The sequence below is a fragment of the Amphiura filiformis genome, chromosome 16, assembly GCF_039555335.1.
Source record: "Amphiura filiformis chromosome 16, Afil_fr2py, whole genome shotgun sequence".
In the NCBI taxonomy this organism is placed as follows: Eukaryota; Metazoa; Echinodermata; class Ophiuroidea; order Amphilepidida; family Amphiuridae; genus Amphiura; species Amphiura filiformis.
The window spans coordinates 4,317,282-4,389,370 of record NC_092643.1 but is presented as its reverse complement, the minus strand read 5'-3'; the positions used below and the strand labels follow the sequence as shown (position 1 = coordinate 4,389,370).

At 37.1% G+C, this 72,089-nt stretch overlaps 4 protein-coding genes across 4 annotated transcripts; 2 read left to right on the top strand and 2 right to left on the bottom strand.

Annotated features, from left to right (window-relative positions):
- The first annotated feature begins 20 nt into the window (after positions 1-20).
- On the top strand, positions 21-1,566 carry LOC140136480 (vasoactive intestinal polypeptide receptor 1-like). Its single transcript, XM_072158201.1, has one exon. The coding sequence runs from the start codon at positions 319-321 to the stop codon at positions 1,375-1,377; it is 1,059 nt and encodes a 352-aa protein (XP_072014302.1). The 5' UTR covers positions 21-318; the 3' UTR covers positions 1,378-1,566.
- Positions 1,567-26,868: 25,302 nt separating this feature from the next.
- Positions 26,869-39,039, bottom strand: LOC140135435 (kelch-like protein 28). Its single transcript, XM_072156931.1, has 5 exons — positions 38,943-39,039; positions 33,878-34,303; positions 32,727-32,935; positions 30,041-30,298; positions 26,869-29,429 (listed from the first exon to the last, which is right to left on the bottom strand). Exons 2-5 carry the CDS (start codon positions 34,293-34,295, stop codon positions 28,452-28,454), a joined length of 1,863 nt encoding a protein of 620 aa, XP_072013032.1. The 5' UTR covers positions 34,296-34,303; positions 38,943-39,039; the 3' UTR covers positions 26,869-28,451.
- Positions 39,040-42,703: 3,664 nt separating this feature from the next.
- Positions 42,704-46,747, top strand: LOC140136479 (kelch-like protein 12). The gene is made up of 3 exons (XM_072158200.1): positions 42,704-43,283; positions 44,579-44,836; positions 46,116-46,747. Exons 1-3 carry the CDS (start codon positions 42,735-42,737, stop codon positions 46,332-46,334), a joined length of 1,026 nt encoding a protein of 341 aa, XP_072014301.1. The 5' UTR covers positions 42,704-42,734; the 3' UTR covers positions 46,335-46,747.
- A 7,466-nt stretch (positions 46,748-54,213) lies between these two features.
- Positions 54,214-55,161, bottom strand: LOC140136457 (uncharacterized). Its single transcript, XM_072158180.1, has one exon. It carries the CDS (start codon positions 55,159-55,161, stop codon positions 54,214-54,216), a length of 948 nt encoding a protein of 315 aa, XP_072014281.1.
- Between the last annotated feature and the right edge of the window lie 16,928 nt (positions 55,162-72,089).

Genomic DNA, 72,089 nt, shown 5'->3' with positions numbered 1-72,089 from the left:
TACTGCCGGCCAGTGCCAGCTTTATGGTACTATGCAGTGTTATGTGTGTAACCAATTGAGTTGGGGATCACACTTTAAACCCCCAAAGATGTGACCATGGTGACTGATCCCACGTCGTGCTCCAATCATGCATGTTGGGACAATCTCTGGAAGTAATAGTGACACAGTTGCTGTGAGAGAAGTCCGAGGCTTACATTTATATACAGTCATGCCTGCAGTTATTACATGGTTCTTTCTACAATACATGGTAAAATACTGTCAAATAATACCTGAGCAGCAACTGTGACCACAGTGCCGTGACAGATATCTCCATCAACCATGACAGAATTCATCACCACTAACTTAACTAATTACTCAGTGAGCATACCACCATGTGCGGTGCAAGCACTCAAGATCCACTATCCCATGTACTTAGCAGGAACTTGTATGTCAATGTTAAGCTGTTTGGCAGCTTTTATTGTGTATATCATCATCAGGGAGAAGATTTTCCATCGTAGTGGAGGACAGTATGACAGAGACGGCACAAAACATTGGATTCATTGCAACTTTATTTTGTCTTTTCTTCTTCGGGATACAGGTGTCATTATATCTGTATATTTATATTATAATGGGCCAACTTCTTTGACTGCAGAATCGCTGATAGAATCGCTACTTATAGCTTTTGTTATTTACACAGTGTATGCCATCATTGCAAATTTCTGGTGGATGTTTGCGGAAGGACTGTGGATTTATCTCGGTGTATTTTTACCCAATGAATATCGACGGTATCACTATATGAAAATAAAGATGTGCCTAGTGGGTTGGGTCATCCCCGGATTACTCATCCTCTTATGGGTTGGAATAGAACACAAGGATTTGATAAATCTGCAAAAATCTTTTCAAGAAATCCCAGCTATCGTTTGTATCATTACTCCGATATATTTGGTAATATTCCTCAATTTGATAATGACTACACATGTATTGTATCATTTTGGACACATGATGCGAGATGAGGATTTCTTGGAGCGTAGACTTGCTCGAGCTACTCTTGTCCTTTCTTTCCTCCTTGGTATCAATTTTATCGTACCATTCATTGCACGGTATCTTGTTAGTGATCTGTGTGCTATAGAAATTATCACTTTCTTTGAAGATATCGTAAGTTGTATACAAGGATTGTTTGTGTCAATATTTATCCTTCAAAACGAGGAGGTGTTACAGTGCGCCAAAAGATGTATTAAAATTCCACGTATGATCCAGATGCGAGGGTCATCGCGGTCATCACGGTCATCGCATGGGTCAACGGTGAATACTACGGGTAGTGGTAGTAATAAACCTAGTATTGATCATAAATATCAGCCTTGTATAATGGAACCGCAGTCGCCTAGCAACCAAACATAAATATTAAATCATCCCTGATCAATTACACCAAATATGGTAAATGTTGTATGTGATCAGCCGGGGTGATCAACTATAAGTGCAAGCATCATGCAATCTTCATAAGGGGCTGTGCACTAACTACAGGGTGATTCAAAATGATTTATACCCAACTTAACAAAAAATTTAAAAATTATTTAGCAGTAATCAAATCATTAAAAATCGGAGGAAATGATATGAACGTGTTGCGTCCATTATACTTAGTAATATGTGAAAGTGTTATGAATGTACCTCTTTCAGTTTGCAAGAACATGTTGCACACAGATGTGCAAGAGACTCGCACCTCTTTTCATGTGACCTCAGCATATCTAAATTCAAAATCGTATTTTTTTGTGGGACCTGAGGGCACATCAGACATATCAAATTGCATTTTTAAAAGGAGAAATGTCCTTCTGCTAATTTTGATATTTTGACATTTTGACATTCGCGATATAATACACATTTTATGGCAAATGATTAAAAAATGATATTTTTAAAATTTAACAGTCCTCGAAGTAAATTGTATAAATCTAATGATATGTACTTTAGGTGTATGTAGCTGGGATGAAAAGCCGACGATTAATTGAAAATTTGACTTTTCATATTGAAGATATAGATGTAACAATTATGTGTACCCCTGTGGTGGTGGTGGTGAATTATGGGGGGGGGGGCAAAGAAAGTTTGGCAAGCCAAAAGGGACGAAGCAAACTTTTGACACAGATATTTGGGCACCGTTTCGATATTACACCAGAAAAAGGGGTAGAAACATTTCCATTTAATACCCGCTCACATTTTTTCCAGTCAAAATCTACTTTTTGCCCAAAACAGCTTGTTTTACATGCATCATGTGTATACAGCCATTTCCATCATACTTTGTTGATCCAAACTGAAACTGTTTTTGGTCAAAATATGGCTGATATAACATGCATACAGTAAATTACCGTAACCACCCGGGTATAAGCCCACCTTCAGGTATAAGCCCACCCCCTATTTTTCAAAACATTCTGGGAACAAGGGTGCACTCGGCTATAAGCCCAGTACTAAATTTTGGCCAAGTTCTTAAATTAAATCAATACTTTTCTCTCACATTTAAGAACAAATAAAAAAAATCAGCTGATTAACATTCCACACATAGAATGTTAAGAAATTGACATAGATGATAGAAATTACTGGTACATTGGGCATATGGGGATGATTCCAGGGATGATTTTTCTTATTTCTAAATTCAAGTACTAGCCTCTCCCCGGGTATAAGCCCACCCCTATTTTGAAGTGAAATCTGCCATCTAGGGGGGTGGGCTTATACCCGAGTGGTTACGGTATTAAACAAAATCCCAAACAGATCTCAATTTAATTATTGCCAACTTTTGTTTGATTGGATCAGATTGTTACCTTTTAATAAAAGTGCAATTTGTAAATTATAATATTACAGTAAAACCTCATTATAACGAAATCTGATACAAGAAAAACCCTGTTATAAAAAGTATTTTTCCAGAACCAAGATACATAATTCTTTTGTTATTTATTGTTTTTACAACCCTGATATAACGAAATTTGGTTATAAATAAGTAATTTCTCTGTCCCTGACAACTTCGTTATAATGAGTTTCCACTGTATTATATTTTAAAGAGTAACTTGATTCATAAAGTTACTGTAGCTCACTTAGATATATTGTCTATGTTGCTTTATAAAAGATTGATATATTTAATATATGTTTGTACGGTATATCTTGGTTCAATGTTGTATTAGTTCGTGTGATTTTAGCTGACTCTGGGCTATTCCGATTGAAATCCATACACCCCTATGGAAGACATGACTTTAATCTTCCACACAGGTGGTGTGAATTTCAAACAGGGTTACCTGAATGGGTGAATCCATTTGAAATCTACACCCCTTGTATGGGAGAATAAGGTCATGTCTGTGCAGATTTCAAAGATAAAGGTAATGTGACCTATAATTACGTTAATTCTATTGTATCTGAAATGTAAGAGGAAAAAGTTATTTGATTGCATGTAACATTAAAAGTCATACCTGCATCGGAAAAGAGGAAGTTCACATTAAAAAAAATGTTGTATGAGTATCAGTGAATTTGGGTGTTATTTCTTTTTAACATTTTTAGCAATGACCGCTCATATACAAACAAAATAATGAGAAATTTTATAATTCCATACAGACATATATCAGTATATAGAATTACAATATTTTCCATATATTGGTTTCTATACAAGCAAAGTATATTGTTTATTGAGGTCATTTTTGTAAATAAAAGATGCAACAAAGAGGTGCATTGTTTCACCCATACAATATTTTGAAATTCCCCATCATAGCCCTGTGCAGTTAATAGATATCTACCAGGAAGTAGCAATGGAGCATTCAGTTTTATACTTGAGCGTAAATTTCACAGCAATTTGCTCTTGCAAATTAAAAAAGCCTCAATATTTAGTAGTATATAGGATTTTGTGTGATTATAATTTGTGTATAGAATCTATGGTTACATCTCTGTTATTAAGAGGCCAGCCAGAGCAGTTCTTCTGTGGTGAACCAAACCTGCCTGGTTACCAAATTAACCAGTGACAGAGATAACAATGTCACTGGTTAATTTGATAACCAGTCAGGTATGGTTCACCCCAGAAGAACTGCTCTGGTGGGGATTCCTCTTTAAGAAATGTACATGTGAGAGGGTTGTTTTTTAAAAGGAATCAAAAATTTAATATGATGACATTTATTATTTGGAGTAATTTGGTTACTAAATTTTTATGGTTTTAAACTGACCAATTAACATGAAATTGCTAGGTAAGTATCAACCATCTTGGTCATTTTACATGAGAATGTTTGTTTTTTGTTTTAATTTGTTTACTTATTTATTGTTTTTTAACCTTTTGATTATTTTATTAATTGCTTCTTGCTTGTATAATAGCTTCAATACTTATTAAAATGCATTTTTCACTTTGCATAAATTGTATTTTTCTGAAATAAAATACCTCAAAGAATAGAGAAAATGTTATAAAACTGAAATTGCCTTTAAGCTTTGTGCTATGTGCTTTTAAGCTTTGTGCTTTTAAGTTTTACGCTTTCTGAGAGCTTTTCTCAGAAATATTTAAATGGTGGACTTTCAAATTTCAATTTTGAGTACCTCAGTGAAACAACATAATAAAGAACGTTTGCAGTATTGTAAAATAAGTTGCAGTATGTTGTAAGAAAGTACTGATTGATGAAAATGATGATAGCAGCGCTTGTGGCACAAAGCTTAAGTTCTCAGAAAGTGGTGGCTTTTTAAATTGTCATGGAAAAATAAAAGAGTGTACAAAATAAAGTGTGTCACTGTGTAAGTGCATGCACTCTTCTCAAATTGAGGGCTTTGCTGTCCTCCTTTTTTCATATATTTCTAAAAATACAAGATCTAAAAATACAAATCTTTAAGGGCCCAGTTCCGTAATTCCCTAACCTCACAATATGCTTATGTTCATGTTACTAGTAATTGAATGTGTGGTACATAAACTCATACTCTGTGACATGAAGTCAACTAGATGTAAGTTATTTAATATTCTCCATGCAGGTGTCGACTGCAGATGACAAGTTCAAAATTTTCATTAAAATTCAAAAAAATTCAGATTTGAACATTGCCATGACCATAATTGTAATCGGCATGAATAATGCATTAAAACAAGTACAAACAAGCCTAGTATTGGTTCAGTGGTTTTTAAGATAACTCTGCATATTTTGAGAAAATATCTCAAAAGTTGGACTTTTTATGTTGAATCTTATGGCCAGCATGCAAAGCATTAACTGTGCCTCTAGTTGTGTAGTTCATAGTGTATGTCTTGTGAGTTTGTCATGCTTACAGCCAAGGGGTTTTCCCATTAGGGATACAATATTTAGTGAGTAGCAAAATCAGTTTACATTTTAACAAGCTTCTTCTGAGATTAGATCTAATTGTCAAACCTGGTAAAACGTTTGAAACTCTTAGAGATAAAGGTGCAACCTAGAACCTTATTGTTGTCCTTTATACATATCCTTTCTGAATATGACTCTATAAAGAACCAAAAAGGTCTGTAAGTTATAAACACATTTTTGGTTCTTTGAAGAACCATTTTCAGCTTAACATAACCTTTACTGAATAGGTTGGAACTTCTTTAGTGAGGGTTAGAACCTTCTTCAACCAAAAAGGTTCTTTGCTAATCTGAAAGGGTTTTGTCCTAATCTTAGAGAGTTCTTTGGTTCTGCAAAATCCTTTTGAATCATCAAGAACCAATTTGAGTGAGGGTTCCATATTAATTGCAGAAAATATATTACTGAAGTATACTGAAATATAAAGAAGTAATGGATTAAGTGATCCAAGGATGTTTATGCTTGCTTATTCTATCTATTAAAATGCAAGTCATAATTAAAAAAGAGGAATATTTATCTTGAAATGTCATTTGAAACAATCTTGTGACCCATTAAATGGTGCCATTAGGCCCGTAAGAATGATTTGTATTTCCCTTTTCGACTGACCCTAAAATCCGAAAAAATAGGATAGTGTTTTTCTTCTTCTTTTTTTCCCCATATTTAAATTTTCATATTATAAAATACGCAAAAATGTTTAAAATTTGTACTGCACAGCTCTGATATATAAAAATAAAATGTGTGGTGAACTTGCATTTCTTGATATTGTATGTGACAAAAGAAATTAACCGACCGAACCTGACTTTGAAGCTCTAAGTACAATACAAATCTTCTTTTTTTGGCATTAGCCCAAAGCCAATTTGTAGCCATATTCATGTATTATTGTATAGAGCAACTGAATGTATGTTTACAATTGTGTGCCAATCTTAACTCTCTTCACGCTGGTGTCGACTGCAGGCGACAAGTTTCCAATATTTTTTTAATTCAAAAATTTCAGAAATGTAAATTTTCATGACCATACTTGGAATCAGCATGAAAAATGCATTAAAATGAGTACAAACATGCCTAGTATTGATCCAGTAGTTCTTAAGATAGCTCTTGATATTTTGAGAAAATATTTCAAAACTTAACTTTTTCCATTGAAGCACATTGGCTAGCACGCAGAGCATTAAGTCACGATCTTTATACGGTGACTTCGTGTGTTTTCTTGACAGCATTCTACTCCCTATTCCAGAATAATGCAGCAATAATTTTTTTGGATTAAAAAAATATTATCCAGTTTTGCCAAATGAAACATAGCTAAATCCTAATTCATTATTTATTTCTAACTGGCAATGAAAGTTAAATGTTTAATATTTGGTCAATTTTGGAAAATAAGGGCCAAAAATAAGCATTTTTATGGCATTTTTCTTATGCTATGACAATCAAGCACAGAGGCTTGTACAAAGACTATTTTTAAGGTATGACAAGGTTTGACCATGGTTTCGTGGACAAAATGGCCAATAATTGAAGCTGCTTTTCCAATGATAAAAAAATGCTTTTCCTGGGTGACATGTTGTGTAGAATTTGAATCTAAAGTCAGAAATGCAAAAGATGCAACCGTTTTCCTGATATGAAAGAATTTGTAGGTGCATATTGCATAATATTGATATTTATGATTATGAAAATTGGTTGTTTTTTTGACAAATTTGACCATAAAATGCATTTTTGCTATGTCAAATTCATAACATACAGACAATTTTACCCTAGAAATGTCACAATTCAAGATTTTCAGTGTCCACTCCTAAATATGCTTTTCAAACTGTTGGCTGCAAAACCTTGGTCAAACCATGTAATAATAAATTGAAGTATGTTTGAATTGATTCAGACCTAACTTATTGGCTGGGACTTGTTGAAAGAAACACTTTGGCGTTTAAATAATTTTAATTGGGCGTTCCATTCCAGAGATATGGCCTTTCGAGTGTCACAGTTTTATATAGGGCTGCTAGAACCAGGGCACTACGAACTTGCACACTATACCACTGTATCTAAATACTCGACAGCTTTGTAAGGTCAAACTTTTCACTGTGAGGTTACCACGCTTGCGCTGAAGCTGTTTTGTGTGACCTTTATGCTAATTCAGTGACCGTGTTCACTCACGCTGCACTGCACTGCCGCCGTGATTCAAATCATCCTCGGACACGCTCCATAAGATATGCTAATGCATGGAGTACAAAGAATTACTTTGATCAATACCAGTTAAACAGGTGATTGGTATTGTACTCCTTGCATTTGCATATGTCTTCTGGGCGTGTCTGGAAGATGATTTGATTCACGACAGGCAGTGCAGTGCAACTTAAACAGTAAAAATAAAAACATGTTACTCGTCTGGGTTTTAAAAAAGGAGGAAAGAGGCGTGAGGTCCTTTTATTTTATTGTTCTGGTAGGTACGCCCTCTCTAGTGATCACAGAACCATCCAGGCGTGTTTCTTGCATATTAGCTAGGATATAGAAAGCATCTCAACTTCCAAGACATCTTTCTTCAAAAGTTTTGACTGAATTTAAAAAATAAGAATAAATTTGAAGCGGCCTTAAAAAAGGAGGCGGGAGGACATGAGAAACATGTTTTATTTTCATTCGGCCTTATGATCTTCCGTGCAAGCAGAAACGGGAAAATCCGAAATATTACTAAAATTTGGTCCAACTTTAGCTTAAATGTAACACAAAAATCGAAAATGTAACACGTTAAAATTTGCACAGTGTTATACTGTGTAGTTTACCGATGATGAGAAAAATCAAAGTATTCATGGAAAAAATCCACGAAATTGTGAATTTTGCAATGAAATTTATACCCCAAAATGTTCTAGAATTGTCAACTTGCCTGAAAATTCCGATGATCAAAAAGATGTGCGCTGAAAAATGTCATTATTTTCCTTATTTCTTCACCGATTTTCAAGGTTTAAAAAAAAACTTTGTGTAGATTGCCATTTTGTATAAATGCGAAAAAAAAGTTGTCGGATTCAAAGCATCATTCAACCCTCAAAGACCTTTCTAAAACCCCCGTGCCGAACACACGAAGATGAAAAGTTGGGCTGGTCATTCGGCAAACATCGGCAGGATCTCGCTGAGTCTATTGTGATTGGTCCAGCAGCTGGAGCATGCGCGGGTAATTCAACAAGCATTTGGATACAGTAATATTTGTAGTGCAGGGACGTAGCCAGCTTTTTTGGTCAGGGGGGCAAAATGAAATTTCGGGGAAAACAGACGAAAAAAATTGCAGCTGCAACATAAAATACATAGAGATTATGCTTTCGAGCTTCAAAAAAAGGCTTTACTGGGACGATGTGAAAAGTAGACTTTCTTCTTAGGTGTTTTACATGACTTTTTGCCCATTATCCAGATGAAAAGGGCTTTATTGTTACAATGTTCAACTGGTATTTTCCTTAACTACCAGAGGGTTTGCTATGTCGAATATGAAATACGGTTCACTATGTCAAAAAATAAGGTTCCCTAACCCAGCAAACACAAAAGCGTTTTCGACATCATTCGCAAAAGGTTATAAAAGGTTGTCAGAAAACGTTTAAATGTCGGGTTATATAAAGAGTATATTAAGAGTATAAAACGTTTTCATAACCTTAAAAACCATGTTTTGATAATCTACTGCTCAGCAAACAAAAATGTTTTACAGAAACGTTTAAATGTCGGGTTATATAAAAGGGTATAAAACGTTTTAATAACATTCCAAAAACATTCTTGAAAACTTGATACAAAACATTCTAAATAGAATGTTATTTTGGGGTTGAAAAAATATTTTGCAAAAAATGTTTGCCCAAAATATTTTCAATAACGTTTAAAAAACGTTTTCATGACCTTTATATAACCCGACATTTAAATGTTATTAAAAGGTTTTGAAAAAACATTTTAAGAACATTTCTGTGTTTGCTGGGTTCAAACATTTTAACATAATGTTATTTAAATATTGACACAATATTTGGCCAAAAATGTTTGCAAAAGTATTTTACAATGACATTTCGAAATCATTTTAAAAATATTGTTGTAGTGTGTTTTTATAAAAAACGTTTTAAAATGTTATCATGAACTTTATAATGAAATTTTAATGTTATTAAAACGTTTTAATTAAACCAAAAGTCAAAATATAACTTATTTAAAACGTTTTTAAAACGTTTTTGTGTTTGCTGGGAAGGGATAGTTTTGAGTGACCCCGGGTTTCGACATAACAAACCTGATTTCATATTCGATATAGCGAACTTTATTTCTTATTCGACTCAGTGAATCCGATTTCATATTCGAATAAGTGGGTGTCCACATAGCAAATCTTATTTCACATTTGACAGTGCAAATCTTCGACATAGCAGACTGTTAACTGTTAATCATGTAAATGTCATTTTGAACCATTTTAATGTGACAGATTATGTTATTAATATTTATGACAGAACATGATGAATTAAGTTTGATTTATATCAAAAGAATACAATATGGTGAAAGAAACATGCATGTTACTGTGTTACTGTAGTGTATGTATATCTCATGTGTCCATGCATTATATTTTCAAAGATAACTGACTTTCAAGGCATGTGTTGCATCATATTTACAAAAAAATGCTAAATGGGACACCAAAATGCAATGTAAATACACATTGATGTTGGTGTTTTTACCCAAAACACTAAAAATACTAAAGGAACTTGTGTGGTCAATTTTACCATCAACTACCTGCTTTTTTCATATTCAGTCCCAGAAGAACGCCAAATATGGATTAAAAGACCTTTGATGTACAACAGCATGTTATGATCTAATGGGAAACTGTGCACATCAACAAACACCATTTCTATCAAAAAGGCAACGGCCGATATAATTTGAAACCACATAAATTACTAGAGTTGGTTCTTCTCTTGGATTTGGACCAAGCTTTAGAATATCGGATGTTGCGTTTTGAAATAAAACAAACCAGAAATTTATCACCCATTGTAAAAGATATGGCACATGTACCGAATACATGTACATACATTGGCTGACCTTGTGGATTTCCTGGCCCAGCCATGCTAACCACATAAAGGAGATTATACGATTAACCTAGTGCAGCTATTGTCATAGCAGGGTATTATTATGTAATACTCCTGATCCATATTTGGCACTCTCTTGGACTGATATTTGATGTTGTATTAAATCACAGCATTTTTGCCTGCAAAACAACAAGGCTTTTTGAAGTATGGCGGGCACAAAAGGAGAGGGCATACTTCGATTTGGGTAATCTTTTGTATGCTTTCTCAGCTGATCTAGATTACCCAAATCAAAATCGAATCAAACCAAATCAAAGATGATCAAGGCATCCAGAGCTCTTAAGTCATAATTTATTTTTTTATGTGCTTTATTTTGTTCATGTATGATTTCATCCATATCTGATAAGCAGTGTGTTGCAAACAGGCCCGTACGCAGGATTTCATTTGGGGGGGTGCTGATTTTGAAAAAGTGGACTTTCTTCACAAAATTTGGAGCTTTTTTGTGGGGGGGGGGGAGGTGCGTTGCACCCCCCTGCGTACGGGCCTGGTTGCAAAGCAAAGTCTGCCCTTTTGATGTGACTTCCCAGCAAACACAAAATGTTCTTAAATATTTATTCAAAACATTTGAATATACCTTTAATGATTTAAATGTTGGGTTATAAAGATCATGAATACGTTTTTAAAACATTATTGTAAAATATTTTAGGCAAACATTTTTGCAAATATATGAACCGTAGTAATTCTGGTAAAAATCTAAAAGTATGACAAAACTAAATGACCTTATGCCATTTTAAACATTGACAAATAACTTGCAATAATATCCAGTGATGCTTGAAAATACATAAAGACTTGCTTTGTACATTAATTTTTATCTATTTATCTGAAAACTTTGAGTGCTTAAAACTTGAGAAAGGTCATAATTGAAGCATTACACTTCCTCATTCTGTAAAATAACTGTATATACCTTATATGTAAGATAAAATATAATTAATGTGCATATAATATATGTACTTTGCCAGAAAAATAAATATTAAAGGTAGTTAAGAAATATATGAAGATTAAGTTTTGTGTTATTGTCATTTTTTTGTGTTGAATAAAACTAAGGATTTGCCAGACACACACAAAAAGCGCAGATTTAAAATTAAAACTTTAAAATTGAAAATCAAGTCTTTAAAATTTAAAATTCAAATCTATAAGATTAATTTTAAATCAAAAATTGATTGGTCCCTAATTACAATCCTTAAGGATTTATTTTTAAATCCTTGTAATTTAGAGTGTACGCCGCTGCATGGTAGAGTCAGTACTCTTTAGTACTCTTTAGTTCTACCTTATTGTTTTGGTTTGGGACGAGAAACTAAAGTTTTTTTTTTCTTTGGCCTTATGAAAACAAATGTTTTGACCAAATAGGCAAGGTATTTCCCCTGCATAAGTCCTGTCACGAAGCATAACAGTAAATTGCATTGAATTACACTTTGGATTACTGGTGCATTCATCACTGAAAGCCCAACCCGGATATACACAGCTGCACGTAACTGTGGAAAAATAAAAACACTATTGTATTTCAGTATAAATTGGTTTTTTTTGTGTGTGGAAAAATAAAAACACTATTGTATTTCAGTATAAATTGGTTTTTTTTGTGTGTGGAAAAATAAAAATGCTATTGTATTTCAGTATAAATTGTTTTTGTTTTGTTTTTTGGTGTGAATTCATGCAGGTTAGAAGATAAGTGTCAATAAACATCATGCATGGCAGTGGTATTATAGCCAGGGCTTTTTTTGAGAGAGAGAGGGTGGTGGGCAAAGGGAGGCCGGGTACTGCAGGGCAAGATGAGACAAGGCTTTTTTTTGGCTTAAGTGGTAAAATGGGAGAACACTCTAATTTTATACTATTCATTTTTCTGAATAGAATCCCTATTAATTTATTTTTGATCCCGTAACTTTACGTTTTTGATGAGATATACTGTTCATTTTGATTAGGAATATTATCACTTTGAACCCACAATCTTATCAAAATGAATAGTTTCCGTTTTATTTTAACAAGTAACTATTTTTAAATATTAAAAAATTTTAAAAATTGAAAAGATCTCCAACTCATTATTTGAAAAGATTGTCCATTTCAATTTGAAAAAGTTCTATTACATCCCCCTGTCAGATTTCATTTTTTGGTTATTTTTGATAAGAACCTATTCATTTTTGACAAGAACCTATTCTTATTTTAAATGACATGGTAATTTTATCAAATTTGATGAGTTTCTTGTCATTTTGATGAGAATATCTGTTTGAAAAGAAATCTGCTCATTTTGAAGAGAAATCTATTAGATCCCCATCCGAATAGTTTCCCTTGTCAAATTTGAAAAGTTTCTATTCAAAAATGATTAGATCGTTTTAAGAGTGTAAGGTGGATTGGATAGCACACACAGTAGCTGTTAAACAGCCTGCATAACATAGGTGAGGATTTCTTCATGCAGACCTGTGCACACATCTTCATTTCACAAATGACATACTTGAAAACAACTAAGTAGAAAAACAGATTTTCTTTCATTGTGATCATCCTCAGTGCTTTTTAAAACCTAGTTTGCTCAACAACTCAGGATATTCAAATCTTTATGCAAGGCTACTATACTAGCCTGATAAGTAGTACATTTTTGACAGTGGTAAATAACTTACTGCTTCTTACATTTCAAGCGTGCGATCCAAATGGACGAGCGGCTAGTGACATTTGCAAAAACATTTCAAGTCTGATCATCCCGTTAATTGGCCAAGACCACAACTTATCTCTCCAAAGGGAGTCAAGGGCCCTGATGGGGCACTCACATGTAAATGTGGTATGGGTATGTGGCGGTCAAGGGTCCATTTTCAGGCTCTCCGGCAGTTCCTTAAGACCCACATTTAGATCATGCTCCAGTTCTTTGAGCCTCAAACTCTGACAATTATATCTCTTTAGCTGAAATTGGAAAAATTTTGGATTTTTTAAGCTCCAAAGCCTATAATTTTAGTTCAGAAGACCCATCAAAAATGTTGAAAGTTCATCAAGCCCCTATTTTATTAAGGTAGCTGCCTCGGATACTACACCCTTGCAGAAAAATAGCTCCTGTGTCTGATCAATCAGGTCTATTCATTTAAATCTTTAACATAACAAAGAAAAGTATTTTCCCCACCTATTTTAAGAGTCTTATAAGAATTGTAAAAATTCTTATGTTTTTCTTTATTTTTTGAAAATTTCCCGTAATTTTGACAGTTTTTGATTTTTTTTGCCCACTTAGGAAGGAGCTATAGTTACCAAACTTTCAGGGATGGTAAATAAGCTTAATATCTGAATTCTCTCGTCAGGTTTTTTGGATAAAGTGTTTACTTTTTGAAAAAATAGGGAATGTTAGAAACACTGTAGCTTAAAATAGAAATACTTAATTGGAAAAAACTGACGAGAGAATTTAGATATTAATCTTATTTACCATCCCTGAAAGTTTGGTAACATGTAGCACCCTTCCCTGTTGGCTAAAAAAATCCTAGAATTTAGGTAATTTAGTGTTTCTAGAAAAAATAAAAAAATCATAAAAAAGTACCAACATTCCTGTTAAATATATACTTATGTAACACTAAGTTAGAAAATAAACTTGGTATGTATTATTCTGTGATATATTGGCAGCAAAATGAAACTTAAAACTTTCATATACAACTGCTATAAAGGAGAGAAAAATCAGTTTTAATAAAATCTTTGTTTTCAAAAATGTTGCTATTTTGAGAAATTGGCAAAATGCCAAAAGCCCTTCCCTGTAGTAATTCAATGGGATTTTGAGATGACAAAAATTGCGTAACTCAAAAAGCGCTTTGTTGGACAAAATTAAAACTTGGCAAGTAAGGTTTTCTCATCAATACACACATCCTATATCATTTTCAAGGAGTTCTGACACTTCCTTCTAGAATCTGTGAATAGCCATAGCATGGTGCCTACCTCTGTGTTACAGTGTAATACTGAGTCCCTTCCCATTGAGCTGCGCTTAACACTAAGTATACCACATTAAAATAGCATTGCTAGAGCTGAATGGATTAATGAAAATGTAGGCAAAATATGCAAATAAGCTCATTAATAAGCATAAATATCTACTGTAGCCTCGCCAGCATACACTACTCAAAATATTGGACCTGCCTGTCATCTATCACACAGTAGAGTAGTACAAACAAAAATTCCTATCTTTTATCCTCTAATTAGAGAGCGGTGCCTTTCAATGATATTTAAAATATCCATTAGATAGCTCATGTAAATTTTAAAAGAACTACTAGAGATGTTCCACCATCAAAAGCTTTCAAGAATTTCTTACTTCCACCAAGAGCACTGGTGTACCTGCCCAATATGCATGATGGTAAACATACAGAGAGGTTTGAATGCTTAGTCCTAATTGCTATTTTTGGGCATCGTTTGAAGAGGAGCAGAGAGCATTACTACCTATTCCAAAAAAATACAGAACTAATTTTTTTTGGATTAGAAAAATATTATCCTGTTTCCCTGGGTAGGAAGAAATTTCACCCACTACATGAGCAAAATAAAAACTTTCCCCACCAACACTAAAAAAAACACCTTTCCCCACCTAACCCATAGTGTATAAATGCATGAAATTTTTTTTTTAATTGCCCCAACCCCAACTTCCTACCCCCCTTGAAGTCTAATGGTGCGTCCCCAACTGGCAATAAAAGTCAAATTTTAATATTTTTGCAATTTGAGAGAGAATGGTCCAATTGTAGTCACAAAATTGTAAGACTTGGTACAAGTCTAAGCATTCAAAATCTTGAGTATAAGGTAAGAATGCATAATGAAATTAGTCTTTGTTCAAGTCTTTAGGCTTGATTGTCACAGAATACGAAAAAGGTCAAAAAACGCCCTAAAATGCATGTTTTTGGCCCCTATTTCCAAAAATTGACCAAATATTAAATTTTACTTACACTGCCAGTTAGGACAACTAAGAGTTTGAAAAAGCCGAAAATTGGTGAAATGAAGCTATTAAAGCCATTCGTGGACAAGTTCTCACTGTTATTAACTGTATAAATTATTACTGTAAACATTAAGTGTCGGGTGTCCAAAGCAGAAAAAAGGGCGAAAGCAGGGGGGTGTCTGAGGGGGTATGTGCCCCCCTCATAAGTGAGAAACTTTTGCAAACTGAAGGCCCAATTGAAGCCATTTGGTGGACCATTCTGGCACTATTATTGTGTACAATTTTAGTTTGAAAAATCCAAAAATGGGTTAAATGAAGGCCCAAATTGAAGCCATTCGTGGATAAGTTTTCACTATAATTGTATAAATTATTGCTTTTAGTGTTGGGTGTCTAATACAGGGGAGTTGGAAAATGTTGCAAAATGAAGGTCCAATTGAAGCTATTTCGTGGATCATTTTTACACTTTCTTTAAACATGTTAAGGGTCTAGAATAGAGATTTGATTATTTATGTTCACCCAGACATGTTACATACAGCACATTATGGGTTGAAAGTGGGGGGGCCAGGCCCCCCCCAGTCAAAAAAGTGGAGGGGCCACTGGCCCCTGGCCCCCCCCCCCGGTTCCGCCGCCCTTGACCCAAGGAAACATGTACATCGACATACATAAAGCATTGAAGCATTGACGCTAGTAGCTCACATTCAGTCAGGAAAATATCACAAAATTACAAACATCAAAATTAAAAAGCCTTCTAGCCAAGATAAGAGGAAATACAAACGGACAGCAATGCATTCTTTCTGAATCAGAGATATGATTAGGTCATGAATTGGCCCTAAAGGTTATATACCACTAATAGGCCTGGGGGATACATGGAAATACGACGAGTAACTATTTGTTTGCATGGCATCTGAAAAGACTGCTTTAAAATCGCTAAAATTGACCAAGTAATATAGCCAAAAAAGTACTTTTTAGGTTTGATGCTTCAAAATGGTATATTTTCTCTCATTATATGACATTTTTGTTGTAATAGTACCAAAATTCATACATGCAGCTACGGTTTTTAGTAAATATTAAGCCCTACCATATTGTAACTTTCAGCTTCGAGAAAGCACTGCCATTTTGAGGTGTTTATGGTTCAGTGCGTTAAAACAAGAAAAGTCTCAGGTCAACCTATGTTGAGTTTTTGATCATTTGGCATCTAAATCGTATAGTTTCACCTGATATTAGTGGCATTTAACTGTGAGAGTTCTGAATATGAGAAACGTCCACCCGAAATTAGCCATTTTGCCATTGAACCCCGTGTAATACATAATTAGTGGTATTTAACCTATAGTCAGCAAGAAACAAACAAACCCAATTTCCAAGAAGCAGAAAGAATTTATTATTGATGGGTATGAGCATGGAGAGGTCACTGGGAATCCGGGCTGGGAATAGAGAGACCCTTCTGCTGTTGCTAAGCAAATGCGTTTTTGGCGGATGTAAAATAGCAACAAGAGGGCATTTAGCATGTTTAGCAGGCCTACATCTGAGACGCAGTATCTGACCCCACAACACACAAGTAGTTTTTTCCGAGAGATCAATGATGAACTTGCAGATCCTGCAGATACAATGGTATATCAAGAGTGCCTAAAGCAAACGGTGCAGAAACCAGAACTTTATCATCCCATTACTCCTATTACTTAAATTTGGGGACAAATAGATTATTTAGAGTACAAGATGACAAACTTAGCAGTTTAGTAGAGATTGTAAAAGACAGATAACCACCACCAAGAAATTAATGCCCATGGTAACCATTTTGCGCCCAACTTTGCACATTTTTCATGCATTAAACCATATGGCTGGGGAGGGGTCACTGGCAGTTTACTAAGTGAAAATTACTTAAATAAATGATAACCAATGGTTATGATGGGTCAATGAACTATTCTGGGTATGTTATTTGCAAATCACAAGCCAATAAAGGATTTTTTATACTGTGAAAGTGCTATGTAATTAGCTCATTTTTATCGAAAATAACGAACTTTCTTCAAAGTTAAACTTCGTTATGGGGTAAAGACCCCAATTTTTTTATTGGTTGGTTGATCATCCCCATTCATAGTCATTCTCATCCAACCCCTGACTTTAATCAGCAAACTTCTTCTTGAGAGTTATTGAATTTCAAAGTTATACCACTTTTACTAATGAAAAAATTGCAAAAAGAGGGATTTTGCATTGCATATTACACAATATTCTAGGTGGGTGAGAAAACTGGCAATACTATTTTTGTAACGTCTAATACATAGGTATTTATCAGCAGCAATTTAAATTGTTCCATACTTCTAGCAATTTCATTAGTGCTAGCTAGAAAAATGTGTCTTTTTCGAACTGTAAAAAAAAAAAATGAACTTTCCCTGTGGCAATCTTCAAAGAACCGTTACCATGGCAACAAGGGATTTTGAATTTTGATCAAGTTACAAAATCATTAGACCCAAATACCTTTCCTATCACAAGATTTAGGCAAATTCCATGAACCTTTATTTTTGGCTTTGTCCGCACATTGCTGAATTGATCCAGACCCCCAGTCTTAAATTGAAAAGATCTCCAACTCATTATTTGAAAAGATTGTCCATTTCAATTTGAAAAAGTTCTATTACATCCCCCTGTCAGATTTCATTTTTGGTTATTTTGATAAGAACCTATTCATTTTTGACAAGAACCTATTCTTATTTTAAATGACATGGTAATTTTATCAAATTTGATGAGTTTCTTGTCATTTTGATGAGAATATCTGTTTGAAAAGAAATCTGTTCATTTTGAAGAGAAATCTATTAGATCCCCATCCGAATAGTTTCCCTTGTCAAATTTGAAAAGTTTCTATTCAAAAATGATTAGATCGTTTTAAGAGTGTAAGGTGGATTGGATAGCACACACAGTAGCTGTTAAACAGCCTGCATAACATAGGTGAGGATTTCTTCATGCAGACCTGTGCACACATCTTCATTTCACAAATGACATACTTGAAAACAACTAAGTAGAAAAACAGATTTTCTTTCATTGTGATCATCCTCAGTGCTTTTTAAAACCTAGTTTGCTCAACAACTCAGGATATTCAAATCTTTATGCAAGGCTACTATACTAGCCTGATAAGTAGTACATTTTTGACAGTGGTAAATAACTTACTGCTTCTTACATTTCAAGCGTGCGATCCAAATGGACGAGACGGCTAGTGACATTTGCAAAAACATTTCAAGTCTGATCATCCCGTTAATTGGCCAAGACCACAACTTATCTCTCCAAAGGGAGTCAAGGGCCCTGATGGGGCACTCACATGTAAATGTGGTATGGGTATGTGCGGCGGTCAAGGGTCCATTTTCAGGCTCTCCGGCAGTTCCTTAAGACCCACATTTAGATCATGCTCCAGTTCTTTGAGCCTCAAACTCTGACAATTATATCTCTTTAGCTGAAATTGGAAAAATTTTGGATTTTTTAAGCTCCAAAGCCTATAATTTTAGTTCAGAAGACCCATCAAAAATGTTGAAATTTCAGTTCATCAAGCCCCTATTTTATTAAGGTAGCTGCCTCGGATACTACACCCTTGCAGAAAAATAGCTCCTGTGTCTGATCAATCAGGTCTATTCATTTAAATCTTTAACATAACAAAGAAAAGTATTTCCCCACCTATTTTAAGAGTCTTATAAGAATTGTAAAAATTCTTATGTTTTTCTTTTATTTTTGAAAATTCCCTTAATTTTGACAGTTTTTGATTTTTTTTGCCCACTTAGGAAGGAGCTATAGTTACCAAACTTTCAGGGATGGTAAATAAGCTTAATATCTGAATTCTCTCGTCAGGTTTTTTGGATAAAGTGTTTACTTTTTTGAAAAAATAGGGAATGTTAGAAACACTGTAGCTTAAAATAGAAATACTTAATTGGAAAAAACTGACGAGAGAATTTAGATATTAATCTTATTTACCATCCCTGAAAGTTTGGTAACCATAGCACCCTTCCTGTTGGCTAAAAAAAATCCTAGAATTTAGGTAATTTAGTGTTTCTAGAAAAAATAAAAAAATCATAAAAAAGTACCAACATTCCTGTTAAATATATACTTATGTAACACTAAGTTAGAAAATAAACTTGGTATGTATTATTCTGTGATATATTGGCAGCAAAATGAAACTTAAAACTTTCATATACAACTGCTATAAAGGAGAGAAAAATCAGTTTTAATAAAATCTTTGTTTTCAAAAATGTTGCTATTTTGAGAAATTGGCAAAATGCCAAAAGCCCTTCCCTGTAGTAATTCAATGGGATTTTGAGATGACAAAAAATTGCGTAACTCAAAAACGCTTTGTTGGACAAAATTAAAACTTGGCAAGTAAGGTTTTCTCATCAATACACACATCCTATATCATTTTCAAGGAGTTCTGACACTTCCTTCTAGAATCTGTGAATAGCCATAGCATGGTGCCTACCTCTGTGTTACAGTGTAATACTGAGTCCCTTCCCATTGAGCTGCGCTTAACACTAAGTATACCACATTAAAATAGCATTGCTAGAGCTGAATGGATTAATGAAAATGTAGGCAAAATATGCAAATAAGCTCATTAATAAGCATAAATATCTACTGTAGCCTCGCCAGCATACACTACTCAAAATATTGGACCTGCCTGTCATCTATCACACAGTAGAGTAGTACAAACAAAAATTCCTATCTTTTATCCTCTAATTAGAGAGCCGGTGCCTTTCAATGATATTTAAAATATCCATTAGATAGCTCATGTAAATTTTAAAAGAACTACTAGAGATGTTCCACCATCAAAAGCTTTCAAGAATTTCTTACTTCCACCAAGAGCACTGGTGTACCTGCCCAATATGCATGATGGTAAACATACAGAGAGGTTTTAATGCTTAGTCCTAATTGCTATTTTTGGGCATCGTTTGAAGAGGAGCAGAGAGCATTACTCCCTATTCCAAAAAAATACAGAACTAATTTTTTTTGGATTAGAAAAATATTATCCTGTTTCCCTGGGTAGGAAGAAATTTCACCCACTACATGAGCAAAATAAAAACTTTCCCCACCAACACTAAAAAAAACACCTTTCCCCACCTAACCCATAGTGTATAAATGCATGAAATTTTTTTTTAATTGCCCCAACCCCAACTTCCTACCCCTTGAAGTCTAATGGTGCGTCCCCAACTGGCAATAAAAGTCAAATTTTAATATTTTTGCAATTTGAGAGAGAATGGTCCAATTGTAGTCACAAAATTGTAAGACTTGGTACAAGTCTAAGCATTCAAAATCTTGAGTATAAGGTAAGAATGCATAATGAAATGAGTCTTTGTTCAAGTCTTTAGGCTTGATTGTCACAGAATACGAAAAAGGTCAAAAAACGCCCTAAAATGCATGTTTTTGGCCCCTATTTCCAAAAATTGACCAAATATTAAATTTTACTTACACTGCCAGTTAGGACAACTAAAAGATTAGGATATAGCTATGTTTCATTTGGCAAAACAGGATAATATTTTTTTAATCCAAAAAAAGTGCTGTATTTTTTCTGGAATGGGGAGTAAGTGATGACATGTGATACAGCCTAGCAAGATGAGTGGTTTGATGCTAAAATCGATTCTGAGATAAGACCAAAAGATATTTTAAACTTATTTTGCATTTAATTATTGTATATAACATGAAAATATTCACATCAGATCTTATGAACTCACTTAAACACTCCAAGAAATAAAAGATTCTAAAACGGTTCTAAAGTTGTCCTCTCAGGAGAACCCTTAGAGGTTCTACCTTTGCTCAAAACAAGTTTGATTTTGTTATGCACTTAAAGTGTAATAAATTGACACAATCGGGTTTGTATAGTATCAGATAGCTGACATACATCTATAGTTGCCAAACAAACTATCTAATAATAGAAACAGGGCTTGCTGTGTATATATACATGGTCTACATATTCTACTCCTAAGGTCTGCTAGTCGTAAGGGTCGCTAGTACCCTAAACATAATGCATGCGCAGAGGCGTAGCAAGCGGGGGGACAGGGTGGACGAAGTCCATGGGCCCCGAGGTTCAGGGGGCCCCAAGCAAAAGAAAAAATGAAATAAGCGCTGATTAAGGAGATGCTAAAGTACCAGGGCCAAATTTATATACCTGGGCCAAGCTAAAATTTGGAGGCCCCAAATTCACTATGAGGAAGGCATGTGCACTCAAGAGGCCAAGTTTGGTTTACAAATTGGGGGCCTACTATAAGATCGAGAGTAGTGGCAGAGCATTGCAAATTAGAGGTAGATAAGCCTATCATGTTCCAATCTTACTAGGACATTTGCGCCCAAGATAAATTTTTATTTTCAGACCATTTTGGCCCAAAATGAAGGTGAATTTTGCTATGTGAAGGGCTAGTATGATATGCGCGAAGTTTCGTAATTGTACCATATTTTGGTGCAAAACATGGTGTTGTCGGGCTAAGAGGAACATGCACAGGACAATTTTGGGGGCCCCTCTGGCCCAGTGGTAAATTCGGCCCTGCTAAAAGCGCCCCCCCTGCACTGTTTCTTGTCCATGGGCGCCCGAGGCTCTTGCTACGCCCCTGTGCATGCGAGCCCTTTTTATTTTTCTAGTGAACCTATTTTGAGACTCTAGCAAACACTAAGACTAATGTTCAGTCCCCATTATGCCCATCTAAAAATGAAGGTGAATTTTGCTATGTGAAGGGCTAGTATGATATGCGCGAAGTTTCGTAATTGTACCATATTTTGGTGCAAAACATGGTGTTGTCGGGCTAAGAGGAACATGCACAGGACAATTTTGGGGGCCCCTCTGGCCCAGTGGTAAATTCGGCCCTGCTAAAAGGGCCCGCACTCTTTCTTGTCCATGGGCGCCCAAGGCTCTTGCTACGCCCCTGTGCATGTAAGCCCTTTTTAATTTTCTAGTGAACCTATTTTGAGACTCTAGCAAACACTAAGACTAATGTTCAGTCCCCATTATGCCCATCTAACTAGCATGCATGTATGTGCATTTTACTAAATTTGAGATATGCAAGACAATTAACAATAAGTTTTTTTGATAATAAGTATTTTGACCAGAAGTGTGTCAACCAGGAGGTCGGGGAGGCTCAAAATACTGGGACAAAATTGAGCAAAAGTTGGCATGTGCACCCTTCTTTGGCCTGGTTTTAGGCCAAAATTTTCCTAATTTTGACCCATTTAGCATTAAAAGTGCACAGTTTCTCAGGCATTTGTCTTACTTGAAACAATTTAACAGTGATCGAGTCAGTAGGACGAATTGGAAATTTCCCACCACTTGACTCAATGGCTCGGTATGCCCCTGGATTTATCACCAATTTGTAGGCTGCAATATTTAGTTCCGAAAGCATGTACACAAACTTGTTATGCAAAATAAGTACCATAATATATTTTGGAGGGAAAAAAGACTAAAAAGGTTCTGTTGTTTTGTTTCCTCAGGTACTTCCAAACCTGATCTAAAAAGTAAGATGCGAGATGCTATGTTTCAGGTTTTGTTTTATCATTTTTATTTGTATGTGTAGGCTATTATATAAGAGCAATTATTATTGTCTTTCATGACACTTTTTAAAGAATACCAAACATGCTGAATACAGTTTCAATACCAACTTGATTTCCTAAAGTCAAAATATGAGGGTGCTATGTTCACATTGCCATAGTTAGTTGTGTAGCAGTATAATCTGTGGAGAACACTCAGAGGTAGTACCTCATTTATGAATAAAAATCAGTTGAGTCAACTGGTTCAGAACAAAAAATATTTAACATAGGCGAGTACACTGTAAGAAAAATAGCCTATTTTACTAAACATAAATTCACCCAATGTGCCGATGAATGCTGGTATATTGTGCAGCAGGCTGTAAAAAATACAATAAATGCTCTTAAAATTACAGTAAATGGGAAATTTCTATGGTTACAGTTTACATAATTAATGTCATGGACATACTTAATGTAAAAATGACAATTTACATTGTGCTCTCAATTTGGCTGCATTTTCATGGTATTTTCAGTGGTAAAATTGGGCTATTCCAGTCGATATCCACACTACCCCTGTGGAAGATTTTGGAAATAATTATGTTCCATAGTGGGAGTATGTTTTTATATCGTCGGTCGCAACACATAGTGGCGTACGTGAAGGACAAAATACGTCTCCGAGCAAAACATTTTTGAAGGATATGCTACTAGTAACTGAGTCGATTCTCGCCCACTGTCATCTCTCAGTGGTCCGATTCCATTTGAAATTGAAGTTTAAGGTTCAAACTATAACACTGCATCGTTAATAGTAAACAAGAAATAACTATTATAGGATAATAGCTAGCTCTAAACCTGTACGCCACTATGTGAAACGGAAAGTTTGAAAAATCACTCTACGCCACTATGTGTTGCGACCGACGATATGTAATTGGTCAGAGTTAATCATTTTGAAACTCATACTCCCCCTGTATTATGGACTTTCCTTGATCTTCCACAACTGGAGTGAGTATTTCAAATGGAAGTTACCCAATTGTCTATTCTATTTCAAATTCATACTCCCTCTGTGGAAGACTTTGGGTAATTTAATTTGTGGAATAATTTACAAGCATATACTGGCAGATTGCTGCACTGCATTTTTAATATCAAATTGAGATCTAGCACTTGGTCAAGTACAGTGGCGGTGCTATGAGGGGCATCCCCCCCAAATATTTTTCTTGTCCCCCCAGTTTGCCCCCCCCCCTCCCACTTCTGAGGCAAAACCCTCAAAATTATGTATTTTTCCACTTTTTGCAGCAATTTTGCCCCCCCCCTGCAATTCACTTTGCCCCCCCCATGCCCCCTGGGGAAAAATTCTTGTTATCGGCACTGAGAGTGTATGATTGGTTCCCACGATTACGCACTCCGGTTAACTTGTATATAAACCTAAATTTCACAAAATGTAATCACTTGACTACAAGCCGAGTAGAAAATGAATTTCCTTTTTTGTAATGTGTCCTCGTGACAAACCCTAATCACCATGCAATCATCGTCTAATAGGTAGCAATAAACATTCAACTTATGGGTACATTTTAGTTATTAAGGCGGTTACAGACTCTGAACATTCTACGTAATATTTGTAACATATCTATGTTATTTAATCTATTCTTATTCTATTCCCAGTAATGTTTAAGTTCTAACAAATGTTTCATGACGTAACATTGATAATATGTTACGTAGGATACTGGAAATAGAATGATGGGGATTAAATAAGTTAAATAATGTAGCTATGTTACATCAAATATTCTACATTCACTAAAAAAGGGTCCTTTACTGGTATTGAAAATGCTTATTGAATCCAGGAATCATTATGGTGGAAATTTATGCTGGTTTGAAAAAAAATATGTAGATAAATGTAATATTTATTTATTCATTAGACCTCACTGGTATATATAAAATTGTTGCACTATTTACTGCTATCAGTAGTAGATATGGCATTGATAAACTATCTGCTATCAGTAGTAGATAGGGAATTGATAAACTACCTGCTATCAGTAGTAGATAGCGCATTGAGGAACTATCTGCTATCAGTAGTAGATATAAGGCATTGATAAACTACCTGCTGTCAATAGTAGATAGGGCATTGAGGAACTACCTGCTATCAGTAGTAGATAGCGCATTGAGGAACTATCTGCTATCAGTAGTAGATATAAGGCATTGATAAACTACCTGCTGTCAATAGTAGATAGAGGACATTGATGAACTATTTGCTATAAGCAGTAGATAGAGGGCATTGATGAACTACCTGCTATCAGTAGTAGATATAGGGCATTGATGAACTATCTGCTATCAGCAGTAGATAGAGGGCATTGATGAACTATCTGCTATCAGTAGTAGATATAGGGCATTGATGAACTATCTGCTATCAGTAGTAGATAGAGGGCATTGATGAACTATCTGCTATCAGTAGTAGATAGAGGGCATTGATGAACTATCTGCTATCAGTAGTAGATAGAGGGCATTGATGAACTATCTGCTATCAGTAGTAGATAGAGGGCATTGATGAACTATCTGCTATCAGTAGTAGATAGAGGGCATTGATGAACTATCTGCTATCAGTAGTAGATATAGGGCATTGATGAACTATCTGCTATCAGTAGTAGATAGAGGGCATTGATGAACTATCTGCTATCAGTAGTAGATATTGGGCATTGATGAACTATCTGCTATCAGTAGTAGATATAGGGCATTGATGAACTATCTGCTATCAGTAGTAGATAGAGGGCATTGATGAACTATCTGCTATCAGTAGTAGATATTGGCATTGATGAACTATCTGCTATCAGTAGTAGATATAGGGCATTGATGAACTATCTGCTATCAGTAGTAGATATAGGGCATTGATGAACTACCTGCTATCAGTAGTAGATATTGGGCATTGATGAACTATCTGCTATCAGTAGTAGATATTGGGCATTGATGAACTATCTGCTATCAGTAGTAGATATAGGGCATTGATGAACTATCTGCTATCAGTAGTAGATATAGGGCATTGATGAACTATCTGCTATCAGTAGTAGATATAGGGCATTGATGAACTATCTGCTATCAGTAGTAGATAGAGGGCATTGATGAACTATCTGCTATCAGTAGTAGATATTGGGCATTCATGAACTACCTGCTATCAGTAGTAGATAGGGCATTGATGAACTATCTGCTATCAGTAGTAGATATAGGGCATTGATGAACTATCTGCTATCAGTAGTATATATAGGGCATTGATGAACTATCTGCTATCAGTAGTAGATATAGGGCATTGATGAACTATCTGCTATCAGTAGTACTAGTAGATATAGGGCATTGATGAACTACCTGCTATCAGTAGTAGATATTGGGCATTGATGAACTATCTGCTATCAGTAGTAGATATTGGGCATTGATGAACTATCTGCTATCAGTAGTAGATATAGGGCATTGATGAACTACTTGCTATCAGTAGTAGATATAGGGCATTGATGAACTACCTGCTATCAGTAGTAGATATAGGGCATTGATGAACTATCTGCTATCAGTAGTAGATATAGGGCATTGATGAACTATCTGCTATCAATAGTAAATATAGAGCATTGATGAACTATCTGCTATCAGTAGTAGATAAACTAAGAAAACGAGTGCAGAAAAAACAATTACTGCTGTTTTGGGAATTTTGTTTTAATAGATGAAACATTGGTAGTATATAAAAATGGATAGCAATAATAAATGATACTTAGATAATACTCTAATTTGGTTTGGAAAAAATATTTTGGAAACTATTTAACACAAACTCTGGTAAAAACACCAACCAAATATTTAAGAAAACAAAGTGTTTTTATGGTTCCAAGTATATATTGTACATGTTATATAAAGAATCTAATAACACAAACTAAAATAATGAGATTGGACGAGTTAGAATACATCCAATATATTTACATTTGTAATACTACTACAAGTATGCAAAGTTACAAAAATAAATATTTACATGAACTTGTAAAAGAATATACAGGATAAGTTGTGAAGTACAGTTTTCTGTTCAATTAAAGCTAGTGCTATTCATGATTCACAGTGTCATAATTGTGGTTTTTTAACAACTGACTTCTTTGCAGATGGCCAAATTCGGCTTTTGGTAAATTCATTATTTTTGAATATATAGAGGGTGGCATATCAATTTTTTAATTGTTATAATCATCGACAGTACTGTGATGCACCACTAGCTAGCCCTGTATGCTGCCCTCTTTGATTACTTATTACGCTGTTAAAATCTGATCTCCGATTGATATGCTGCCCTCTATTATGTAGAATTGATCCTGTGTTCTCCAATTCAAAAATTATGCATGCTTAACATTATTTACCAAAAGCCGAATCCGGATTCTGACGCCTGCCAAATTCATAACATTATGATTCATTACGATGATCCCAATTGTAAAATATGTACATTTTTGGTAACAAGGGAAGTTCTAGCCTGATCACTAGCCAAGCTTTGAGAAATTGGACCAGTATGTACACCTGACAAACTTCAATTTGAAGTGCATCGTAGTTTGCATTCTGCATGCAAAGATTATGTGCAAACCTTTGAAATGACCATTGAAATTATCGTTGTCGATTTCAGGCTTTTGGCGATAAATGCCAGAGGTACATTGTCTGCCTCCATGAGTGATAAATCAAGATGGTGGATTTATCAGAGCATTGGGCTATTCCAGAAAATAAACACACTCCCCTTATAGAGAAGTTTGGATTTTTGGACTTTTTAACCTGTTATGATTGCTGGAAACCCAGACTTTCAAAGTGTCCAAATATGGAAAAATCTAATAAAAATTAGTAAAAAAATCGAAAAAATCTAAATTTGAGGGCTCATTTCAGATAATTCCATGACTTTTTATACATTTTATTGCATTTCCACTGGAATGCCAGTCTTTTTCAGAAAGCAACCCTGGAAATCCAGACCTTTATTGAAAGTGAAGACTGAAGAACACTCATCTCCAGAGGGCGTGCACCAGTAATCTTTATAACATATAACATCTATGATCACATCACATCCCCAAAAATAAAACTGATTATCCAAGAATTCAACACCATTTACAGTAAAAACTCGATGCAAACATGAAGTGCCATTCCACAAAAGTGTAAAGGGTTTTGAGCAAATCATCGATACACATAGTTATATACGAACAAGTAAACCTGCAAATTTGTGTCTCAACCCCATTCTGGACTTTGGTACAATTTCATGTTTTCAAAAGCGCTTGATAGTAAGCACATTATGCTTATTATCAAGTTTTTACGGTATACAATCAATTCCACCACATAATGGTATTCACATCCTTGTCCAAACTGCAAACACCCCACTAAAAACACATTTCAATAATATAAATAGGTAATACATACCCATAAATCCTTTCTATACTTTTAAAGGAGGATCGCCCAATCATCAACCTCACCTGTACTTTTTTCAACATCAATATGAAGATTTTGGTATCAGTGGAAAGCCCATTGACCCGATAGAACATAGGGCAGAAATATTATTTTTGATATTTAAATCTAGAACTGGAACTGAACTGAACTGAAACCCCCGATATGATGACCCACGCTACGCCACAGCCTAAAATTGGCTCAGTGAACTCAATGTGTTTTTCGCACGTAACACTGGAAATTTTTCAAAGGAGACCCATGTCTAAGGATTTTTTCTTCAAAACAGACCTAGGGAAAAGTAACAGGCCCTAATGATATGAAAGTGGGAGGATCCCCAGGTCAAAAAGTGGGAGAATATATCCCTATGATCTACACCCATGGATAGGGATCAAAGGAGAAGTTTACCATATTACTACATCGTGCATCTAGTTGAACAGACTGCCGACGCCATTCCTGAAGATCCACACTCACACTCTGATCTTTGCTTATCTTTATATCTGTGTTGATAACTAACCTATTGCAGCTGACAAAAACTTCTTCTTCTATACGGAAAGCGCCCACGTTGTTTGCTGGTATCAGATCTTGGCTAACTTCTTCACCCATACTGACTGTCATATCATCTGCTTCACATCTGTCAAATCTCAATTTGTTGACTACTGGTCGACTCTTGGGCCATGGTTCTACATCTACATATTTTACTCTGTACAACTGATCTTCACGCTGAAATAGTAATGGTCCATCCCTACGAGAGCCCTTTGTCAGTTTGTCCTTGGCCTTGTCAGTTCGCCATGTATTGTGGGCTGGAGAGTATACTGATAGAAATCCATCAGGGATGCGAGATAATGGACAACCTACACGTTCCTCACAGTATGTGATGATGTTCCCATGGTATGCTATGGCTGACAAACAACAAAAATCGCACGGAAGGGAAGCAAGTTCCTGCCATGTTTGTTTAGCAAGATCAAACCGTTCCACATGACTCAAAGTATGACCATCTATATCAAACCCACCTAAAGCATATATGAAACCATCCAGATGCACCAACTCTACACTGCATCGAGCATTCTTCATGCTTGGTAAATCTTCCCACTGATTGTTTTCACGGATGTACTGACAAACAGTATCCACACAATATTCATCACTCTTGTCTTCAATTTGTTCTTTACCACCTACCGCATACAGATTCCCATCAACCACTATCAGCGATGGCAGATGATTTATGTTCATGAAGGGTTCAAAACTGTCGTCCCAACGCTTGTTCTTCTTGTTAAAGTAATGGAATGTACTATTCATTGTTGTCAATGCATCGCCTAAATCATCACTTAAAGCAATAATTGCTATAGGGGCCTGCAAAAGCAAAAAGTAAAGAAACAGAGTCAATCACACAGAATTTATCATCAATACGAATTGATTAATTTGTGACATAATAATGAAATTAATCGGTTATTGGGTTGGAGCTAGATTAATGAATCGTGCTCCATTTTTACACTATTATTGATTATTACCTGACTACTAGTATATAATAGAATGGATTTCCAATTCATTAGGCTCAAACATACTCAATTACAGGCAATTTTACCTTTTCTCTTCTTTTTTTTCTCCCTTCTGTTTTCTTCTTTTTCTCTCCTTTACTTTTCTCTTTTCTCCCAGACTGTATCTGCTTGGGACACAGACTAGGGTCAAGAAGGGTTGGGATGCATGCTTTGGACAAGGTACCCGGGACTGGAATGTATGCTCGGATTGCCGCCTATGACCCCGGGCCCCTGATACCTAATTCACCATCCGGTTATTTGAGATGGATTCTACTTCAGGACTTCATCTCCCCCCTCTCTCTCTCCCTTCCCCTTCTCTCTCTCTTTCTCTCTCCTCTTTTTTGGTGCTGATTTTAAGGCGGAGAGGAAGATATATGAACAAAAATAAATCTAGAAGCTAAAATATATAGAATCTTCATAACTTACTGTTATTGTGCTCCTTGAAACAAAATGTTGTGGCATCTTTCTAGAGAGCTCAAACTGGGAAAGCCCCATCTTTTTCCCTTCCTGCACTTCTTTGAGCATTTGCTGACACTCTTTAATGCTAAGTAGGTCATGATGAATCAATTCTTGTAGATCTTTGTCTGATACAAGGCCAAGACGAACTCTTCCCAAAAGGCTTGCCGCATGAGTACACCTTTTATCCCAATCAAACTTGAGCCACTTAACAACCAACTCAACAACCTGCAAGTATAAACAATATTGAGATCCAAATTAAAGATGGGTAGCCTTATCCCAGGGTCGGATTTAAGCGTTGGCCCCGCGTCACTAGATTTTGCATGCTGGACCAGTAAATATTCAACAATGCTGGCCCTATGGATGAGATGACATGGGGGTGGGGCACTCAACTTTCGAACTACGGGATGTGCTTACTTGCGTCGGGAAGTAGGAAGTATTCCAGCTGAGACGTTTTCTTGTTACTTATTTGACTGCCCCCATCCTTCTAAAGAAGAAGCCAAGAACAGTGTGACCAAGCACATCATGATTAAAATGCTATAGATCGTGGGGATATCTCCTGAAATGGGAGATGGAATTGTCAGTTGCTGTAAATCATGTTGATTGAAATAATTTTGCAGTACAATATTAAAGGTGGGTAACCTGATTGACAACCTCATCCCCTCACTTTACCCCATCAAAATGCTGATTTTGGTATCAGGTGAAAGCTCATATTTTTCTCATTAACATGCTGAAATTAGGCGTTCCAAATTGGTATATTTCCGGAGAAATCATCAAAAAACTTTCGAATTAGTCTCAAATATGGTATACCATATTTTAGACTAATTCAACAGTTTTTGATCATATCTTCTGAAATACACCGATTTGGAACTCCTAATTTCAATATGTTAATGAGAAAAATAGGATCTCTCATTTGATATCAACTTATTACATGATCATGATGATTATCATTCATAAAAACACGGTAGACTACCAAAATCACGCTGTATAAAATGGCAATAATTCCATAAGGAAGTAAGTTTTTAAGAATTTGATTTTCCAAATATATCAGGTCACTTCCTGTAAGAAAGCTGGGCCAGCAAATGTATTGATGGGCTAGCAGCCTTACACAAGCACAAACCTAAGTCAGCCTCTGCCTTATCCCCACTTTTTGTCCATCAAAATATAGATTTTGTATTTTGTTTAGTATTTTCTAACCAAGCTTGTGATTCTGAAAAATAACAACTGGAAGTTGTTTTGCTTGGATTTTATCCGTCAAAACATGCCCAAAATGTGTGCAGGCAGGTTTTCTCTCTCATCCCTAGTAGGCCAGGCAAAGTATGAAATCACCCACCACTAATTGCAATAGAATCCATTTCACATGCATCCACCTGCTAAAAGCTCACAATAAAACATTTCAAAAGTCCCGAAAAATCCAAGTTGTGGAACTATGCCTAATTTGCATAAATCCAAAATGGCAGCTTATGCAGGGGGTGAAATTTCAAAGTTATAATTAAAGACAGAGATAAAAAAAATTTATCGCGTCTGATGTCACTGGCAATTACGATCCTTGATTGGTTTACACAGGTTAATCAGCGCGTAAAAGGAAGACAGATCTATCTGGTGCTGATCGGAGAAAAGGAATAGCAGCAAATGGCGAAAAATTACGTACTTTTACAAGGCAAAAAGCAGCTTTTCTAGGCATTGTGGACATGGTGCCTTCGGTTAAGAAAGTTTCCTACTATAAATACCTAACTTTTGAGATGGTTTGCATGTTTCAAGGTGCAAAATTAACAATACGGCGCCCGGTTATAAATCCGCGTTCAGCAAGTCATCATCACGACACTTGTAAACAAACCGTGTTCGAGTTTGATTGACAGATGACGTCAGACGCGATAAATTGTCTTTATCTTTGTCTTTCATTATAGTAAAATCTTAATAAAAACATACCAATGTATTCCTCACATCATAAAGATTCAGAAAAAGTATAATTTGCCCTTTCTGTGATGTACAGTTCTGGAGTTATAGGGGAAAATGGCAAATGTCAAAATTTGGATTCCACAGGGGACAAGAATGGAAAAACTCTGATTTTGATAAAAAATGGTCTCAGATTACTCCACTGCAAGAACACTTAAAAAAAGAATAGTTTGCCATATCTCAGACGGTTTATTCCCTGGGTAACATAACATACAAGATCAAAATCCATGGAGCCCTGTTGACCATAACAAAACATCCAAAAGAATGCAACTTTTCTCATATTGATTCATTTTTGTCAAAGGAATAATTTGAGACCAGTTGTATTAAAATTGGAACATTTTTCAATTGCAGACGCCTGTGGACCCCAAAGTTTGACCTTTGTGACTTTTTTGCCTAACCTCGAGAACTGAAACTATACTTTTTCTGAATTCTTATAATGAGAGCAATACATTGGTAAGGTTTTTTTAAAAAGGTTTTACCAACTTTGAAATGATTTTGTATATATGCAAATTAAGCACTGTTCCACTACTTGGATTTTCAGGGACTTTTGATGTGCCCCCCCTTGTTTGATTGGTCAAGATCAGCCCCTGCTGAGCACACACACTTTTTAAAACATTCCACAGCCCCTGTATTATGTAATTTTGTGTTACAACTTTGGCACTTTCATTGGTATTGGTATAGCCAGTGTCCAGGAACTAACCTCTTTCTCATTTTTATCTGCATGTGCCAGATCTGTCAGCTCCAAAAAGTGTTTCAAGAACTCCACACTTGCAGCTTCAAGGAATACGTCTGAAGTCTTTAATTCCTCAAAATGGCTGCACATTTCAGACTCACATCGCTTTTCCAGAAATTCCCCTTGACAGATAGGCAGTTGGGATATCCGATATATATCACCTATTGGAATCTTATCTAATAATTAGGAAAGAAAAGAAAGAACTTATAGTTTCAACTTAAAAATCTTGGCCAGAACATGGCCTCACAGAATTTTCATTAAATTGAAAATCATAAAGGTGCATAATTTTAAAAGAACAATATTTAAAACCTATATAAAACCTATATAACAAAAATTGCAAAAATGACCATGATACATCACTATGTGATGAACCCAACAAATTGTGACTTACGTACATGTAACACAGCTGGGCAAAAGGAAGATGCACACACATACAGGTTTTGGTTAATTTTGTGCCGGTATTTCAAGCCAAAGTGGGCAACATGCCCCCCCCAAAAAAAAACAAGAACATTTCCAGCGTAAATGTGAATAATTAGCAGAATTAGCAAGCCAATAAATTGCGCAAATTACATTGTGGTTCTGTTAATTGTACACATGTATCCAACAGGCGAAAGTATATGGTGCTGTTATCTGCAACATACAGTTTCTTTTGAAAAGAAACAGTGATTTTATGTCAATTTATTTTGCACAAGTAAGCTTACACAATTTCTGTGCATGTCGTGATTTCTTTGAAGTGAAAGTCGTGGACCTACCCACAAATCAATGTTTTTTCATGATTTCTTTGGAAATACATTGATTTGGAACATCAAATTTCAGAATGATGAGAAAAATATGATCTATTATATGATACCAAAATCTCATCAACAATGAGATAAATCGGGGGTGAGGCTGTTGATTGAGTCAAGGACCTTTAACTCAACATTTTTTTAGAACTGATTTCAACACAAATACAGGAATATTAAGTTGAGTTTTGTGCGTGTATACAAAATATACTGGTATTCATATAATTTCCTATTCATACTTTTCAAAAAAATTAAAATATTTGCATGGATTTTGCAAGTAAGTATAGGAAATATGAACCATGCAAAATGACATTTACTAGACCAGATAATTCTAACCTGGTTTTGGTATCCAGTACATCTTCTTTAATTGCGTTTTAATAAATTCTTTGCAAATTTTGAGAGCATCGGTAAACTGCATGTAGCTTGCCATTGCAAGAATCTCATAGGCAGTCAATGGTGTCATTGTAAGCTTTCCGGTGTAAACATGCTCCAAAAGGACCTCAAAGATCTCAGGCTTCCCATCAATGTTGACCTCGTTTGCAGTGCCTTCGCTGAATCCACTCGTAAACATGGCCAAGAAGTAGCTACTTCTGACAGCAAGAACAGCCTTATGTGCGCTGAAGACTCTGCCACCTACATTGATAATGATATCACATAGCTGGTTCTGTTTCCGTAGATCATTCAAAGCACAGGCTAGCTGATTGGTATAATCCAAGGCTGCTTCTGCTGGTATTGTTGTGTGTTTGAGTGCCATTTTGTACTCTAGAAGGAAACACAAATTCAAGAATAAAAATGGGGATTAGTGACATGACACAGATAATCAAAATTTAATTGCTTACAACAAGGTACATTGCAATGTTAATCTAAAAACAACTGCTTCAATAAATTTCAAGGAATCTACTAGAAATAAAAAAGGAAAATTCGTAGAGACTGCAGCTTGTTCTGCCAAAGCAAGACAGCAAGTGATGTAAACATTTTGAGATATTGACAAGATATTATAATATCTTGAGCAAATATTAGAAATCCTAACTAAAATAAAACTAAAGTTTGAACTGCCTGGCAATGCAATACTGCCGACAAGGCAGATATTATTGTCTTCAAGAGATTGTTTGATTACTAATTACTAAATCCCTGGTCAGAGTCAGACCCCATACAATATATGCCAATTGTCATTTTGCACCCTGCATTTCATAAGGACAGATTGATAGATGAGAAAGTACAAAGGAGAAGAGCCACAAAGATAGTCCCTGAACTGAAGGAGCTCAGCTATGCAGAGATTATAGAAGCTTTGAAGTTTCCATGTAATGAATATAAATGAATAGGAGAATAAGAGGTGATCCGATCCAGGCACAGCGTCATCATCCCTATATCTTTGTGTCAGAAATTGCCATGATAGTAGGGCAAATCCAATAGTTCTTTAACAGCCATGCATGGCAATGTTGTTCGAGATAGGCCGAGCGACTCAGGTTAAGAACACCACCTGTAAAATAAATAGATAAGTTTCTCACTACAAATGCGGCGCTGCCATTAGCTGCCATTCATCAGCTCGAATGACTAATTTTTGCAATCTGTGCAAGCTAATTACACATCTTCTATGTTACCAAGTTTTAAAAGAAAATTAGATTTTTTTTCAGCTTTTGTTTTTTAAAAGAACAGACTGGAAGTTCAAAGCGCAGCCAGGAGCTTACCATATGTGACATGATCAAAGGGAATGAGTTGGATGTCGCTAATATTGTTTTTGAGATATTGGCAAAAACAGTGTTCAAATTCTTTTGTTTTATATTGTTTCAGCCATTGATAACTGATAACTCGGTAACTAGATGTCCGATTTTGATGGGGTTTGCATCAAAATGTAGCATTTGTAAACTGCCAGAAAATGATGCAAAGAACTTCTAATTGAAAAATGCCGACAAGTGACTCATTCCCCTTGATCATGTCACATATTCTTTCAACACATATATTCATGCAAGTCAGCATAAATTCTTTGCCAATGACTGCCTGGTATACAGGAACATCCAGTGCCAGAAGGATGTTAACATACTCCAAGCAGACCCAAACACATGGTCAACTGGTCACAGAGATGGCAGATGAGTTTTAATCCTAAAAAATGCCTACACCCATCGAATGTGTGTCATCAGCCCTCAGATCGGCCCTCAGACACACACATACAGGCATAGAGTTCTGCAGTAGCATGTTTTGTTGACATTTTGTGTAATGTTTACATCCATGACAGTTCTAATACCATCAACAGACAACTCAAATACAAAGGATGTCAGTTGGCAATCTTAATGTTATGCAATCAAGTTTACAACACTATCACTCTTACAATGAGCAGAAAGTTACTGAGTCATGCAATTCAAGTACCAATATTGATTACCTGAAGTGGCCTACTGCAAATGACCAGATAACCTTTCTGATTTTCTTGTTATTTTGCAATAACAAAACCATGTTTTCCTTGATTTTGGTATGAAATTGAGCAAATAGAATTAATTGTCATGTCAATTTGGAGTTATTAGGGGCAACTAAAACTGATATGAGGTAAGTTTTATATGTTTGGAATCTGTATTGCCTATTCTGAAGGAATGATTGCCATGTAAACAAACCATCCCTTATGGACATATGGACATGGTGTACTACTTTTCAGTACCCTGTTTTCCATGGGTGACTGTAGAAAATGCCCCCTCCTTCGTGTCACAAGAGAAAGATCATAAATCACACAAGTGTGACGGGAACAGACTTGGAACAAATCGACCACCATCCTTATCTGGGGTTGCCGTTGAAGTGGCTTCAGGGAAAAATTTAGTTTCGCTGGTGTCGTATTTTCTTGAACATGTGAGCCAAGCACTACATTTGTTGATCAGTATTACAATGCCAATGGTGTGATGTCTGACGATCACTCAAGAAAAATTGACACAAATTGATGTTTTTAGCCCGGGGCACTCCCATGTATATTGAGTTGACATATGTCATGTGCCCATGAAAAGACCTTGGTATTTTTAGTAAATCCTACACCCAATGACCCCATTTTTGCAGCAGCCTAAACTGATTGACCCCTTTTTCAAACAGTCCTCAAAATTGAAATTTCAACACGTTATGCGCATAAAATGAATGAGTTTGGTCTATTTTCTCTTATTAAAGGAGAGCTGTTCAGAGCATTTACAATCAAATGTAAGGAGAGAAATCCAGAGAATGGTCAACTAAGGGGCTGTGCAATAATTATGAGCCCCCTCAGGGGGGGTAAAATTTCCAAACGGCTAGCCAAAAATCGCTTGCCACTCTCTCGGCCCGCCAAAAATCGCTTGGCCCCCCCTCTCGGCCTGCCAAAAATGTGTTGCCCCCCTTGCGCAAATGGTCTATATAGGCCTACATGTTGTGAGCGCAGTGACCAGTGAGCAGGAAAATGTGCATATTTAAGCGTTTCCTTACTGTTTTCCTAAGCCTTTTAGAGCGTTTTATTTAAAAGGCACCCCATGAATGCGTACAAAAATCGCTTGTCCCCCCTCTCGGCTTGCCAAAATTGCTTGCCCCCCTTTGACTCACCAAAAATTGCACCCCTTGCTAAATGGTCTATATAGGCCTACATGTTTGCAGCGCAGTGACCAGTGAGCAGGAAAATTTGCATATTTAAGCGTTTCCGTACTGTTTTCCTAAGCCTTTTTAGAGCGTTTTATTTAAAAGGCACCCCATGAATGCGTGCCAAAAATCGCTTGTCCCCCCCTCTCGGCTTGCCAAAAATTGCTTGCCCCCCCTTTTGACTCACCAACAAATTTCTTGCCCTCCCTCCAATGCAATTTTACCCTCCCCCCAGGGCTCATAATTATTGCACAGCCCCTAAGGAGAGCTAAAAATCACCCCTATCAGATTTAAGGAGAGCTCTCATCATACAGTGCTGGTGCATGGGTTTTTTGCAGGACATCATACTATTGTGGGACTTCTAGTCAGACAAAGTTGACCTCAATAGTAGGATAATCCTACAATAGTCAGACACGATCGCTAAACCAGCCTACCAGCACTAAACCAAGCTTTGGCGCATGTTCTAAATAGCTCCATTGTATTCTCCATGTAATTTTACCCCAGACCTAGCTTGCGCCAGTACATCTTAGCCAGGCCCGTACACAGGATTTCATTTGGGGGGGTGCTGATTTTGTAAAAGTGGACTTTTTTCCCAGGGGGATGGGCATTTTTGTGAAAAGTGGACCTTTTTTTCCAAAATTTGGACATTTTTTGATGAAAAACTCACAAAAACCTGATTTGTTTTGCTCGCTACGCTCACAAATTCAAAAATTTTGGGACTTTTTGTACACAAATTTGGGGGGGGGACGCACCCCCGCACCCCCCTGCGTACGCCCGGCCTGATCTTAGTTTGCGAAAGGTTCCAAGTAGGAAAAGCAAGATTATTTGTTGTAAAATGCAATGAAATCATGTCCACTATTCTTTAAAATTGGAAGGTATTAAGTGTAAATGTTTACTTTCAAAGAAAATAGCATTTAAAGTTGCCAAAAGCTGGCAAACATCAAGAATTTGGACCAAGACTACTCCAGTCAAATTAAGGGACATCCTTCTATAGTAGGACAACAAAATTTGAGAAAATTAGCTGAAGTGGGATTAAGTCTCGCTATTGAAGGACAATGTAGGGTATTAGTACTTTGTCCTTCAATAGTATGAAATCAAATCCCACAATACCAAATGATGATGGCCTGCAAAAACCCCATGCACCAGTAGTCATAGCGACTTATGAAAAAAATACTCGCACCTTCTAACTTGAGTATCACTATTTTATAGTTTATACAACTTTTAATTTAACAATTAATTTAACGCCATATTCATAACATTTGCCGAGGAGAACGCCCTCAAAAAAATTTTAAATTCAGGTTCTTACACGATTGTATAAATGTACTTTAGTAAACAAAGATTCTCTGCAAAAATCAAGACTTTAGGTGCTGTTTGTCAAAATCCGAGATTTTGAATAAACCGCCTGAATCAGAGTTTTATTATTAGTCGAACGCGTATGCGATGTCAACACAGTACTACGTACACGGCGTGCGGGACACACACACACACACACGCCAGAGGGTCGTACCATATTACAACCGCCGGCGTGACATGCATTGCCATTGGCGCTAGTTGTAAATTCTGATTTTCTTTGCTTTACCTCATGCACTTGTTCGGCTCAAAATTAAAAGGGGACATATCTGACAGTAAATGCTAATATTTTATTGAAAATTAATACTAATCTATTTAAAAAAAAAATGTTATAATATGGCTTTAAATTATTAAAAGCCTGCATAGATTCTCTGTCATTGTCTGTGAGAACATGAAGAATGTTAAGCTTACTGACATCAACATGATCACGCATTACATTTTCCTGGACATTTTCATAACTTAAACTTGTTGTACTTACTTTGCGGATGAAAAGAAATTATTCTTTTTTAGGTTCTTCTGAGTGCCGTTATTTCATTGTATTTACACTAAAAATATTTACACTCGGGTTTCGCCATTGCGCCCCATTCCCTAGAGAGAGCACGTGGGCAATTAAGTATGATAGGGCGTAGGGCGCAACCCACTAAATACACCGTGTAGGGACTGGCATTTTCTTCGGGAGGGGGGTCCAAAATTTACAAAAAAATCGGCGTCAATAAAATTGCGACCCCTCTATTTCGGCAACAAAAATTTTATGACCCCACCACCAATATTCATCAATACACCTTACCTCCTAAACAGGCTAAAATTGGATTGAAATCAGTCTTTTTGAATAAAATAAACACACTATGAGGCTATGGTCATCGACTGTGACTCCCCCGGTGACTCCCTACATTTCAAAAATCTTATTACCCCTCTATTTTTCTTTCCAAAATTTATGACCCCCAGTATGGACCCATCCCTTTCCGAAGAAAATGCCAGTCCCTTTACGTGTATTTAGAAGTAACTTTGTTGTTCTACCTCATGTGATGTAGGCCTACCGTATTAATATTTTGAACATTCCGACTTGAAAGTTGAATTCCTTAAGGATTTTCTGGGTACCCATGCCGTAACCCCTACCGGAGCTAGTTCAGTAAAAATAGGCTAGTCAGTGGGACCGTTAGCAACAACCCCGGGCAAAAGCGAATCTCAGGATCTGTAACTAGTTTTGCAAGAATAAAATTCCAAAAATCGCAAATATGCAATTTTTCTGAGTTTTGAACCCCTCCCCCCCCCCCAAAAAAAAGAATTGGAGTGCTCTGGAAAACCACCCCCTGGAAAAAAATATGTTTCATACCACTCAGTACTGCATGGTACTAAACTATATGCAGAATCAGTGTTAAAATTTGACCCATACCGTATTGTTTGAAAATAGGCGGTATACCGTAAATGAAAAAGCCTTCAGTTTAATAGTCACAGCCTCCCCCGTGAAGAAAGTGCAGTTGGCAGTGGTGTAGGATCATAGGCACAGGAAGGCATGCCCCCTCCCCCAACCTCATCGTTTTGAAAATTAGAAAAAAACTCTAAATCCTATAGGAAAATTGCCAAAAAACGACTTATGTCCCCATTAGGCCCGGCACCCCCTCCCGGCCCCCCAAACATGGTCATGGATTGGCCCCACTGACTCAAACAGACCCGAAGCCAGGATTATCTGGGTGTAGATTTTGAAAAAAGTGGACTTGAGGCGGATTTTGTGGATTTTTTTTCCTTCAAAATTTGGACCTTTTTTCACCAAAAAGGCATAAAATGCAAAAGTAAGTTTATGTAAGTTCCCGGGGTAAGTTCACTGTTAGTGGCGAGAGATATTTTTATTGAAATTGGTGGCATGCACCCTTGATGTTTAATGAGGGCGCCTTGGTAGACATGCTGTGTTTACTGGCGATCAATGGAGGGAAATTCCACTTTTCGAAGGGCACACACCACTAAATAATCGTCCCATTGAAATACACGGGAAAATACAAGAAAGTAAGTTTGTTTTTCTACCCCATGTAACAACATTTTTAATATTTTGATCAAACCAGTGTCTTAAATAAAGATTAAACTTTTATTTAAATTTGATTTTTTGGGACAAGTTGAGACAAACTTAAAAGATACGAACTCCTGAACAGCGCCATCCCGAATTTCAGCCGACACGCTCGCCTCCTTACCAGTTCCGGCCATGATATTGTTCCGAGGGCCTATTACCCATGCACATTCGATTCAGAAAATTTTCTGAACCGATATGTAATGTTGAGCTCCTATTCTATCTTTTTTATCAAAACAGCCAAGAGTCACTCAAATTTGGTTCCCTCGGGACGCCGATACATTTCGCATAGGTGCTATTTTTTACCGGAACTATGAAGGGTTACACCAAATGCGGAAGGATTTAGTGTAGTGCACCCTTATATCAGGCCTGTTTTATATGATATTCCCAAACATTTTCACAAAATTCTCATTTTTATATGGTGTAACTGTGTGTTATGGTTTGCTGGAATTTACATTGTGCATTTATATTCCAATTCGCTTGATAGTTCCATAAGGGACGTTGTGCAGTACTAGAAAGAAAGGTAAGTTCAGTCTTAAAATGTGTGCCAAGTCATACTTGCACATGATGGCCCGCATGCACCAGCACGACATCAAGATACAGGATACAAGGTAACTCTGGCAATTCATATTCATCATGATGATCATGTTCAGGGACAGGGCCATCGCTAGAGGGGGGTGTGACACCCCCAATACACAATTTTGTCGGCAAAATTTGACTGCCGTCGGCAAAACCATGTGGCTGTCGGCAAATGTAGTCAAAGGTATGTGTGATTGTGGGCAAATTGTGAGAGCCATATAACAGATTGTAACGTAATAGACATACTGTGAATGGTATAGTAGTTACTAGTTTAAAAAAAAAAAAAAATTCTCTCCCCCACTTTTATCAGCGCCGTCCTGGCTAAAAAAAATTTGGGTCAACAAATTACAAAAAATTTCCGTCGGCAAACCATACTGTACACCCCCCGAATCATATTGGTCTAGTGACGCCCCTGATCATGTTCATCCATGTCCAACTTAGTTTTGTCAACACAGACAATCAGACATCGACTGTTATCATTTCATGTACTGACTCTCCACTAAAGTTGGACAATATACACCGGCGTGTCCAGGATCTTTTCCTGCGGGGGGCTCAGCCCCTTTTTCAGATTTATGCGGGGGGCTTTATGGCTAAAATCGCCAAAAAACGGCTGATTTTACATGATTTTTAACAAAGTGCGGGGGGCTTCAGCACCCAAAGCCTCCCCCCTGGACACGCTACTGATATATAGCCCTGAAACATGTAGCGGAAGATCGTGATGGTCCCCAGTAAGTTTATCCGCACAGCATGCTTGGAAGTTGGAGACAGACATATGGCACACTGCGGGAAGGTTTTTGCCCGCAGTAATTGCCAATGGGTTGGGAGGAGTGACACCTCTTGGTGACAGTGTCTTGATGCTTCTGACTCTTCCTGGCTAGCCCATTGGGTGTATTACACTTTTGTTTCCTTATGTATGTATTAGCCGAATTTGTAAAATAAAAATAAAATAAATTGAATTTGTGTGGTGGTACTTGCTATCGGGGAAATGTACACAACAAATAAAAATTCCCACTGTAGCGAGATAGACACCCTGATGAGAAAGGATGCGACGGTGGGATGTTTCTCACTGTTCATCATGCATGATCACATGTGGTCAAACACATGTACACTACTAGTATGCATCCGACATTGTCCGATGGAGTAATTTGAAAAGTTATATTGCTGATAGTGATCGATAGGCAAAAGTGATGCATGCTGGGAAGGAAAAGGGCTCAAATTTGCGATCTCGGGTGACAAATTCTATAGCTTTTGAGCCCTTTTCATTCCCAGCATAATTGGCGATTGAAATGAGCATTTCAAGTTACCAACTAATCAGAAATCCTGTTAGATGACCAGTAGTGTCCAGGGGGTTTAAGGAAGAAAATGTATGCCTTGAATTGAAAATAGTAGAAGAACCAAGAGAAAAAGTACATGACTCTTAAATTAAGGGAAAAAATCCCCAAAATCAAAGAAGCTATCTAGGAAAAAGTAATTTCAGGTAAAGTGGGAAGGGGGATGGGGCCAGTTGTCATCAATCAAGTCAACTACCTTTAACATGCATTGCATTTTCATTGTTTTCACAGATCAAAAAAGAAAAAAATGTCGGTTGCATCAGATGAATGCAAGAACTATAGCAAGGAATTAGTTAAAGGAATGTGTGACTTACGCAAACAAAATAAACTATGTGACGTCACCATTAATGTTGGTGGAAGAGCCTTTCATGCTCACAAGAACGTTCTCGCAGTCCGAAGTTGCTATTTCCTGGCTATGTTTACTTCAGGGTTCAAAGAAAGCACACAGAATGAGATCAACATTGACGGGAAAGCAGAGATCTTTGAAAAACTGCTGGATTTTGCTTACACAGGCGAGCTGATGGTTACGTTTGAGACAGCATGCGATATTCTGGAAATGGCATGCTATATGCAGTTTCAAGATGTCTGCAAGTCCTGCAGTAGTTTCATTGAGGATGCTTTCAGGTATGAAATCAGCAAAATATCATCAATGGATGATGTTGTCAGAATTCACCATCTAGCCAAATATCTTGATCTGCCAAAGCATGTCGGCGCTTCTGCAGAGAAGTACATGTGCCACCATCTGCAAGACCTGAAGACATCAGAGGTGTTTTTTGAAACTGCTGATGAGGTATTTCTAGAGAAACATTTGAGACAGGAAGATTTTTCCAGTGAAGATGAAGAAAAGGAGGTTAGTTGAATGAAATGCCATTGTGTGGAGTGGACACAGGCACAGGCGTGACCAACGAACAAAACCAAAAAATTAGTAAAAAGGTTTTATTTTTCAACCAGGCCAATAACTTGTGTAGCACATTTGTGACACGATCAAGGGAAATGAGTCGGATGTCGCTCATATTCATTTTGAGATATTGGCAAAAACAGTGTTAAAATTGTTCTGTTTTATATTGTTTTCAGCGATTGATAAATTGACGGAACTTTGCAAAGAAAAGTCGTATCAACATGGGGATTCCAGTTTCTGAAAGCTCTAAATGTCTTGTTTAGAAACATGTGTAAAACTCATTTTTGACCAGGGTCGACATGTGACTCATTCTCCTTGATCATGGCACATTTAGGATTTAAAAACAACTTGATTTTCAAGAAGGCATTTTTCTAATCATTCTAACTTATTTATTTATTTTATTTTATTTATTTCTTATTTAACCTGGGGTGACCAATCAATGCACTGGCACTGTTCTCCCTTGGTTCCCAGGTAGTCATTGGTGTAGCCACGACTTTTTCAGAGGGGGGGGGGGGGCAAGACAAAATTCAAGAGGGAAAATTTAGAGAAATGGTCAAAAGGAGGGAAAGCTGCTCCCCATTCCCTGCCCGCCTTGGCTACGCCACTGTGTATCACATACTTTCTCAACAATAACTTAATTTAGTCTGATAGGGACATTTGCCAAACATTTGCATTGGGATAACTTTTGTTTTTAAATTATCAATAGAAGGCTATGAGAGCCACAAGTGTGTATTTAAAGAATACAGTGTTTTATTGGTTAACTTACGTTTACACAACCCAAGCAAAGCACATATATTTCTCAGTCCTAATATTTCACATGGCCGATGAGAAAATGGGCTTTTTCACTGATATCGAAATAGCCATTTTGGTCTTTGATGGACAATAATAAAGCAGGGGTGATGTTGTTGAACAGATCCCTACCCTGCATTCTGCTTTAATTTGTTTTCCCTTTCCACTTACCAAAAGAAAGAGGTTTAATATTTTACACACAAAACATGAAAAAGTACAAGACACAAAATGTAATCCATAAATATTATACTTGATGGTAAAAAAGTCAGTACCGGTAACCAGTGTTGCCCTCTAAATCCGTATGTGGGTCGCTCACTACTCACTAGCTCACCCAAAGGAGTGCCCTCACCTGCCCTGGCTACCAACCCAGCAGGTAGCACAGAGGTTCAGAAAACATCACACGTATGAATAATTTTCATTGTATAAAAAGCTTTAATTTTTTGCCTCTTTACCTATAGGTCCTTGAAATGGTCATCAACTGGCTTAAGCATGACTGGGAGAATCGTCGTCAACACACATCACTCCTTCTAGGGCTCATCCGTCTTGGACACGTTCCTGAAGAAAAGCTTACAGAATTGTTAGATGAGGAGATATTAGAACTACCAGAATGCAAGCTACTGCTTCAACAGACGCGGGAAGCACTTCAGACTAACTGCTCCAAGAGAGAACGTGCCAAGCAGCTGCCAAACTTGTTTGCTACTCGTAGCACAGTCACAGTAAGCTTGTATACAATTTTGTTTTTTATGTAGACCCTACTTAAAATATAAGTTTGAGTAACATTAGTGCCTTCTAAGATCACCAGCTTCAAATGTAAATATCTTTGTTTGGTTTAAAATTTGATGCTGTCACTTTATCTAACATCAGAATGAGCTTAAGGGAACTGGAATGAGCGTTTTGAGCATTTCGACAGTATTTTTTGGGACATGAGAGCACCTCAGGCGTATCGACTTGCGTTCTGAATACTGAAGCATGTCTTTCTGATATCAAATAATTTTCATTTTTGAAATTCACGATATAATACAAATTTTATGACAAATTATTAAAATTTGATATTTTTCAATAAAATATCAAAAATATCAATTTTTAATGATTTGCCATAAAATGTGTATTACATTGCGAATTTCAAAAAATCAAAATTATTTGATATCAGAAGGACATTCTTCGCATTCAGAATGCAATTCGATATGTCTGATGTGCTCTAATGTCCCACAATAAATATTGTCCAAACGTTCATACCCCTTCCCTTAATAGCAACACAGTATTCACACAAAATATGCCTTACTCTATCACAAACCAACAAACTTTATTAAAATTGAAAAGTGTGTAAGACCCGGCGTAATAGCTTGTAAAAATACCATATCTTTCATTTTTACCAAAATTACAATTTGTTGTGAGTGCGATTTTCATTTGGTATTTTGTGTTAATGGGGAATGTACCATACCATGAAGACAATATATACCTCTACAAAATCTGTGAATGTCTTTGAAAAGTTATTTCAAAGTGACCAAATGACACAGATTTCCTATACATGGTAGTTACCAAAATTACAGGCTGTATCAAAATGATTGTTGTCCTGACTTTTTTCAATTTTTGTGAATGTTATGGGTTTTCCGTGTTTGATTCTGTTTGATTTGGCAGTGTTAGGGTTATATATGCCTCAATGTAGTAAAAATACATGTGTTAACCCTAACACCCAGAGGTTTTTTGCTATCGGAAGGGAGAGAACAAACAAAAAAGGAATTAAGATGAACAAAGAAGTCACTTGGTACACCCGGGATTCGACCCTAGGACCCCTCGCATGCAGACGATCACAGACCTGTAGCCACAGGGGTTTCACTGGCCGGCCAATGAAGGCGTGCCTACATATCACTTAAGGTGATTGCGTAACACGCATGTTTAACAGGTTTTCCGTGTTGGATTTGGCAGTTTTAGGATAAACAAAAAATAAAAACAAATACAGAATTTAATAGTAAATTTCATGTTTTTATTTTCCAGGCTCCCATACATATCTCTACAGAGTATTCCAAAGACACAAGCTACAGCAAAGTTTTTTCTTATAATAAGTCATGGACAAGTCATTACAGGTTTAGGCTTCCCTACATACCGTCTTTGATTGTAGTGGATGAACACTTGTATGCTGCAGGGGGCCTTAAAGGGACAGTGGACTCGGATGACTTTTGGGAAACTGAGACCCGTTACCAAGTGTCTGAATAATTTTGTGAGATATGATGCAGAACTCAACCAGTGGGACGATTTACATCCGATGAAGAACTACGGTCACAATTTCCTATTGGTTTACTTAGATGGATTTCTCTATGCTATTGGTGGTTTAGACAAGAATAATGCATGTCTGAATACTGTGGAACGTTATGACATGAAAGAAATGTACTGGCAGAGGCGTGCTCCACTTCCTGAAGGTTACCGATGGGTCTCAGCTGTCCCATATCAAGGTGTGATACTGGCTTATGGTGTGAAGGGATCAGCACATGTTATTACAATGTACAATCCTGAAACCAATGTTTGGCACACTAAGTTGAAAGAAATAATACATGTAACATATGTATATAGAGGATTTTTTCATGAAGATTATGTCAAAGACCCAGTGCTTTTTGTACACAAGGGTGTTTGCTACATACCAAGCACTTACAGACGATTCAGCAAAGAACATCGCCTATTGGAAGCTGCATATGTTGCGACAACCAGCTGTGAATAAACTAGAAGTGCAGACTTTGGCAACAGTTTTCTGCAACTGTCCTAATCACCCAAAGAAGACTGCCATCAAAGTATCCATTGGAGAAGAAGTCAAGCAAGATCTGATCCCGCCAAACAAGGCTGGAGCTTTTCGCATTGAAGATGAAGTGTTTGTCTCCTTTCAGGGTTTTGTTCACCAGACGGATGTAACAATACAAGAGGGTCAAAGCAGTGATGTTGTGCTTGGCAAGTGGGAGAATTTTGTCTTTCAAAGTTCTAATAAGAAGCATAGTACTGTCACATACTATACATTTGATACGAAAAAAGTAGGATCCTATAATTAATGCAATGATTTTTGCCGATTTTTTTTTACTATTTTTTGTACCAGTTTGGGGTTAATTGTTTAAATATTTGAAATTATAGTAGTTTTATCTTCTCTAAGAATTTTAGCTCATAAAGATAGCACATTCTGTTCATGAGATTCTAAAGAAAAGTGGGTGTTTTTATACAGCCGTGACGTTAGTCACGGCTGTGTCTTTTTTTCTTACAGGTTCTTAGTCCAGCCGAGCAACGGCTGGACTCTTGAATCCCAGTGGTTTCTTCTTCTTTCTTTCTTTCTTTCTGTCAACATTTAACATAATTGGCTCTAGCTCCCTAATTATTTGACCGATTCTGACCAAACTTGGGCAAAGGCTCCACTACACCAGGTTTTACATTTGACATGGCCCATTTGGGGTCAAATGTCACGATGAGTAATTTTGGCTAAAAATGCGATTTTTACCAAAAATGCTTCTTCTTTTACAGATTACATGGTAGCGCAATGAGACTTGGTCATCGGCATCGACTATAGTTGGAGTCTATGGGGTAAACACAGATTTGGGGTCAAAGGTCATTAAGGGGATTTTTTCTGCACATAACCAAATACTTTCAAAATGCTTCCTTTCCTACAGATTACATAGTACAGAGATGAGATTGACACATATACACTGACATTAGCTGGTGTCTATAGGGTAAACACGGATTTTGAGTTCAAGGTCATGAAGGGGTAAAATAGGGTTGATTACTGAAAATCACCTTAAAGTTCACTTCTTCCTGCATATTAAGTTCTGTGATCATCAGAATAATGCCAAAATGACTATAGCATTGGGTGCATATAGGGTTATTATCAGATTTGGTTTGAACATAGGGAGGGGTCTGTTTTGGGGTCAAAGGGTAATATTTAAAAGTTTATCCAATTTGAATAAAAATTGTTATTTGTAATTCTAGTATGATTCAAAATATAATGGAGGTCTTTTCAAGGTCACCAGAGGTCAACCAAAGGTCAAAAGGGGGTAAAATTGAACATTTTATCCAATTGGAATGATTTAAAATGAAAATTGCAATTTCGCAAACCAGACACTTTCTAACGGTGATTGTAAAACAATTTGCCTAACTTAACAGCCAATATAACAGAGTTAGGCACTAATGCAGGCTACTCTACACACCGTTAAAAATCATAAGATGTATAGTTAGGCAAAAATGTGAGAGCATACTGCACTAAACGACAGAGTAGATCACAAGTTATTGATACTGTTACATAATCATCTTATAGACAGCTATTCATAGAAGATAATCTATGAATGTAGATTGTCCCGCTTTGGTAAACAGATAATTGTCCTTTCTATTCAGAGGTTCTATTTACTCTTGGTCAGTCATGCATGTTAATAATACTAAAGAAACTGACTTGATGCACTTTATTTAAATCCCATACAGAGTGCTTTAGACGGAAGGTCATTAGTTCAAATCATCCTCCAGACACGCTCCAGAAGATATGCAAATGCATGGAGTACAAAAGAATTACTTTGATCAATACCAGTTACACAGGTGATTGGTATTGTGCTGCATGCATTTGCATGTCTTCTGGAGCGTGTCTGGAGGATGATTTGAACTAATGACTTTCCGTGCAAGCACTCTATAGCACTCTATGGCACTGACCGATTACCATCACATTATTAATTTTCTAAAGTCGGACGCCATGGTACATTTTTCTATTGCAACACATTGCTATATGCTATGAGCTCTCGTATAAGGTATGTACATTTTGCTGTGTTCTTTTTATACCGTCTTTCAAGGAAAACAACAACACGATTCACGCCTTATTATATTAATGTTAGAGATATGTATGTTATAAAAATCACAATAATTAACTTCATTATGACTAAAGAATTAGCGTATATGGGATCGGAGGCACCAATTTCAAACACTGCATGTCAGATAACTGTGAAGTCACTTCAAGGTCACGGCTGGACTTCGCAGCCTTCTGAGGATGCAATATATCTAGTTCTTTCTTTCTTTCTGTCAACATTTGACATAATTGGCTCTAGCTCCCTAATTATTTGACCGATTCTAACCAAACTTGGGCAAAGGCTCCACTACCCCAGCCTTTACATTTGACATGACCCATTTGGGGTCAAATGTCACGCATGAGTAATTTTGGCTAAAAATGCGAATTTTACCAAAAATGCTTCTTCTTTACAGATTACATGGTAGCGCAATGAAACTTGGTCATCGGCATCGACTATAGTTGGAGTCTATGGGGTAAACACAGATTTGGGGTCAAAGGGCATTAAGGGGATTTTTTCTGCCCATAACCAAATACTTTCAAAATGCTTCCTTTCCTACAGATTACATAGTACAGAGATGAGATTGACACATATGCACTGACTTTAGCTGGTGTCTATAGGGTAAACACGGATTTTGAGTTCAAGGTCATGAAGGGGTAAAATAGGGTTGATTACTGAAAATCACCTTAAAGTTCACTTTTTCCTGCATATTAAGTGCTGTGATCATCAGAATAATTCCAAAATGACTATAGCATTGGGTGCACGTAGGGTTATAATCAGATTTGGCTTGAACATGGGGAGGGGTCTGTTTTGGGGTCAAAAGGGGGTAAAATTTTTGAAATTTGCCCAATTCAAATGAAAATTAGTATATGTAATCACGGTATGATTCAAAATATGATGGAGGTCATCTCAAGATCACCAGAGGTCAACAAAGGTCAAAATGGGTCAAATTCCAAAATTCGTCCAATTTAAATCTAAATTAGAATATGTAGTATTAATATGATTTAAAACAAAATGGAGGTCATTTCAAGGTCATCAGAGGTCAACAAAGGTCAAATTATTTTATTAGGTAGATTGTTATCAAACGTTATGCCAACATTTTTTATGAAAAGGCAATTGTGTTCCAAATCTTTTCAAGGTCATAGAAGGTCACTTCAAGGTCACGGCTGGACTTCGCAGCCTTCTGAGGATGCAATATATCTAGTTTCTTCTTCTTCTTCTTCTTCTGTCAATTTTTACATTGCTCTAGCACTCACATGCTTACATCGATTTTGACCTAACTTAGTCACAATGATCATTCACCGTGCACCTACAAGTTACATGAAACTCATGGGGTCAAAGGTCACGCAGAGGTCATAAGGGTCAAAACGTGATTTCAACTAAAAATGCATCTTCTCCCACAACTTACGTAGGACAGTGACGCCACTAGCACACATGCATTGATATTACCCAGTGTCTATGTGGTGTACACAGATTTGGGGTCAAAGGTCATTAAGGGGTCACTTCCGGTATAAAACGAAATACCTTCAAAAATTTTTAATAGCTAAACAAACTATAGGGCAGTAACGGTATGTTCACATCTGAGTTGCAGTTACCTAGTGTATATGTGATATTTTTTGGAAATGGGTCAAAGGTCATTAAGGGGTCACTTCCGGTATAAAACGAAATAACCTTTAAAATGCATCTTCTCCCACAAATTACGTAGGACAGTGACGCCACTCGCACACATGTATTGTAATTACCTAGTGTCTATAGGGTGTACACAGATTTGGGGTCAAATGTCATTAAGGGGTCACTTCCGGTATAAAACGAAATATCTTCAAAAAAATTTATTAGCTAAGAAAAACGTAGGACAGTAACGGTATATGCACACATAAATTGTGGTTGCCCAGTGTATATGTGGTATTTTTTAATTTGGGGTCAAAGGTCATTAAGGGGTCACTTCCGGTATAAAACGAAATACTTATAAAATGCATCTTCTTCCACAAATTACGTAGGACAGTGATACCACTTGCACACATGCATTGGTGTTACCCAGTGTATATGGGGTGTACACAGATTTGGGGTCAAATGTCATTAAGGGGTCACTTCCGGTATAAAACGAAATACCTTCAAAAAATTTTATTAGCTAAGAAAAACAAAGGTCAGTAACGGTATGTTCATATATGAATTGTGGTTACCCAGTGTATATGTGGTATTTTTTTATTTTGGGTCAAAGGTCATCAAGGGGTCACTTCCGGTCTGAGACGAAAAACCTTCAAAATGCCCCTACTGCCACAAGTAACATGGCATAGTGATGCCACATGCAAATGTACATTGACACTAGCCAATGTCTATGGGACTTTCATATATTTTGGGGTCAAAGGTCAATAAGGGGTCACAGCACGGCTGTGTTCGTGGTCTTAGACCACAGCTAAGTCTAGTTACACTTTTCATCGTAACGGTAGATCAGTAGCGCACCATTTTCAAAGCTCTATTTTACAATAAATACCTTTGAGAATGATATGTTGAAAATCATGGAAAGTTTAACTTTTTCCTTGCCTATTTCTTCATTCATAATATATAAATGTTCTTATCAATATTTATTGGTTGAGAGTAATAGTATTGTCTTGAATAATTTAGGTGGGGTGGAAGAAGATTGTGTATCAACACCTTTTAAGGTGGTAATTTAAATTGTAGTATGAGATTAATAAGTAGATGGTGTGGCAGAATGGTCATAAATTGCAGACAGTGTATGTTAGGTTAGACCTGGCAAAAGTTATTGGAATGGCTCCACAGTATTCCACACTTCAGCGTGCATTCATAGTAAAGAATTACTGGTTGACATGAAGCCATGGCGAAGTGCAGAGAAGATTTAAAAGACAGTTTCTAAGAGCAAGGAGTATCCCATGTAAACATGCTATAACTTGCAATGTTTCAAAATTTCCTATGGGCAGTTACAGAATAGATCCATCCCAGGTGTTAAGTTCATTCAAGATACGGCTTCACCTCGCACTGCCAGAGTCGTAAGGCAGGGACTTCAGAAACTATCTTTCTAAAAGCATGTGTAAAGCAATTTTATGTTGTGTAGACTGAGGTGATATATTGAAGAGCGTGCAATAAATAGTTCAAGTAGTGAAACTATTCATCTGTTGTTATGTAAGGGGGGGCAATTTTGTGAAAAGTTGACTTTCTTCCCCAAATTTGGACCTTTTGGACCAAAAAGCTTTAAAAATCTGCTCGCAAATTCTTAAATTTTGGGACTTGCAAATTTGGGGGGGGGGGGGGCTATGGGCCTGCAAGTATGTTCTTTGTGTACATTTTGTGATAAGTTTGAATGTTATAACTCAAAAACTTTAAAAACAATTAAATTTTCAAACAAAAATAATTAAAACTTTTGGGTAATTCAAAGCTAATTGCCAAAAGTTGGGATTAAATGTCAATGCAAGGAAAATATGGAAAGTGTGTTAACTTCCTGAACATATCTAACAGTTGTCAGATGTTAAACAGCTATCACACTAATACACATATATTTCAAAGCTATTTTTAAGATAGATTTTCGTTTCTATATCAAATTATTCATCTTTTGCTGCTTTTTTGTGGTAATGTTTATTCTATAAAATGTACATTTCTGTGCATCATCAGAAAACATCACATCTCTTATCACATGTATGCAGATGATATTCAACTCTATCTTGACTTCAATCCGTCAGATGCTACTTCAATTCAAAACTCTCTTTCAAAACTCTCTGCATGTATCACTGAAATAAAACTCTGGATGACGGACAATATGCTCATGTTGAATGACACCAAGACTGAGTTCTTTGTAGCAGTGTCACATAATAACAAACGCAAGATGCCGCCAGTTCATCTCCAACTTGGTACTGAAAGTGTCCACCCTTCAGATACTGTTCGCAATCTGGGCATCTTGTTTGACACTCACATGTCTATGTCTCCTCATATTTCCGGACTCTGCAAATCAATCACTTTTCAACTCCGCAATATCTCTCGCATACGTCGGTTTCTAGACACAGATTCTTGTCATCACATCATTAGAGCTCTTGTACTCTCTCGTTTAGATTACGGAAATGCACTCATTTTGGGATCAAACCAGGTGGACCTTGCCAAACTTCAACGTTTACAAAACTGGGCTGTTAAACTCATTCACTGTGCCAACAAACGTGATCATGCCACACCATACCTGAGACAGTTACATTGGTTGCCTGTGCAGGAACGTATCCAATTCAAAATTCTGGTTCTTGTTTTTAAGTGTATATATAACATTGCTCCGCCATATCTTGCTTCAAACTTGACTGCTTACACATCATCTCGTAGTGGCTTGCGCTCGTCTACAGATACTACCCGGCTTATGGAACACAAAATTCATCCACGGAATCTCCAATCTGCTGCTGATAGATCTTTTTATTACTATGCACCAAGATTATGGAACAAAATCCCAATTGCTCTGCGCACTGCCAAATCGCTTAATATCTTCAAGAAAAATTTAAAATCATATCTCTTTCCAAAATAAGTTTGTAATTGTTGCATTTATATTTGTTTGCTCTGTCATTATTTTTTTATGCTTGTTGATTTAATATTGTTTTGCTGTATCATCACACCCGCTGTGGTCTTTATGAAATGGCGGGTTATAAAAGCCTTGTTGTATGTATGTATGTATGTACATTGAGGGCGCTATTTACATATAATTTTAAATTTAAATTAGCCAAATAATATGACTTATTCCTAACATTTCATGATAAAAAGTTTTTTGAAAATTTCCTTGCCATTTGTTTGTATTTTTTCTGATTCCTAGTACATGTAAGGATGCAAACAAGATTTATGATAAATAGCGCCATCATTGTTCAACTTATCTTAAAAATTACACTTTTTTACATAACATCAAACAACCGTGCACAGGAGAGCCTGTTGCTCGTGACATTTTTACATTTTAAAGTGGTTATACGGGGTGTATCAAAGAAAGTATACAGTTTGAAAAACTCCACTAGATGTAGATGTATGAGGTATTTGGTCAAAATGCTGTAGTTGGTAGCTGAATCAATATCTTGTTCTCCCATAATGGGAAATCACTGGTGTGTGACTGTTAATAAGGAATCAGTAGCTATTTTTGTTGATGGCATGCAGATGGTCTACTGTTGAATATCTACTTCTGAAGCCTGCCTGTTCTCTTGGTTGGTTTTCATCAAGCACTCCTTTAATTCTGTTCTGTATTATCCTTGTGAAAATTTTGTAAACATGTGATAACAGGCTGATAGGTCTGTAGTTTTTGATGTCTGTTTTTTCACCTTTCTTGAAAAGGAGGATCACTTTTGCCTCTTTCCAGCAACTGGTATCCTTTTTTCATCCAGTATTTGGTTATAGAGTCCAACTAATTGTTGAGTAATCCCCTCTCCTCCAATCTTGATAATATCACTAGTAATGTCATCTGTTCCTGGTGCTTTGCTGTCTTTCATCTCCTTTACCGCCATTTCCACTTCTTTTTGTGTTATACTTGGGATGGCTGATATGTCTGGTGATATTGTATTTGGTTTTGCCTCATTTGATTTGGAGCTATACAGGTCTTGATAAAAGTCTGCGCATACATTAAGTATCTCTTGCCTGTCATTTGTTAAGATACCATCTTTTTGTCTCATTTGGTGCATTCTTGATTTCTTCCGGTTCAGCTTTGCAATATGCTGAGGTCCTCTTCCACTTTTGAGAATGATTTCTATTTGTTCTTTTCTCTTCTTTCTGCTCCTCTGTCTACGTTTTTTCCTCACAGTTTTGACGAACTCCCTGTATTCGCTCTTTTCAGGTATTGATTTGTCGATAATTTCTCTTAATTCTTTCCTCCTTCTGTCCAGGGCCTCAATCTCTTTGTCCTCCTCAGTTGTTTGCTTCCTCCTCTTCTCTTGTGGAGCTACTTCTGCTGCCACTTCCATCACAGTGCTGGATATAGTTTGGTATGTTTGGTCTATATCCAACTCTTCAATGTCTAGTCCCTCAAAGCGATTGTTCAATTCCAACTGGAATTCTGACCTCTTCTCTCTTAGTCGTAGGATGTTAATCTTGCTTTTCTTTTCATTTCTGATAAATTTAAGCCTGGCTAGTCTTTTGCTGATATGAAGTTTAGCCCTCACCATTCTGTGATCACTTCCTATATCTACATTTATGATAACTCCACAGTCCTGGATAATTCCCTTTTGGCTACTGAGAATAAAGTCTATTTGGTTTCTGGTGTGTCCATCGGGGCTTTCCCATGTGCATCCCATGACCATCTGCATGCCATCAACCAACTTATTGAGAAGGCAAATGAATATAATTTGAAGCTATGCATTGGATATATAGACTATGAGAAGGCCTTTGACTCAGTGGAACATAAAGACCTCTTTACAGCACTACGTAAAGTTGGAGTCAACGAAGGTTATGTCCAAATTCTCGAGGACATATACACAAATGCCACAGCCAAAATCCACATTGAAAACGATGTTTCAAAAACAATCCAAATTCAGCGTGGTGTGAGACAGGGAGACACAATATCCCCAAAATATTCACTACAGCAATGGAAGATATATTCAGAAAGCTGAACCTACAGGAGAGAGGGATCAACATAGATGGCGAGAAGCTAACAGATCTGAGATTCGCAGATGATGTAGCTTTGGTGACAAGATCAGTAAAGGATATGGAGGTCCAGTTAAATGATCTGAATAAAGGAAGTAAAAAGATTGGACTGAACATACACAAGGGAAAAACAAAATATATGACAAACTACCAGTCAGAGGATGTCATTGAAGTTGAAGGCGATGTTATCGAAAAGGTGGATGGTTACAAATATCTCGGCCAAACAGTGAAGATGGAGGACAACACCAGGGAAGAAGCTTTGATCAGAATAAAGGCAGGTTGGAGTTGCTTTGGAAGATTCAAGGACATTCTATGTGACAAAAAGTTACCAATGTATCTGAGAAGTAGAATGTTCAACCAGTGTGTATTGCCAACAATGACATATGGGGCAGAAACATGGACAACAACCAAGTACCTGGAACAGAAATTACAAACAGCTCAAAGAGCAATGGAAAGGAAGATGCTTCACATTACCTTAAGGGATAAAATTAAGAACACTGAAATAAGACGTCAAACTCAAGTCAAAGACATTATGGTGAAACTCAAAGAAGCGAAATGGAGATGGGCAGGTCACCTTGCACGAAGGGAAGATAACAGATGGACTAAACGGCTTACAGAATGGCAACCAAGAACAGGGAAAAGATCAAGAGGAAGACAAGAGGAGGTGGCGTGATGACATTACTGCCTACATGGGACCTACATGGACAAGAAATGCAAGAGACAGAAAACAGTGGAAGAATCATGAAGAGGGCTACGTCCAACAATGGTCGAACACAGCCTGGTGAGGTGAGGTGAGGTGAGCTATTTTTGTGTGCCAAGTAAAAATACAGTTGCGAGAAGTCAATTAAAATCAAAGCAACATGAAAATCACATGTTAACCACTTTTCGTGTTATTCTAATTGGCTTCGCGCAACTGTATTTTTACACTGCTCACAAAAAAAGCTACTGAGTCCTGGCTTATTAATGGTCACACGGCAGTGATTTTACAGTTATGGGAGGACAAGATGTTGATTTAGCTGACTAGGTTGAAAGTTCATCAGGTTTGTTGGTTAAATAAAAGAACTGACATGCTTGACAAAACCAAGTGAAATTTTAACTCACTACAATATTTCGTCCTACGCATCGGAGGACTTCATCAGGTATGACTGATCTGGTCATCTGATCCACTTGAAACTGGTTTCCGGTGTTGCTTAGACACATTTCCAGTCTTTAAAAGTGGGTCGTAAACATGGCTTAGGAAGTATGTGCCCTCCACTCTGTTCAAGGTCTTACTCCCCCTTCTTATCTCCATGGCTTCTCGAACCTCTCTAGACCTGTCATGCTCCCGCCCAAGGATCTTTGATTCATCCCAATTTATTACATGGTTGGCCCGTGCAACATGATCAGATATATATTGCGGATTTAGTCTGTTCCTTTTCTGATAACTTGCGTTCAGAGCGGGTGTATTTTTTGCTATAGTGGCCTTATTGACCTCAGCTTTGTGTTCGCCAACATAAGACTGATCACAATTTTTGCATCCAATTCCATAGCTCTAATTACCAATAATTTCCTGTTCCATTTCTTTTGTTGTTGACCAAGTCTCTGCACCTAAGGTCATAGTTGTTAGCACACACTGGTCATAAACTCTTCACCGCAGTGACAGTGGTATGTTTTTATCTGTCAACAGTTCTTTATGTATACCAAAGCGTCTCCATCCTGCCTTTACACGGATTAGGATCTCTTCAGCTGTGTTGGTATCCATTCTCAAGGTCTGTCCTAGGTACTTACAGTTGTTAACTTTCTTGATCTGGTGATTTGCTATTGCGATTGTTTCTTTTATCTCAAAGTTTGTCAGAAACTGTGTTTTTCCTTTGTGCATTTGCAGTCCCACATGTACACTTTCTTTGCACAAGCTGTTCAGTTGATCTTCCATATCCTTCACCGATGTTGTTGTTAGGGTAACATCATCTGCAAATCTAAGATCTGTCAACATCTCCCTGTCAATGTTGATTCCTTTTCTCTCTAGGTTGGACTTTTTGAAAACCTCTTCCAGTGCTGCTATGAAAATCTTTGGTGATAATGTACGTATATCTCCCTGTCTCACTCCTCTCTCTATTCTCACCTCCTTGGAAACATCATTATCTATGTGTATTTTGGCGATGGCATCTGTGTATATATCTTGTAGGATGCAGATATAATTTTCATTTCTTCCGATCTTCCTCAGTGCATCAAACATATTCATATGATCTATGGAGTCAAATGCTTTCTGGTAGTCTATAAAACCAAGACATAAATCGAGCTGGTATTCATTTGATTTTTCAATCAGTTGATTTATTGTCTGTAGGTGATCTGTGATTGAGAATCTTCCCCTAAAACCTGTTTGTTCTCTGGGTTGATTTTGGTCTAACGTAGCTTTTAATCTGCTTTGGATGATTTTCGTGAATACACATGAGAAAGAAGGCTGATTGGGTAGTAGTTTTTGATGTCTGCCTTGTCCTCCTTTTTGTGAAGTAAAATAAATTTAGCTTCTTTCCATTTCTTTGGTATCTTCTTTGTTTCCAGTATTTGATTGTAATGTTTTGTGAGCTGTAGTATTGCCTTTTCTCCCCCGGCTTTGATTTAATATGTCACTTGTAACTTCATCAATGCCTGGTGCCTTGTTGTCCTTCATTTGTCTTAAGGCCTCTTCTACCTCATTCTGTAGAATTGGAAGTACCTCTGTTGCTTCAATGTTTGTATTAGTGTCTTTTGGTTTGCCTTTCTCTTGAGTTTTTGGTGAAGTATACAGGTCGTGGTAGAACTCTGCACATATTTGCAGAATTTCTGACCTGTCTGATGTAACAGTTCCATCTTTGTGCTTTAATTGATTAATTCTTGACTTTTTGCGGTCTTGTTTTATGACAGTTTTTGGGCCTTTTCCACTTTATAAAATCTTGAGTATGCTTGCATGTTTTCTCTTTCTTGTTCGTTGTATTTTCTTCTTCCTTACAGTTTTTACAATTTCAGCATATTCGATCTTCTCAGCTCTTGATTTGGTTGTTATTTTTCTCAGTCAGAGCTTTCCTTCTTGTATCAAGGTCTCCAATTGCTTTATCCTCCTCAGATTTGATTCCATCCTCTTTCTTTGATGGTGCTATACTTGCTGCTTCCTCTAACAGTGATGTAGTTAGGTGGTCGCATCTTGTATCCATATGTCCTGTATCTCCAGACCCCCAAAGCGGTTCTTCAACATCAGTTGGAATTCCTCTTTCCTCTCTTTCAACTTTAGAATGTCAATTCTTGTCTTCTTTTTATTATTGATGAATTTAAGCCTTGCAAGCTTAGTGTTGATGCATATTATTGCTCTGACCATTCTATGGTCACTATCAATGTCTATCGACTGTCTATCGTAGTGATAACTTCACAGTTATTCACAATTCCTTTTTGGCTGCATAATATAAAGTCTATCTGGTTCCTGGTTACTCCAGTTGGACTTTCCCATGTCCCAGTACCTCTTTTTGTCTTTTTTGAAGAATGTGTTGGATATCATGAGTTTCTGTCAGTCTGCGGCAAACTCAAGGAGCATTTCTCCTCGTTTATTCCGTTATCTTGAACAAAGTTTGTGAAAAGCAGAAGCAGCCCGTTACACACTATTCCACTTACTCTTTGGAAATGATCACCGGTGTAAGGATCTCGTAGGCAATCTCACAGATTTCTTTTGTTGGGTGCCAATTATTCGCCTGTGAATTTGGTCCAGGAAGCTGTTTCGTGTCAGTGCATTTTGCTCTTGTGTCAGTTGGACAACTGCTTGGTTACTGACATGTGTTTAGAGTAGAGTATTGAAGTAATGCTGTGTGTGATTTTGGTTCATTTTTATGGACAGGATTTTAAGATATGACCTTGTGAAAAATTATAAGTTTCTTTTTGAGCCCAGTTTACATTAAAGGGGGGTAACCCTATCAGTTTAGGATATGGATTGTCTTCAAACTTACATACAATTTCAAATATTGTCCCCTTTATGCATCTGTGTGAGAAAACGAGAACATTTTCAGCGTAAAAGTGGAATAATTAGCACAATTAGTAAGCCAATACGTTGGTACATATGAATTGCATTGTGGTCCGGCATCCAGAAACAACACTCCCGTCGAGTGCTTCGCCATACCACTACGCTCATCATTCTTGTGACAAAATATCTCATTCTTTTTATTTTAATTTGACCCTGATACATTTCCTTTTAATATGTATATTATCATCACGTACATTTTACACTTATCTTTTATTTTAGGATTTGTTTTAATGAAAAAATGGGGTTTTTTTAATAATATTTTTAATTAATTAATTAATTTTATAGTGGGGGACATTTTTTCTCATATTTTTTTTCAGATTCCTCGTATCATACTTAACAAGATAAGGTCTTGTTTTGTATTTATTTCATCCCTTATGTATGTCTTTATTTTAGTTTTAAGCGTTTATCATTATAGCGCCCTCATTATTTGGACCTATTTCCGTTCGTGCGAATTGGCATGGGAGTAATACGGCTCGTATTCACGGAATCATTTTTTCCTACCCAGAATGTCGAAGGTGGCTAGTCACGATTATCGCACTTTCAGTTTCCCACGCGTTTGAACGGGAATTGGATTGCGTGAGCAAATTTGTTCAATATTTTGAGAAAATGATGTCAAATTTTCTATTCTGTATTGTTTGGTAATAATGTCTTTTGCCAATAGTATGTTTAAAGTTGTAATTTTGTGTTTTTGATCGCAAAGATCGGATATTTTCGTTCCCGATTCGAATTCTGAACCCTTCGCAAGGGTGCCGATTTCGGCAGAACTTTGACGATAATTTTGCCTTTTTGGACACTAAAATGCATTCGATCCTTAATTTTGTTTCAACCGAGTCTTAAATTAGCAAGCACAATAAGGTTGGTACCACTTTTATATACATTGATAAAATTTTAAAGATTTTTTTTCAAGTTTCTAACCGGCGCAAATCGTTAAGTGTGTATTTCCCATTGACATCCAAAATGGGAAATACGAGTCTGATGGACATAGGAACGGCGTCCATGAGACTCATCGAGTCTAAAGGTGGCTACCAGTATAGCCTGTTTGTTTCTTGATTTCTCCGAAAATACATCAAATTGGATCGTCAAATCTCAGGATGATAATGAGAAAAATATAATCTATTAAATGATACCAAAAACTCATCAACAATGAAAAAAATCGGGGGGATGATGCTGTCGATCGGGTCACGGACCTTTAAAGTAACATTGGAATAATCGAATTACACTGGTGTTGTTGTTAATGGGAAATGCTGTCAGTTCATCAGCAATCGCGAGTTTAATACTGAAAACTAAAGCATTGATCAAAATTCACACAAAATTCTACATCACCTGAGCTGATTTTTTTTATTAGGTGGGTAGGGGTGAGTGTGTGAATAAATAAATAAATAAATAAATAAATAAATAAATAAATGTTTAATTACAGTACAATTGTAGAGCCTATAGAACACCATAGTTAGGGACCGTTCACAAAGACTTGTAGGGGGACCTGATGCAAAAAGGGGGGCCCTGAAAAAAATGACCACAAATTTTCCTGGAAATATATGTTTTCTATGGGGTGACCCATAATTCTCATGTCAAAAAGGGGGGGGGGGGGGAGGGTCCTGAAATTGTCGAGATCTGTAAAGGGGGGCCCGAAAAAAAATTTGCGACGAATTTTTTTTTGCATCAGGCCCCCCTTACAAGTGTTTGTGAACGATCCCTTATAGCGGCTAATAGGAAACGTGTTCTCCATATTAATTTTACCTCATTTCGCCTTGAACGGGCCTCACATAAAATAAAGAAAATATAAAAAATTTCTTTTTCATACATCTACAAGAATAGACAAATAAGTATTTTATAGACTTGTTTACTTCGTTTTAAAATCTTCGCTTTGGGTGTTAAAAGCTTTTCCGCCTTCAGTGTACAAGTTTGGTATTATGCAATTTGTGGAGAGTGATTCTTTGTACCCAACTCATTCATGCAAAAGTAATTCTGTGAATGTCCACACATATAGTTACAGAACTATGTCCCTGACAGATGAGCATGTGTGATATATAGTGCTAATATTGCTTAAGGTGTTTTGTCTATCACTTATTTTGAATTATTCGGTCTTTACCATTCGGTTTTAATGCTCAGAAGATGCATTTGTTGTAAAAATTGCTTTCAATGCATGACGAATACAAAAGCAGACCATTGTATTATCTATATGTTCTTGTCCTTCAATGCTCTAAAAATGCTCTAATCGTCATAGAGAATGCTCTAACCGTCATAGAGAAATGCTCTAACCGTCAGAGAATGCTCTAACCATCATTATAATGCTCTAACCGCCATTAAGAAATGCTCTACTAACCATCATATAATGCTCTATAGTCATAGAGACAAAACAATCTAATAATCGCGAAACTACAAAAGCGGAATGTCAAAGATGACAACTATAACATGTGTGTCGCAGATGTTGACGTTGTTTGTTTGGTGGCATAGTCTACTAGTACAGAGTGTGGCCCAAGGTAAGCCACTAATATAAACTCCTCAAAAAGTTTGGAAACTTTCAAAAACGGCTGAAATTTTTGAAATCTATCTCCATATTGTTTCATATCAGTGACAACATTGTTCTTTCCTTTGTCTGCGCTCATCTCATTGCTTTGAATGAATGAGTGGATTAATGCATGAATAAAAGAATGAATGACAAGTTGTTTGCAGTGAATGAAAAGTGCTAGGATGGGATTAATAGTTCTACAGGTGGTTCATTGTGGATCAACGCAAGGCAATCTCTCTTGCTGGTCACTTCATAATGGTCATTTGCAAGAAAGTTCTAATTAACCATGGTTAGACTATCAGATCTGGATCCTCGAGCTATTGGTCAGTTTGAGGCTGGCATACCTCAGAATCAAGTTGCGGCAACTTTTGGAGTTTCCCGCAGTATGATCTCCAAGATAAAAGCCAAGTTTCATCAGACCGGAGATGTCAAAGACAGACCAGTCCTATATTCCGAATATATAAAAAGCTATTTATATATTCGCCAACGAAGTGGTTACATAACACCCTGGTAACTGGATCACGCACCTTTTGAAATTGGTAGTACATGCCATATACTTTGTGTTGCGATCATTTTGATAGTGGTGCAGAACTTAAAAGCGTGATCCAGTTGACATAGTTATAATCGGATTACACGTAACACTTCGCTGGCGAATAGTTACGCGTGCTGGCACTCATCGCCATTACCACACCCCGCGATGTCAGGTACCCGACGTTGTGCACTCAAGTACAGGCTTTCACTCTTTGCATATCTTTTCACTACCAGAATATTGCAATGGGCAAAAAAGGGAATGAATGGTACCAAGATTTTCAAATGCCGTTTACTCAGAACAGCAATTTTGCGTATTCGGCACTCTGCCGTGTTCATAACGATATATTACTTGAAATAACAAGGCATTAAAGCCTTAATGTACGATCTTTTTAAATTTTTAGATTTTTCTGTTTTTCTTCTAAAATGATAATATGCAATCATTATGAAAGTTCCCAATACATTTGGACGCGAAAAACATTGGGAATTTGCAAAGAAACATCATCATAAACTTCACCTCTAGCACTCGAAACATCTCGCACTATTTGGATTAGGACAGCGAGTGCGGCCTCAGAGTTAGTCTCCTACGCGGCCAGTTTGGTTACGCTCCCTCCACATGTGGAGGGAGCGTAACCAAGCTAGTTTTGTACGAGACTACGGTTTGCGATCGTGGCCGACATAAAGTCATAATCTAAAGAAATTATGACTTTATGTCGGACCAACAGAAAATCGTCCCGTTTTACTACAAATAGGACGAATTTGACAGTTTGCTCATAGATTTAAGTTAGAACATGTGTAAGTATTACAAATATGCCAAAAAAATCGGTTTTGAAAAAAATAAAGGTAAATTCTGAAAAAAGATCGTACATTATGACTTTAAGTACATGTAATGCTGGGGTGTTATGTATGTAGTACATGTACATTGCATGCTGTTGTACATACAGTGTTGGTGTTATTTGTACATAGATTGGGTTATTTTTTTGTTATTTGTACATAGATTGGGTTATGTGATCATTATAACAGTTGTTGAGGAATTGCTATCAAGAAACTTTGACATTTTGAAGAACCATTTTGTAAGCTTTTGTATATGATCGGACAAACTGTAGCACGAATTACCGTAGCACGAGTTACCGTAACACGAGTTACTGTAGCACGAGTTACTGTAGCACGAGTTACCATGTTTTTTGCCAGTCAACGTAAAATACATAATCAAATTTCTTTAAAATACTGCTGCTTCCGGAAATTACATTTCTAGCCAGTGCGCTCAAGAATCTAAAAAGTGGGGTGTGGCGTGAGGATCAAAATTCTTTCTCCCAATTTTTTTTCGTTATAGTAACACCCCCCATACCCACCTCTAGCGGCGGCACTGCTAGTGACCAAAAGGAAGATTTTGAGGTATAGTTTTATTCGTTTCACAATGTTTTGAACCTTTTCAATAATTTTTCCGCCCTATTTTCATCAATGATTCTTCTTGCCGCCCCTTTGGCCCCGCCGTTTATTCTTTAATAATTCTTCTTGCCGCCCCTTCTTCTTCCACCGCCCATTATTTTTGCCGCCCCTGCTTCCCCCCAAAAAAAATACGCGCATAGCTGTGCCGAAAGAAAAAAGCAATAGTATACCAACTAAACCCGTAGGTATATATAATTATGAAACATTGAGGGATTTTACTGAGTCTGATGTAGTTCTTCATTTTACCCTGCTCACAATACTGTTAATACTGTTTTCTTTTACTCATTGAAATAGAATTATCTCTTGAAGCACGATTATCGGAAAGGACAAACCCGCAAAATCTCAGCAGACTGGAAGTCCGTCGACAACATGGTGATTGGGAAACAGTTTGCTGCTTAAAATTCTGTGAAGTCGAATCAAACGCTAATTTTGTACGTTCAGCGATGGATCATTTGTGTCAACTTGTTGGATACAAAGGAGTTCTTTCATACAGCAATCAATTGGAAACATCCTTATTGAAAAATGGTTCTCTATCTGCAGTTTATTTAGAACTGGAGTACTATGACTATTATAGAAAGTGAGACCTATAGTGAATTACACAGGTTCTATCAGCTACAACACATCTAGAGCGCTAGCAGACATCTTAGCTCCTCTTGTTGAACAGACGGAACACCAGAACTCCAAACGGTTTGCCGAAGATTTAGCCCAAGTGTACATAGAGGAGGAGTCTAGGAGGGGGAGAATTTTAATTCTCACGACGTTGTCGCTCTTAACAAATACGCCGGTGGATAAATCGCTCGAGGTCATCAAGCAACGGCTGCAGAAAGACAAGTCTCTCAAACGAAGAACTCTGCTCTCAGTTGAGGATGTTATGGAACTCCTTACTTTTGTGCTTGTCACAACATTCTTTTCGTTCAGGGGCAAGCTATACAGACAATTATTTGGCGCAGCTATGGGCAGCCCGGTGTCTCCAATCACAGCAAATCTGTATATGGAATTCTTAGAAGAGCAAGCCATCGCTACAGCCCCCATGGAGTGTAAGCCAAGGCTGTGGAAGAGGTATGTTGACGACATCCTTGAAATAGTGAAAGACAATCAAGTCGACGACCTCACAGACCATCTCAATAACCAAGATCTAAGACACAGTATAAAGTTTACCTACGAGAAGGAAGATCAGGGTCGCATTCCGTTTTTAGACACACTTATCGTCAGAAAAGAGGATGTCAAAAAAATAAGATATGTATATTATAGGGGTAAGGACTACAAGTACTGCACTGGAAATTCAGCAACTCAAGGCAAGTAATTATTGATTTATTGATCAAATATTGGGTTTCCCTTATTTTTGACTGTAACTCCACAACTGTTGTCTGTGCTGAAATAAATTTCCAGTGCAGTAGTTGTAGTCCTTGCCCCCTATAATATACATATCTTGTCACCAATGCGCTATAAATTTATAAATGTTTAAAAAAAAATGCAAAAATAGGCACAAATGGCCAGGAGTGTAGTACCACCTTATGTACATGTACTGCTGGGGTGTTTTGTATGTAGTACATGTACATTGCATGCTGATGTACATACAGTGTTGGAGTTATTTGTACATAGATTGGGTTATGTGATCATTATAACAGTTGTTGAGGAATTGTTATCAAGAAACTTTGACATTCAGAAGAACGATACCATTTTGTAAGCTTTTGTATATGACCGGACAAACTGTAGCACGAATTACCGTAGCACGAGTTACCGTAACACGAGTTACCGTAACACGAGTTGCCGTAGCACGAGTTACCGTAGCACGAGTTACCGTAACACGAGTTACTGTAGCACGAGTTACTGTAGCACGAGTTATCATGTTTTTTGCCAGTCAACGTAAAATACGTAATCAAATTTCTTTAAAATTAATACTGTTGCTTCCGCAAATCACAGTTTTTAGCCAGTGCGCTCAAGAATATAAAAAGTAGGGTGGGGCGTGAGGATCAAAATTCTTTCTCACAATTTTTTTTCATTATAGTAACACCCCCCACCCCCACCCACCTCTAGCGGCGGCACTGCTAGTGACCAAAAGCAACATTTTGAGGTATAGTTTTATTCGTTTCACAATGTTTTGAACCTTTTCAATAATTTTTCCGCCCTATTTTCATCAATGATTCTTCTTGCCGCCCCTTTGGCCCCGCCGTTTATTCTTTAATAATTCTTCTTGCCGCCCCTTCTTCTTCCACCGCCCATTATTTTTTGCCGCCCCTGCTTTACCCCCCCCCCCCCCAAATACGCGCATAGCTGTGCCGAAAGAAAAAAGCAATAGTATACCAACTAAACCCGTAGGTATAATTATGCAACATTGAGGGATTTTACTTTTACTGTTTTCTTTTACTCATTGAAATAGAATTATCTCTTGAAGCACGATTATCGGAAAGGACAAACCCGCAAAATCTTAGCAGACTGGAAGTCCGTCGACAACATGGTGATTGGGGAACAGTTTGCTGCTTAAAATTCTGTGTCGTCGAATCAAACGCTAATTCTGTACTTTCAACGATGGATCGTTTGTGTCAACTTGTTGGGTACAAAGGAGTTCTTTCATACAGCAATCAATTGGAAACATCCCTATTGCAAAATGGTTCTCTATCTGCAGTCCACTTAGAACTGGAGTACTATGACTATTATAGATCGTTTTATACATCGCTTTCTGACTTCGGTATTAGTAATTGGTCGCAACCGTCGTGTGGATCATCCAATAATTTGTATCTTTCTTGTTACTCGGGCTATTATTAGTTCTGTCGTTCAATTGATTAACGTTTAATTTTTTATAATTGGGGCATGAGAATGGAAAGGTGCTAATCTTTTGACAATTGCTTATATTTAGAATCATCGCCATAGTCATCGTTTTTATCAACGTCATCAACGTCATCATCATCGTCATCGTCGTCGTCGTCGTCATCATTATCATTATCATCATCATCATCATCATCATCATCATCGTCGTTGTCGTCGTCGTCGTCATCATCATAATATTCGTCTTCAACATTGTCGTCTTCATAATTAACAAAGCTGGTCGACAACGTTTTATTACAGTTCCAAGTTTTGAGATATTTTCTCAAAATATCAATAGCTATCTCAAGAACCACCAAACCAATACTGGGATTGTTTGTACTCATTTTGATGCATTTTTCATGCTGATTCCAAATATGGTCATAAAAAATTACAATTCTGAAATGTTTGAATTTTTTAAAAAGAGTTTTAAACTTGTCAAATCGACACCCGCTAAGTGTTAAGATGTTGTTTTGGTATGTTTCTTTGGCTTTCTCTTACCATTCTTACAGAGGAAGATTCTTTTCAGTGGAGAATTGTAAATGAACATTTTGAACCCTTTTATCGTGGAAGACTTGAAATACGTAGAAATACAGAACCATGGGGATCTGTCTGCTTGGAGGATTTTATCTATGAACACGAAGTGAATGGTATTTGCAAGGCCCTTGGGTATAAATCGAATGATCGGTCAATTTATGCTTGGGAAGGTAGCAGTTTAAGTGAAATTATTTGGAATAAATCATATTTACCGGGTGTTCAGCCTTCAAATTCCTGGAAAAATGTGAGTTGTGTCAAAAACCGCGTTCTTCATATTGCGTGTAATCCAGGTAAGTTATATACGTTATTCATGTGTGACTTCTAACAAAAGGCGCTGGTTCAAAAGAAGGAAGGTTTTATTTCAAACTCTAATGGTGACCCGCGGGTCAAATTGCTAGAATTGTACATTAAACACACCTAAACAGACACAATGCAATTTGCAGGCAGCAGCTTAATCAGCGCCAATTTTGCAACATTGAAACAAACAACTATACAAATATCCAATCCAACCCAACCACATCCCCCAGTAGACAATGAGGATAAAGTGCCTTGCCCAAGGACACAACACGTTGGCACGAGCGGGGCTCGAACTCACAACCTATGGATTATGAGTCGGGCGCCTTATCCACTCGGCCACACGTGATTCCCGTAGTATTCCTCATTCAAACAAATTCAAACGCCTTAGCGGTGTTAAAGACTGGAATCAGTTAAACCTTTCTCGTTACCCAAAAGGCTAGAGCAAATATTGTACCGTCCAAAAGGATTGTCAAGATGCAAGTCTTACGAAATGGCATTTCCTGAAAGACGTAAAAGATTGTCGAAATTGGCCTACTTGGGCCAGCTTGGCGTAGACCGGGGATGGGGGTAGTGCGAGCCGTTAACCCTCTCCTATTATGGGGTCGTTGCCAAGTGCCTACGGGAAGATCATTTAAAACGATGCACGACCTCCGAGTTACTTGCATGACTTAGGTGGGCTATTTTGAAACAGTCATGGTTGCACAATGTACATACAGGTACTGAAAATCCTACACACTCTCTCTCTCTCTCTCCCCTCCCCTCCACTCACTCGCTCCCCCGATTCCTCGAATGATTTTCTATCTCAACTTCTTCTTTTTGCTCTTTCTATTTTTTCTCGTTGCATCACAGGAAATGAAACCATTGGCAGATGGCGTCTTGTAAATGGCACCACTCCGTACGATGGACGCCTAGAATACAGGTTCGAGGACGAGGAATGGAAAGCTACTTGTAGCTCAAATGCCATGAATGAGTTGCAGCGTATTTGTGTAGGACTCGGCTTTCCATCGTTCTTGGGATATTACACCATAATTGGAACTGGAAATGATATCATTTATAATATCGGCGCCTCTCTGTGTAGTCAAGATGGCATTTTGAGAATTCGATGTTCACCGAGTAAGCTTTTAGACATTTTTCAATATTTTAAGCCATAGGGTCTACTAGAAAGAAGGATCTTCCGACATTCAGCAAATGTGGAGTACGAGGTATAATAAATTTATATAAATAAATTTTGGATTTATAAAGCGCCTTTCTCCAGATCTTAGAGGAATCAAAGCGCTGTAATTTCGCTGCAATGGTAAATCATCACAATCAGATCGCATCAACTAGGTTGCTGCCGAACGGCGCACACCTATCCGCATTTTAGATTGTAACATCCACCAATTATCTGTGCAGCTCCCCAAATTCCATTGGGTGAAGGAAGTTTTTGATAACCAAACAACTAATCACCGATTTTTGCGATACAGGAGGAAACCGGAGATCCCGGAGAAAACCTGCGAGAGCGAGCATGGAATCGGGACAAACCAAGTGCACATGAGTCCTTGGGCCGCACCGGGGCTTGAACCCGGGACCTCAGTGGTGCAAAGCGAGGGAATTACCGCTGCGCTAACTCGCCCTCCCAAAGGGAGGCCCTACTTCCATATATGTCACGATTTAGGACAGAAAATTTTAGACCTCTATAAACAATAATACCAAAATTATGAAAAATAAATGATAGAATACTATATTATAATACTGAAATTTGGGAAAAAAGGTCTAATAAACTATATTACCAAAATAATGAAAATAAATGATATAATACTGAAATTTGGAAAAAATAAATATCAGAATAGTACAAACAAAAGTTAGCCAATAAATTTTAGGCTACCACAATACTCAAACCAAACACTTCTTAAAATTAATCGCTCCCCATTTAGAAATTTTCCGATGCTAAACACACTCCTTGCACTCATTTCTTGCACTTCATACATAAAACGTCCACTAGGCTACTTACATTAGGCTCTTCCAATAATTAAAGAACCCACTCCCGCACTTTGCTGCCGCTAAACAGATTTCCTGCACTTCACACATTCCCTTGGTCACCCAGAAAAATTTACCCCACCGCTTCCTACGATGACGTCACTTCTACGGCGAATGAAATGTCAACCTCAGAAATGGTTTTCTTTGAACCAATCAATGAATTACCAATGAAATAAAGGTATTGTGTTTCCAAATCGAACCAAATAAGGAGACATTTGGTCCATTTGTTGAATCATTGAACACAATGATTTATCATTGAAGTTACTGTTGTTTTTCTCTAATAAATTAAATATGGATGAATAAAAATTCCTTTAAAAAGGAGTTATGATGTGATGTGCTGAAATAGCTTGAAATGTAACGGGTTGGGCAACATTTACTTTAAAACAATTTCCATTGTAAACAAAGAAATATGTGACATGTCATGTCAAAAGGAGACACTTTTGGACAGGATAGTAAATGGAGAAATAGCCAAAAATCTGCCCGGGAGTGATTTTTCACAATTTGGGTTTGTTGCGGATTTGCGATGTTCTTAATGTTAAAAATATTGTCTGATAGTTTGTGGGACATGGCCCTAGTGGGACATGGCCCAAGTGGGACATGGCCCTAGTGGGACATGGACCTAGTGGGACATGGCCCTAGTGGGACATGGACCTAGTGGGACATGGCCCTAGTGGGACATGGACCTAGTGGGACATGGACCTAGTGGGACATGGCCTAAGTTAGACATGGCCTAAGTGGGACATGGCCCTAGTGGGAATGACCTAAGTGGGACATGGCTAAGTGGGACATAGACTAAGTGGGACATGGCCCAAGTGGGACATGGACTAAGTGAGATTGGACTAACTGGGTCTGGACAAAGTAGAATTTGGACCAAATGGGATTGGACTAAGTGGGATTGGACCAAATGGGATTGGACCAAGTGGGAATTGCCCCTTGTATCTTTTAAGACATCTTTCAAGGTAATTCCTACTCTCGACATTGTCAATAATATTTTTAAAGGCCGATATCTCAATTTCTAATTTTATAATACCATAACTTCCGAACTCAATATCTTCGCTTAGGAATGTCCGATTTCATTGGGGAAAACGGCGTTGTGGAGCAAAATACATCTAATAGGTAAAAACCTCAAAATTGATAACCTGCCCAAAAGTGTCTCCTTTTGACATGACACGTCACATATTATGAAATGCAAGGCATTGCAGTGGAGAGGTTTAAAAAAAGGAATAAAGCTCGGGTTACCATTTTGGTTACCATTGTTAGGCAAGTATGGTATATCATGTTGGAGAGGGAGGGGGTTGTTTGAGAAGAATTATTCTATTTAGAATAAAGCTTTCCATTCTTATGAGACAAGAATAAAAAAATCTGAATGATTGTGACTTTTTATTTAATCAATACTGAAAAAGATATCAATACATAAACATTTAGATAACAATGTTTTTACTTCAAAACAGCAATGAAAATGAAGTTTAAGGTAACATTAACAATGACCTGTGCCGGAACGCGATGAAGAACAATCAAAACCGACGCCAATCGATTAGAGGTCAATGGCCGTAATACCATCCCTAGGAATACTTAAAAAAACACGCATGTTAATACAAATTAAGAGACAAATAAGCAGGGGCGTAGCCAGCTTTCTTGGTCAGGGGGGGCAAAATAAAATTTTTGGGGCACAGACGAAAAAATTGCAGTTGCATCATACAATACATAGAGACTGTATGTCATCGAGCTTCCCGAAAAGGGCCTTATGGGGACGATGTGCGCGCGTAGCGCGAAAAAAATGGTATTTTACACTATTTTCGCCCATTATCCGGCTAAAAAAGGGCTTTATTGTTACAATGTGCGCGAGTAGCGCGGAAAAATTTTGTATTTTACACTATTTTGGCCCTGAATTTTGCTCGAAAAGGGCCTCCTTGCCCTTTTCTTTTCCTTTGCCCTCCTGATTTTCTCTTTCATTTTTTTGTCAGAGGGCACTTTTTCTTTCATTTTTTTTGTCAGGGGGCACTCTGCCCCCTGCACCCCCTGCTGGCTACGCTACTGCAAATAAGGGATTTTATAAATGGCTATATTTCTCACCAAATGGTGAGGCAGGAAAAAATGTTCGGAAAGTGTAAATCATGAAAATCTTAAGGTTAGACACTATTTTAAACTGTTGCAATTTGGTTGTTCACAGCATCTTGCGAATGGTAGTGTGCTTTGGCAAAATTGCATTGCTCATTTTATAGCGAGTGTATCGAAGAATTTAAATATCACAGATATACTTTTGTAGGTCCTGTGGTTCTTGAGTTATGTTGCAAAGAGGGCTGAAACAACAACACTTTTGTAAAACGTACATAACTCATTAGCAACAATAAATCAAGCAAGTTTTCAAAGTATAGGATTTATAGAATGAATTTTTGCAAAACATTAAAGTGTTATTT

Bases quoted from the DNA above. Each gene is read 5' to 3' on its own strand.
- LOC140136480 (XM_072158201.1), top strand. From the start codon at position 319: ATGACAGAATTCATCACCACTAACTTAACTAATTACTCAGTGAGCATA.
- LOC140135435 (XM_072156931.1), bottom strand. From the start codon at position 34,295: ATGGCACTCAAACACACAACAATACCAGCAGAAGCAGCCTTGGATTAT. The intron at 32,936-33,877 runs GTTAGAATTATC...CCTAATTATTAG, and splicing joins GTACTGGATACCAAAACCAG to ATAAGATTCCAATAGGTGAT. The intron at 30,299-32,726 runs GTTAGTTCCTGG...TTATACTTGCAG, and splicing joins CAGATAAAAATGAGAAAGAG to GTTGTTGAGTTGGTTGTTAA.
- LOC140136479 (XM_072158200.1), top strand. From the start codon at position 42,735: ATGTGTGACTTACGCAAACAAAATAAACTATGTGACGTCACCATTAAT. The intron at 43,284-44,578 runs GTTAGTTGAATG...CTTTACCTATAG, and splicing joins GTGAAGATGAAGAAAAGGAG to GTCCTTGAAATGGTCATCAA. The intron at 44,837-46,115 runs GTAAGCTTGTAT...TTTATTTTCCAG, and splicing joins CTACTCGTAGCACAGTCACA to GCTCCCATACATATCTCTAC.
- LOC140136457 (XM_072158180.1), bottom strand. From the start codon at position 55,161: ATGGGATGCACATGGGAAAGCCCCGATGGACACACCAGAAACCAAATA.